This window comes from Ictalurus punctatus, chromosome 22 (genome assembly GCF_001660625.3).
Source record: "Ictalurus punctatus breed USDA103 chromosome 22, Coco_2.0, whole genome shotgun sequence".
Taxonomy (NCBI): Eukaryota; Metazoa; Chordata; class Actinopteri; order Siluriformes; family Ictaluridae; genus Ictalurus; species Ictalurus punctatus.
Window position 1 is genome coordinate 1367722 of NC_030437.2, and position 71938 is coordinate 1439659.

Sequence of the window (71938 nt, forward strand, 5' to 3'; positions counted from 1 at the left end):
CTCCCTGTTCCATACACCCTACACCCTGCACCCTATTCCCTATTCCCTACACCTGCTCCCTATTCCCTACACCCTACACCCTATTCCCTACACCCTGCTCCCTATTCCCTACACCCTACACCCTGCTCCCTGTTCCATACACCCTACACCCTGCACCCTATTCCCTATTCCCTACACCTGCTCCCTATTCCCTACACCCTACACCCTATTCCCTACACCCTGCTCCCTATTCCCTACACCCTACACCCTGCTCCCTATTCCCTACACCCTACACCCTGCTCCCTATTCCCTACACCCTACACCCTATTCCCTACACCCTACACCCTGCACCCTATTCCCTACACCCTACACCCTGCTCCCTATTCCCTACACCCTACACCCTACACCCTGCTCCCTATTCCCTACACCTGCTCCCTATTCCCTACACCCTACACCCTACACCCTATTCCCTACACCCTACACCCTGCTCCCTATTCCCTACACCCTACACCCTGCTCCCTATTCCCTACACCCTACACCCTACACCCTATTCCCTACACCCTACACCCTGCTCCCTATTCCCTACACCCTACACCCTGCACCCTATTCCCTACACCCTGCACCCTATTCCCTACACCCTACACCCTGCTCCCTGTTCCATACACCCTACACCCTACACCCTATTCCCTACACCCTTCTCCCTATTCCCTACACCCTTTTCCCTACACCCTACACCCTATTCCCTACACCCTACACCCTGCTCCCTATTCCCTACACCCTACACCCTATTCCCTACACCCTACACCCTGCACCCTATTCCCTACACCCTACACCCTGCACCCTATTCCCTACACCCTACACCCTGCACCCTATTCCCTACACCCTACACCCTACACCCTATTCCCTACACCCTGCACCCTATTCCCTACACCCTACACCCTGCTCCCTATTCCCTACACCCTACACCCTGCACCCTATTCCCTACACCCTACACCCTATTCCCTACACCCTGCTCCCTATTCCCTACACCCTACACCCTATTCCCTACACCCTACACCCTGCTCCCTATTCCCTACACCCTACACCCTATTCCCTACACCCTACACCCTATTCCCTACACCTGCTCCCTATTCCCTACACCCTACACCCTATTCCCTACACCCTACACCCTATTCCCTACACCCTACACCCTGCTCCCTATTCCCTACACCCTACACCCTGCTCCTTGTTCCATACACCCTACACCCTGCACCCTATTCCCTATTCCCTACACCTGCTCCCTATTCTCTACACCCTACACCCTATTCCCTACACCCTGCTCCCTATTCCCTACACCCTACACCCTGCTCCCTATTCCCTACACCCTACACCCTATTCCCTACACCCTACACCCTGCACCCTATTCCCTACACCCTACACCCTGCTCCCTATTCCCTACACCCTACACCCTGCTCCCTATTCCCTACACCCTACACCCTGCACCCTATTCCCTACACCTGCTCCCTATTCCCTACACCCTACACCCTGCACCCTATTCCCTACACCTGCTCCCTATTCCCTACACCCTGCTCCCTACAAGGTTAAGTGGAGAGTATCTAGTGCACACTGCACTGCATTTGCATCATGTCCACAATACACAATAGTAGAATAACTCACTCACTCATTCAGGTGTATAATATTAATTAGTAACTAAATTACATAATGAATACCCCTAATGTAACTAACCAATCAGAGCACAGTCCCCGCCCCTAATGTAACTGTAACCTATTAAAGCATAGTTCCTTCCAAAAAAACCGTGGTAACTAACTCACAGTTCCCGCCCCCACTGTCAGGAACTACAGCCAATCAGAGCTCAGTTCCATGTCCTAACATATTTGATTGGATATTTGTGCTGTAAAATCGTTGACTTGCCTTCACTGGACGTCTGCTGATTCTGGACCTGATGCTAAGGATGAGGATGATGTTGATGATGATGATGATGATGATGATGATGGTGACGTTCAGCTTTAGGAGGAAGAGGCGGCTGAATATCTGCACTTTTCTCTCCCCAAACCATCCAGACTGGCTTTTGACTGAACAACAAACACAAATCAGTTACACAAATCCATCCTCCACCCAAAACTCCATCCCTCAATCCTCCACCCCATCCTCCATCTTCCACCATAACCTCCATCCCTCCATCCTCCACCCCAACCTCCATCCCTTCATATTTATTGAATCTAGCACAATGTCAACAAGCTAAATGTAAACAACTACATTTCTTTTGTAAGGACAGTAAATTATTGTTCAATTTAATATTTGAAATAATGAAAAATAAATAAATATGTATTTTAAATGTATTTTTAGTTGAAATAGATGAAAATATACAGAGTCATGATCATAAACTCTTTCCTCCTCCATCATCTCCTGCTTTTACTTTCAGTATAATCCTGCTCTCCTCAGTTCTCCTCAGAAACCGGTGACGCGATGAAGCCTGACTTCTGATTGGTCGATATTCTGAGTTCTGATTGGTCAGAGCGCGTTGGTATAAATACTCTGCCTGAGAGGAGGAACATTCCCGCTGAACACAGGAGTAGCAGAGGATCTGTAACTTTCTCTCAGTACAGTGGAAGTTATTATCAGTAAATTATTATTATTTGTGTGTGTGTTTGTGTGTTAGTTCAGTGTTGTATTGGATGAGAGATTGGATTAGATTAGATTGGATTAGATCAGACGGAGGGATGGCGCGCTGCAGTGCAGTTATGAAAGCTCTGATCTTCCTCACATTTTCTCTCCATCTTTCATCAGCAGGTGAGTTCTGCAATGTTTACTGTCTTTATTATCTTTATTTACTCTCGAATATTACACTTTAACACTCAGGAGGTGATTAAGGAGATCTGACTAAGTAAAATAATAAATAAATACATAACTATATTACTCTGTAAAAATAAACACGCTTTGTTATTATTATTATTATTATTATTATTATTATTATTATTAATAAATAAATGATCATTATCTTGTGTTGCTATGGTGAGAGTAATTTATGCGCGTGTGACGTCACTCCTCATTTAAATATCGATCTCTGATCCTCACATAAGCATGTGTTCATTTTAATATCATGACTTTTCCTGTCCTTTCTGTCTCCTTTGATCCTGTCAGTGTTTGTGTGAGTTTAGTTTCTGACTCACTGCGGCTCGTGTTCTTCACTTTCCCCCTCACTGCTCCTGTAAGGGCTCATTTCAGATGGTAGAAGGTTCCGGGGCAGGAGTGACTGCACACACAGTTTATTCCTCACAGCAGGATGAGGGGCGTGCAAACTTTAGTACAGGACATCGACAGAGGAAAAGAAATACACCTTCAGTGTTTTATTCCCGTTTTAATCTCTTTATTCCGCTTTCACGTGCTGATGTTTTACAGAAGAGACTTTTATATGTAATGTACCACTTTGATCTTTTATAAAAGAACTTTTACTGTAATAATAATAAATAAATATAATAATAGAAGTAGTGAGAGTTTGTTATGAGTACAGAATATAAAGTCCAGGTGAAAAATATAAACACAGATCAGTGTATCATTTACAGATTTACTGCAGACTCAGTGGATTAAATCTCTGATATTCAGCCTGGGGTGTGTGTGTGTGTGTGTGTGTGTGTGTTTACTCTTTTACAGTCACACACTCTCTACAGTACATCTACACTGGAGTTACACCAGGAATAAATTTCCCAGAATTCACTGAAGTGGGTCAGGTGGATGGACAGCAGTTTGACTACTATGACAGTAAGATCAGGAAAATGATCCCGAAGATGGAGTGGATACAGAAGATCAATGCTGATGATCCAGATTACTGGAACAGAGAGACACAGAATCTGCAGGGTTGGCAGGAGACCTTCAAAGTCGGTGTGGATACACTGATGCAGCGCTTTAATCAGACTGCAGGTAAACACACTCACACCTTTAATCACTAACACACACACAAACACACACACACACACACACCTCTCACCACACAGTAAATCTGCTAATACTCCGCCCAACATGTCACTAATCACTGTATATGAATAAACCAGCCGTGTTTCGCTAGTAACAGACCTCACGTCACGCTAACCTCCCTCACACACGCACGCGCGCCCGGCGCACACACCCCGTCTGTGCGTGTGCGAGTGTGTGCGCGGTGCGTGCGTGCGCGCCCGCGTGTGTGAGTGAGCTTAGCGTAACGTTCGCTCTCTTTAACGTCACGTCACGTTAACACTCTGCGTGTGCGAGCGTGCGCGTGTGGGAGCGAGTAACGAAACGTGTGTGATGTGTGAAGTAAATGACTTTAACACGAACCTCACACACGCATGTGCGCGCACACACACACACACACAGAGTGAAGGCGTGATCGCTTTTACACTGACGTCAGTCCTGATATCTGTGGAGATAAACGAGTAAATCTTCTGTCTTTAATATCAGAGAAAAGTCACGCGGAGGGAAACGAAGATAGAAATATAAATGAGATGTGAGTGAGATGTAAATGAGATGTAAATGAGATATAGGTGAGACGTGAACGTGAGAGTGATGAGGAACTAAATGAAGAGTAAAGTGTAGTGTGGTGTTTGAGGAGAGAGTGTAGAAGGAGACGGAGCTCAGCTGAGGCTCATCACTGCTTGTGTGTGTGTGTGTGTGTGTGTGTGTGTGTGTGTGCAGGAGTTCACACAGTGCAGTACATGTACGGCTGTGAGCGTGATGATGACGGCACCACTAGAGGATACAGACAGTGGGGTTATGATGGAGAAGATTTTCTTGTATATGACCTGAAAACTCTCACCTGGATCGCTCCGACACCTCAAGCTCTGATCACCAAACAGAAGTGGGAGCCTGATGCTGGTTACATGTCTTACCTAAAGAACTACCTGGAGAAAGAGTGTATCGAGTGGTTACAGAAGCACGTGGGTTACGGCAGAGAGACTCTGGAGAGGAAAGGTAAAGTGTGTGATCTGATACTGTAACACACACACACTCACACACACACACACACATGTTCTGGTGTTTTGATATGTAAATATCTCCATGTAAATGAGTTTGTTGTGTAAAACTCTACATTTGGAGATGTTCTGGATGGAATGTAAAGATGTAAATATATTTCCTGTCCAACACTAAACTCTCTTTCACTCCCTTGTAGCCAAACATGTTGATCACATGACCAGTAACATTGAATTTCACTGTGTGAGGGGTGGTGTGAGGTTGCTATGGCGATAGTTTAGTGTGTATAATGTCTTTTCCTGGTGTTATTTACAGACCTGCTGACTTTTACACGTTTTCTGTAGGAGCTCTGCAGTGTAAGATTAGAGCACACTGCTATGAGTTCTCTCTCTCTCTCACACACACACACACACACACACAAAACCATTTTCCCCGTCAATGAACACTAAAGATGAGACCATGGGATATGAATCTGGAATGATTGACACTTGTGACCCCCTGGAAGCTCCGCCCTGTGTGTGAGTGAGTGTGTGTGTGTGTGTGTGTGTGTGTGTGTTACAGATCACACTAGACAGCTTTAACCGTTACAGTAGTTTATATTTATTAGGGAATCCAGCAGGACATTTGGGGTGAACAGTGAAAGACTTTTCAGACGAACGAGAGAAAAGAAAAGAGAAAGGAACTGAAGCAGGACTTTAAGGAAGTGTTGATTCTAACAGATGACGAACTCTTTTAATGGAGATGAAGATTAGAAAGAGATGAAGTGACGCTTTTGTCTCCTGCTGCTCAGAGCAGATCTGTTTAACAGCGTGGTGAAGATCATCGCAGTAGAATGTGGAGTGTGTGTATATACAGGGGTTTACGGTAATCACCAGGTGACTGAGACACGCTCTGCTCTTTTAGTTCAGATGGAGACACACACACACACACACACACACACACACTTTCTTATTAAGGTCTGTACGTGAGATCTTTTTACTAGAACAGGAAGAAAGAAAGGAAACGTTTCTCCTGTAAACTTTCCTCCTTTCCTGCAGAAACCATTCTAGTGTTTCCATCTTCACTGAAACTGAGAAACTGCTGGAAAAGATTATAATCAACAATGTCCTCACCAGGACTCCGGATTATTCCTCATCAGGGTCAGCACCAGGCCTTTACACATGAAGAAGTAAAGAGTTTAATATTTCTGTCTCTGTGTGTCTGCAGTTCCTCCTACAGCGTCAGTGTTCCAGAAACACTCTCCTCCAGAGCTGGTGTGTCACGCTACAGGTTTCTTCCCCAAAACAGTGATGATCACCTGGCAGAAGAACGGAGAGGACGTGCATGAGGACGTGGAGCTCAGAGAGACGTTACCCAACCAGGATGGAAGCTTCCAGAAGAGAAGCGTTCTGACAGTCTCAGCTGAGGATCTGCAGAAACACACCTACACCTGCGTGATTCAGCACAGCAGCTTGGAGAAGGAGATAGTGCTGCGTGAGGAGGATATTCGAATCCTGAATCCTGGTCAGAGAAACACTTTCCTATAAAACTACAGATTTACACTGAAAGATGATTTATTTCTGCAGCAGATAATAAAGACTCTGTGTGATTTATCAGGTGGAGGATCAGATGTAGTTCTAATCGGTATCATCGTTGGTGTAGCCGCGGCTCTCCTGGTTCTCGTTGCCGTTGTTGCTGGAATTGTGGTCTGGAAGAACAACTCTGGTGAGAGGAGGAAGGACACCGCTAACACACACACACACAATCACACATACACACACACACTTTATTCCAGTGTGTAATCTTGGTGTATAATTTTTCCTGTATTTGGAAGGAGGATCTTTTTATTGTGAATCTGTTATTGCTGTAAAATGGGATTAATAGGGATTGGGGTTAGAGGATTTATTATTATTATTATTATTATTATTATTACTGTGTGTAAATTCTGGTAGTTTTCTGTGTGATGGGGTTTGATGTGAAACTCAGATTTAAACTGTTGTGTAACACGTCTGGATGAGCGCAGCGTTACACTCGACTAATTTTACATTCAGTACAACCTCGTACACACTTCCTGACACACACACACACACACACACACTGATTGTGATTCACTCAGGCTTGAGATGTAATTGTGTTTAAAGCGTTTTGATGTAAACAGTATCAGTGTGATTTGTAGTGAATTTTCACACAGCTGCAGTTGAACATCATTATATTGTAGTGTGTGTGTTTCAGGAGTGTGTATGAGCTGCTTTACTCTCTACATTTCTAAGATGATTTAGTGTAGAATTGAACACAGATCATAACGTCAGTACACGAGAGGTTTGATCGACATCTTTTACCTTTTAATCCACTGACATTTTCCTCACGGGCTGAACAGGAACCGAATCTCTCCCACAATCCCTCTGTTCTGTCTGTAACAATCTGAACCAACAATAAAGTCTATTTTCTTCACTCTGTGTTCAGAGGGTTATTTTACAACCGTGTTCTTTTAAAGGGCGTGGCCTCAGGATCAGTTCTACATTTACTGTCATGTAAAAAATCTAAAATATTGTTTTATTCAGTAGTTTTATTATACAACATTATTATGATTATTATGATGTGATAGTTTTCAGATAAAAGCTTTAGTTTACGGTGGTAATATTTCCCACACTGCATCACTCCAAAGATGAACTGTGATAAACTCTTATGAATTCGGGTTAGAATTGACGTCTTAACCGTAATAAAGAAGAGAAAAAGAGAATCTAGTGTATATGTATTAGTGAATAACTCCACAAACCCAGTCCAGTCACACAGTCCTTCATATTAAAAAGGTTTAGGAAAGATTCTGATGGAATTCCTGCACATGTCCTTGTTCACTAAACTCTGCTCTGGATCTAGAAGTTCAGTGTGTGTTCAGGATGTGACCTGATATAGCTGATGAACATCTGCATCTACACTCTGTAGTAAAAACCATCATCTGGAACAGAAAACTCGCCTCAGTCCCCTTCTTTCTGTCCACAAACCAGTGGCTTTCCTTTCGATATTCTACACAATCATGTTTATCTCCATGTGGTGTTTTGTTTTGAACTTTCATTTCAGTGTCAGAGCGGTTCAGGGACAGAAAGTCACGTGATTAACAGTCAGCCCGAGACACGCTGTGATTAATCACTAAACAACCTTCTGATCACGTGATTTCACTACTGCAGAAACCCAGTGATTCAAACCCAGTGTTAAAGCGCCACCTAGTGTTAGTGTTAATTAATCTTCACTAAACACTTATCACCCGAATCAGGAGTGAGAGAGAAGTTTTCATCACCGAGTCAGTATCACTGTGCTTCAGTTAAAGATCCTGGAGGAATTTCAGAAGTTTATTTATATATAAAAAACTATTTCTGATTGTGTGGAAGTTCATTCAGATCTCCTGTGGATCCTCTCCGTCTTTCCTTCTTGTGAAACTGAGCTATAATTGTCTACTGTAAAGAACATCTGATAGACTTGAAATCACGTGTCACTATGTGATCTTCTCCGTTTCACCTGTTGAGATAGATCCACGCCTCACCTGAACACACTACAGGAGACACGCCGAGACAGGAAGTGACCCATGAACCAACGGTGACCTCATAATGCTTTTACTCAGCACCATGAAAACTAACTGGAAAGCCGTGTGTAAGATTTCTGTCCTGTAAAGTTATTAAAGCTCTTCAGTCGTGGTGATGCGTCGAGATCAAAGGAAAGCGTGAGAAACGTTCATCTCCTGCTTTGGTGTAAATCTCGGGAAAGGGCCGATCTCGCTCCGACTTTGTGTCGTAGCTCAGAAAGGTGAGAGAGACGCACAGGTTAGACACGTTCAATAACGAACAGCTGCAGCTCAGTGATTCGGATTTTCACCCCACTCTCACTTTAAAGAGAAACGGGACTGTAGAAATGTACCACTTTAAACCGGAGGTATTCCTCCTGCCCTCTCGGGCTGTGCTTCTGTTAGCAGTTCACTTACAATACCTAAACCTTAGCAGTGGAGTTATCCTGCGTCTGGCTGTTGATCAGCACCTCTTATCTTTTACAGCCTCCTCAGAACCACCTGAACAAATATTTATGCTGCAGGACAAAAAGTGTTAGAATAAAAGAAAGGTAGAAAGCAGCTGAGCCCTGGCACTGTGGAACAAATTCAGTGCATTCAGAAGTAAGAAGTGGATCAGGACTGAATTAATTATGAATAAACAAGATATTTTTGAATAAATACTAGACTAGACCATATAGTATAGACGTATCTCCTCACATAATACATGAAGAATCCCCGTTCCTGCCGCAGGGTTAAGGGGAACGGTGGGGTCAGGTAAGGGCGGGGTTAAGGGGAACGGTGGGGTCAGGTAAGGGCGGGGTTAAGGGGAACGGTGGGGTCAGGTAAGGGCGGGGTTAAGGGGAAAGGTGGGGTCAGGTAAGGGCGGGGTTAAGAGGAAAGGTGGGGTCAGGTAAGGGCGGGGTTAAGAGGAAAGGTGGGGTCAGGTAAGGGCGGGGTTAAGGGGAAAGGTGGGGTCAGGTAAGGGCGGGGTTAAGGGGAAAGGTGGGGTCAGTTATTACTATTTGTGTAATATTTGAACAATAAGTAAAACCATGTCTGATGTCAGCTGAGAGCCCTAGACAGCGGACAAAGTGTGCTCTACTGTAATCATAAGTATGTGCCCCCTGCTAGACTCACACTAATTTACACTGATACACGTTACATTACAGAATTCTTTTTTCTCATACCAACACGTTAAAGTTTTTCTTCCTTATTTAATGAACTGAACTTCTGATGTCGCATGCTAACACAGCTAACTCACGTAAAAAAAAAAAAAAAAATCCACTAGCTGTACAATACATGCAACAAGCTAACATCAGTTTTACACACACACACACACACACACACACACACACACACACACACACACACACACACACAAAGGAAATGTCTTAGCCCCGCCCGAGATGCGGCAATCACCAACTGAAAGCACCCGGAGACATTGAGAGACCTCCTCTGATTGGACCAGAATGGTGAAAGACCTGCTCTGATTGGCCCGTCCGCACCTGATTGGCTCTGATTGGTAGGCTTCGGTGTCCTGAAAGAGAGGCTCGGCCACTGGTGGTAGTGTCGGTCGCTATGGCAGTACTTCCTCGCGTATGGATTGGCTATTCCTGGTGTCGTACATTGTCCCACCCACTCCTGTCACCTTTTTGACGCTCGGGCTGAGCGGTGTTCTGGAGGAGGACACTGGGTGGCAGTCTCGCGTCTGCCCTTTGGCTGTCCGTTAACTTTCGCTCGATTCGTTTCCTCCCTAAAGACGACGTCAGACAGATTTCGTCCATCAGTTACGGGAACAATTCCTTACACAGAAAATCAGGAAATTGTGATTTTCTTACCTGCGGCCCAGGTGAGGTGATACGGCTCTCTCAGCGGCGCTGATGTAGGACCGTTTGTGATGAGAGAAGGAGGGAGAACGTGGAGAGAGTGATGGAGAGAGGAGGCTGATGGGACGGCGAGTGATAAAGGACGTTTCCCGCCTCGTCGTGTAGAGAGGAAGTGGACACTCAGGGAACTCAGACCAGCGACGATGCCGAGGAGTGGAGGACGCGAGGGCCGAAGGACATCACCCCGACCCTGGTGAGTTCGTCCCGAGACTCTCTGGAGGCGGGAAAATGTCCGTCAAAGACGCCCGAATGAGCCTCTCCCTCTCCTCCAGCTCTTTCCACTCCTGGATGGACGCCATGATGGTTTTGGAGAGGTTATCATAGCACAGAGGTCGCCATGGCGACGCTCGGTGATAATAAGCTGTCGTACGACAGACTGGCGTTACGGCGGGACATTGTCCCGGGGAAAACACGCCCCTGTGAGGCGTGGACATCACCGACTCAGGTTTGACTCCCCCTAGCTTCGCGGGTTCCTCCCTACGGCCGGCGTGTTTCAGGATGTACGAGTCGAGCTGGAATGGAGACGACATGAAGTGGCGATGATGGGGAGGAACTTCTGCGCCGCCGTAATTCTGGAAATCGAGGTTCGGCTCGGATCGATAGTCGTGAGCTCACTCTTCCAAGATGGCCGTCGATTTGGAGTCCTCATACATCGAGACCTGAAAGGGATAACACTGATTGTGATTGTTATAAACGTATTAAAATATTATTTAGGCGTGTGTTGAATTTAATCACATCTCTGTTAAACTCTTCATGTAATGAATGGATGTGTGGATGAATGACCTTCTCTCCCGTGGCATGGTAGTGCACTTTGGGCATCGTGCAAAACGACGGTCTGAATTTGTACATGGCCGGAGTGGATGGAGTGGTGGGCTTACTGGACACAGTACTTTCTGGAAAAATGGAAAATAAACCCAGATCAAACTATGAAAGAGTGCAGTGTGGTGACAGACCAGCAGAGGGCAGCAAGTGACCAATTAAACACACACATTCTTGTAATTATAACATTCTGGGGTCAGTAGTCCCACCCATGTGTTATGGGGACACCACTTTACTGAGGTCCTACAGATGTGGAAAAAATCAGGCATGAATAATTTAAGCCCGAAAACACAAATATCACCTCAAATTCTGGATTTAAATCACAAAGATTCTGTGCTTGGTTTTTTCACACCTAATGGGGACAAAACAAGAACTCATCATTAATGGTGACCTAATTTGCATACACAGAAAATTAACTGGTTTTCATGGTGTAGTGGGGACATTACTAGATAGCTAATACGCATACACACATCAGGAAATTTATATAACAAGAGGACATGGTTTCAAAAAACAAAAAGTTGTGAATTTAACTTTATAATAATTTATACAAAATTACAAAATCAAGTATGTCTAATTTAGAGGGCTGTCTGTAAAGCAGATATGAGGTGTGTTTTCTCTATTTGAAGGTTTAAGCTTCTCATGAAATGATATTGAAGAATTGTTCTTAATTGTTTATACCAAGGACTCTTAACTAACCTTTCACTGGTTGCATATTTCACAAATAAGGCTATCAAAAAAGCTCTTACAGACATTGCAATATCTGCACATAATAGATAACAGACTAAATTTCTTCTGGAGCTTTCAATTTCCAACAGAGGAACCCTTTGAGAAACCGAGGAACCTGTTAAGGAAGGAGGTACCAGTGCTATTATTAGGTTTGAGGCTATCATTCTAAGAAGCTTTTCATTTCCTGCTCCAAAGTAAACATTATTTTGTGTAAAAGAAAGTAGAGGTGCGTGCTGTACTGAACCTCACTTATTTATCACAGGCATGCAACACAAATTAACATTATTCCCGGTCAGAATTAGTCTAAATGACACAAACACATCCTTTTGATATTTTAGCTGCATGAAGGATTTGTTTACTGTTCCGGAACTCTTTATTACAGTGAAAATCTCTCAGATTAAATAAACCTTGTCTCTTCAACATCATGAAAACAACTCGAGTCTTGAGCTTCTTTACTGTAAAAGTCAACAAATATTTGCCCATTAAAGCGCACAACTACTAATCTCACATGTGCCATGAATGAACTTGAACTCATTCAGAGTACTACAAACCTGTTAAGCACACTTCTTATTGCACGTGTTAGGTGAAAGTACAAACTAAAAATTACACCTACATCCAACAGTAAATAAACACGCCCAGTAACAATGAACACTGAGCATTCTATAATCAAGCAATCTTGACTAGCTTTTACTGTATAATTAAACACTTAAAAACAAATTGCATTAAAGTATTATAAGCCTCAATAATACTTTCAATGATGAAGTTCGACACTCCTGCTTACTACACACAGCCACCTCAAAATGAAACATACTGAGGAAAATAAAGATGCTAGCCAAACACAGTGATGCAAAGACAGAACCCCAAATGTCGAAAGCACAATTTCCCCCCCTTTATTCTGTATTATCCACTTGACTGGCTAGGCTAAAAAGTGGCAGTAACAACTTAATAATGTATGTTGAGGTAGCTAATTTAGTCTAAACATGTAAATGGGTAGCACACTGCTCAACAGGCTTACTCATGAACCTGTCAGCCAACTGCATAAGGACCCACTGGAAGAAGGCGGCCCAAACCAATTCAATCACATTCAACGGAAAAGGTGTAGGTAAAGATTCTAATGGATATTTTAAATAATGCCGATTTATTCCTGATTAGTTTATTATGAATTAAATGCTGACTGGTTTATTACAAAGTAAAAAGCTAGAGATAAAATGTAACTTATGATTAAAGCATTACTATAGATGTAAAGTGTTATTTAATCTTTGTTTATATCTCTCTTGTAAGCTACAATGCGGTTGTAGACAGAATTTGACACTTTGCCAGTCTCCACCTTTCAGAGCTAAAGGCTCAGATCTAATGCAGTTTTCACAGGCCAGCTCACCTGGGACACGACATGACATGATGAAGGTCTTCATACGTCTCTCCACTGCATGGACCTCATTTACTTCTCAAGCCTTCCTCTTTTACAGAGTAGATGTTTTACCTAAATGTAAGAATAAACATTAGTTAGATAGCAAACACACCCTTACACCCAACAGAAATTATTGTCTGGCAACTTACAGACTGGAACTTACATTTCAAGTCTCAAGAATGAAACCTCTGACTGCTGTTTGTGCATATGTACCAAAGAATAGCTAAGTGTACTTAGTCTTCTTGGAGAAGATGCAGTAGTGGACCTACTGAGTCCCAGGGGATGCTTATGTTGGAAAGTATGGAGGGATGTGATTGAAAGGCAGGATTAAAATTGCCGGCAAACTACACAATTCTGATATTTACGTTCTCTGAAATGAAGATAGCATTTGATTCCGATGCAAATAACATCTTCAAAGATGCTAACTCCTTAGAGACACATAGCCAGGCTACTGGTAGTTTAATGGTGTGGGGAAAGTCCTTGGCACATTGGACCACTTAATACAAATCGAGAATCATTCGAATGTGATAACCATATGGAAGTACTGAACATGTAGATCCCTTTCTTGTTTTCTTTCTGATTGCTGTTCCAAGACCAATAGGGGGTCCTACACAGGAATAGTATGGTGTTTCCAACTGTCTGTCTATATATCTGCCTATTAAGCTTATTGGTTAATGGTCCCACAATAACATTAACTGCAAATAACATTATTGATGACTAAAACCATCACAAAACCTCAGCTATGCCAAACTTTAAGAAGAATACATCAGACAAAAAAAAATAAAATAAAGTAACTACATTTGCAGATATCATTAAAGCATACTGTATTTTGATTTATTCTGTTACAGTAAAAGAAAAATACATAGTGTTGTGAAAAAGTATTTGCCCATCCTGATTTCCTGTTTCTGTGCATCTCACGCACTAAATAGTTTCAGAAATTAAAACAAAATCTAAGATAAAACAAACTCAACCTGAGTAACACAAAATGCAGTTTTTAAATGATAGTTATTTACAGAAGCAAAAAAATAAAAAAATAATAAAAAAAAGTTATCCAATATCGACTGGGCCTGTGTAAAAATGTATTTGCCCCCATAGTTACTAATTCCCCAAATCTATGAAACCAGGCCTGTTTACCACAAACCCTGTTCAATCAAATCAACACTTAAATAGAGCTTTCTCAACAGCTTGAAGTTGGTGAGGAAGAAGGTGATTACAACACTTCCCAGACTGATATATTTCAGAGCCATTTCAAAGGCTCTGGGACTCCAAAGAACCATAGTAAGGGCCATTATCTCCAAATGGAAAAACTTGGCACAGTAGTGAATCTTCCCAGAAGTGGCCGACCTTCCAAAATTCCTCCAAGAGCACAGCCACTACTCATCCAAGAAGGCACAAAAAAGCCAAGGACAACATCAAAATGACCGGCAGGCCTCTCCTGCATCAATAAAGGTCACTGTTCATGACTCCACTATCAGAAAGACGCTGGGCAAAAATGGCCTCCATGGAAGAGTGGCGAGGTGAAAACCACTGCAAAGAGTGGGCCAAAGTTCCACCACAGCACTGTGAAAGACTGATCTCCGGTTATCGGAAGCATCTGGTTGCAGTTATTGCTGCTAAAGGTGGAACAACCAGAATTTAAGTTTAAGGGGGCAATTAGTTTTTCATATGGGGGATAGGTTTTGGATAACTTTTTTTGCTTAATAAAAATATATAAACTCTATATCATGTGTTTACTCAGGTTGCCTTTTCTTCATGTTGTATTTTGTTTGATCTGAAACTAGTTAGTAGGAGATGCACAAAAACAAGAAATCAGGATGGGGGCAAATACTTTCACAGCACTGTACCTTATAACAATAATCATGGTTGTTATTATTATTCCAAAAAATCCATACCTTCAAGTTCTTTACACGTCTCACCTTCCTCACTCATTATTTCATCGCTGATTAGCTCCATCTCCTCTGCAAAAAGAACTGCGATAAATATGCCTATGGTCAGACCTTACACCACATACACTGTCTCACATGATTTATATTAAAGAAATACACAAAACTGCATCAGGACCTGTGACTGTGGATGAGTAAGTGAACAAATATCAAATGAAAAATGTATTTTATATACCATTTGGGTCAATAGTGATCTCATCCAGATTCTTGCCCTGAAACTGCCCAACTCTTCCTTGTTCTGTGAACTCTGCTGACTTTCGCAAGCTGTAGGGTTACAGGAAGGCGATAGTATTCACGATGAATACGGACATCACGTCCAAGAAAGTCTGCTAATTGATCCGAGTGCGTGTCCCTCAGGTTTAGAACTGTAGAAAGAGGTGCTGCCTGTTTTCGTAATTTTGTAGATGTAAGTGAGTATGGAACATCTGCACCACAACACTTCGCAAAGCTGCAGATGCAGTCTGAGCCTCTGTAATGTGACGTTGCTGTTGGGCGAGCAAAAAGATAAACATTTTCTTTTAGCACGCCACAAGTTCCCTGTTCTTTTCAAGTAAATCCAATGCACCCAGCATTTCTGGTGTCAGTAGAATAGGAACTGGGCGTCCTCTTTTTCCTCTGATGACGATTCTTGAGAAATGTCTGCATAGTTTCTTCTCAACCTCAGACAGTGCCCAATCTATCTCAGCGTGTGCATCAGTGGTGTCCCTGGTTAAAATGCAGATAAAGGCATGCTCGATACCTCTCCCTCCCTACGACGGTTGAGCAGGATAATTTGAGTCAAAATGGTCTTGGCAAGATCGGAGCAGTATTTTGTTGAAGGCTCTGATGAGAACTGCTTAATGCATTCATCTTGTGTTTGGTTGAGGAAATAGTGGAGCTTTTGTACATCTTTTGTAAAGGGCAACTCTGTAGGTGCATTCCACTTCACGTCTTCTGTATGTCGTGCAGCTGTTGCAGAGATCAAATCACACCACCGTTCTTTATGTATGTCTTGGAAGTCAGTGATTTTCTGTGCCAAGTCAAGGTCTTTGTTAATCAAAGCTTTAGCTTTTGTAAGCTTACTGAGCTTCATTAGGCTTACTCACAGTTTTTTCGCAAGAGAAGGTGTTCTGTATGTGTTGGTTTCATCATCATATCCACGTGCATGCCTGACAGCTTGAACTGTCTTCATAAAGTTCTGAGGATCTATGAAATCTTCCATTGTTTTCAAAGATGCAACTTTACTGCCACTGATCAGTAACTTTCCTAGTTCTCGCAACTTCTGTCGGACATACGCCTCATTCTTTGCAGATGATCCAGCTTTGTTTAGCAAGTGTTCTCCCAACTGAATGATGCAGCTGTCATTTTTGACAGCAACTGTGATTTAATCTGGATTCATGTGGCTTATTGTGTTCCATAACCATTTGCTAATGTTTAAAGGTACAGGCTGTGCATATGAACAGAGAGCTTGGACATGATTTTTTCGAGGTGTTGGAACGTAATCTTTAGGGCTTAATTTACAGATTTTCATATCCTCCAGAGAACGTTCCTGGTAAACAGTCCTTAGCAATATGCACAATGCATAAAGTCAGTGCCTTTTGTTTTATTCTGTGGTCTTCTGTATGGAACTAGTGCCCCTTTGCCGGACTTCATTACAGCTGCGTTGTGTACATAGTTGCCTCTGTGACGCAGATCAGCAAAAAGCATTTTTCTTTGCTTAGAAGCCTTTGGAAATTGGCATGCTTCAAGCACTTCTTTTTCAGTGGAACGCACACATTCCAAATGTCTCATCATTTTGCTATAAGGTTTGAAGCAAAATAGGCAGCAGTGTTTCTTGTTATATAACCTTCCACCATCACTTTTTCTTTTGACTGCACTGACTACTATTCCTGGCTTTTTCTCAACACCCTTAGGACTGCTGCAAGCTGCATCACTGTCTATAACTTGATGACTCATGACTGCTTTTGTCCATGACACCTGGGGTGGTGCTATCAGGCACAGGACTGCTGGGATGAACAGAGTCCGTGTCCGACCCACACAAATTCTGTCGTTTAATAGACGTGCTACTCTCTGAACTACTCATCATTTTCTTCTTTGGAATCTGGGACACATTCCACTCCCCTGTCTGGAGTAGAATCAAAGAGCTCATCTGAAGCATCAAGTAAGTCTCTCATCTAAAAGTCAATGACATAATAGAGTTCATTTTTGAAAAATGAGTGCTAAAATGTTTCACCAATAACTAAGACAATTTCAAAATATTTTTTTATTGAATCTGCGTACTGCTGCACTGCCAATGTCTGCCCACTCCATTACTTCCTAAATATCTGCACCTTGATCCGGTACTAAAATTTACTAAAGAAGAGTAGCTTTACAATGTCCCAGTCAAACTCCTGACAAATCCTACGCTGTGGAAGATTCTGACATTTGGAAAATTTTGTTCAATCTGCAAGAGGACCACGCAACAGAAAGCAAGTAAGATGTATTTAAATCACGGTTAGAGATCTTTGAGCCAGTCAGCAGATGGTAAAGTAGATTAAATGAAGACGATGCTCTAACAAACACCACTACTACGATTGAGGACTTGTACCTGTTCAGTCGCTGATGAACCGCTAGCAGTGTTCTGATCCAGAAAAGGTGTAGACTGTGATGGCTGCCGTTTCTCCTGGCCATTGCTCTCAGCAGTGTCCTCCTCCATAATCTGCTAATTTAATGGACATTTGGAAAATTTAGTTCAATCTAAAAGAGGACTACGCAACAGAAAGCAAATATGCTACTGAATACGACAAAAACATGAATCATTTCAGTATGGGAATTAAGTTTATGATTTCAGGCTTAGATATGGGATACTCTGGGATAATTACGATGCATTCAGACATGCACATTGTTCTGCAGTTAATGCTTAAACATTGCAGTAAAATAGCCGAAGCAGACTAGATAAACAATGATTTGAGTAATTTTATTGTCAATACACAAGCACAACCTTTGTGCAACAAACATGAATCGCAACACTGCCTGATAAGACAATGTTTATATTTTAATAATATTTAAATTGTGAAAACACAGAGGCAGATACCCAGCATACCTTGCTACGCCAAGGCCAGTCCGGTCCTCCGTAATTGTAGGTAATTTGATCTCCTTCTTTAAAGTCTGTTAAAGCAAACAGACCAAGATGTGGGCTTCCATCCACTTCAGTCTTCTGCATTCTGCCATTTGGGTGCTTGTGGTCATCGTTAACCAGCCTACCAAAAGATCCGTCTTCTTTTGCAGCATCAATACTCAATACACAACGAGAGAAAGAGAGAAGTATTCAGTGACCGAATATTCAACATCAAATTCTACAAATATGATAGCTCTGCACAGAATTTTTTATTGTTAACGGTCAGATGTAAATGTTCAGTTGGACAAATACTTTACAATTTTCAAGTACAATGAAATGACACTTCGAAGAAAAACTATGTCGACTCATTTTTTATGCAGGTTAATTCTATGGATCATTTAATTCGACATGTAATCTGGACGGTACGATCTATGAATGAAATGTTCAGCTTACCCCCAAGTTTTTCCCTTCCACCGGAAATCAAACATAAATACAACACAACATAAAATCTTCTTCTCCGAGACACCACGGCCTGTCAAAAAATAAAGACTGACATTGTGTTAAACTATTTCATTAGGCATCCTAAATCTACAATAGTGCATGATTATAATACTCATCGGCCTCCGTTTTATGATTAAGATTTAAAGTCCGCTAGCATAACAATTACTTTAATATTGCGATTAAATTATAAATAAGGAGTTAAAGCACGGAAATAAAATTATAAACTGCAAAAATAATCATAATAAATTACATTTCGTTGTATTTGGTCTCGTTGCAGCAGTTGAAGCCCTCATTAGGGTAATGGAAAGCAGCTGGTGCTATTAGCCTGTGACGGCCGGGGCAGATGGGAAATGTAGTTCTTTTCCTACTTCCTGTGTGGCGTTTACGAACTATTAGTGCAGTCAAAAAACTACACTCCGCCATAACCCGACTTAAGGATTTCGTTTTAATGTTGAGAGATTTTAAAATAGTCTAATTTCGCTATGCGAAAATTTAAAGACTGAAACTTTAATGACTCTTTAAGACTTATAATTATTTGGAAACCATGAAAAATATCTGTTCTGACTTATTAATGTTTAGCTTATGCTAACAAGCTAACCTTCTAACAGTCTAATTAGGCTGTTAACTTACCAGTCACTTTTTGTACACTTACATTTTCTGTTAATTTTAACTTATAATCAAATATCAATTTTAATGCCTAATTGAACGAAACTTTCCCTCTTTGTTTTAAAGTTTATTAATCCGCTAATACGCATGTGCAGATTACACACAGTCCTTTACTAAGTAGGGTCTTCGTTCTTCTTTTTGTTTTTAATGGCGGTTGGTAAACTACTAAAGGTGCATTACCGCCACCTACTGGACTTGAGTGTGGGCAGTAGATTGGCAGGAAAAGAAAAACAAAATAATAATAATAATAATAATATAAATAAAAAGAAAATATAATAAAACAAAAATAAAATAAACAAACTAATAATAATACCATAACAATACTACATAAATAAAATAAAAAAAGAGATAAATAACTATATACTAGATATTCCTACTAGAGTACTAAAGTCTCTCACTTATCCCAGTATTTTTAGATAGTTTATTAGGGGGTGGTGCATTTCCCCAGATGTTCTCCCCAGCAAGTTCTCTAGTGTCATATTTTGTTTTCCAATCTGCATCTCTAGCTCAGTTCTTTCCTCCTCATACCTTTAGCAGTCTAACAGAATGTGTTTCACAGTCTCTTGTGTACTGCAGTGTGTGCAAAGTCCAGTGGGGTGCTTTCCTATTCTGTTTAATGCTAGATTTAATCCAGCATGACCTATTCTAAGACGTGTAACTATCATCTCTTCCTTTGGGTTCCTGCCCTGCCTCGCACTCATTCCTACTTGTTTTTGTATGGTATGTAGGTGTCGTCCGGTGTCAGCTGTGTCCCAGTGTTCCTGACATATTTTATGCTCTTGTCCCTTTATAATGGTTTTGATCTCTGCTCTACTTAATGGTACCTGTATATGAACTCTTTCATGTTTTATAGATCTTTTTGCCAGTTCATCCAGTTTCATTCCCTTCTACCCCTACATGTGCAGGAACCCAGAAGAAGGAAACACTCAGCCCCTTAGCATGAAGTATGAGAAGCAGATAAAGTATTTGGTAGACAATGTCTTGTCTGCACGATGTTTTCCCAGACTGTATGCTTGATGGTGCTGATAGACTGTCAGAAGCTATAGCGACATCTTGGCTCTGATGATGTTTTTCCAGCCACTGCAGTGCCAATAGAACTCCTAATAATTCTACAGTGTACACTGATAAATGATCGGTCGCCCTTTTTTTGACTGCTACTTCACACCGAGGAATGAAAAAAAGCTGCACCAGTGTGGCCTGTCTCAGTCTGTTTTGACCCATCTGTATATATGAGTAATTTATCCTGATATTGGTCCATATAGTTTTGAATTATTGTCCCTTGTGGTGCTATTTTAGAATTCTCTTTTAATATTTGTTGTAATCTTGTATCTACAGATGGTTTTATGAATCTCCAGGGTGGTACAGTTGGTATCTCCACAATGGGGTTTACTTGTAGCTGACTGAGAGCTGCATTTTGTGCCTTTACATTTCCTAACCATCCAAAGCTATTAAAGTTAGTGCTATCTCTGATCTCTGAGCATTCTTGTAAGATGGCTTTTATGGGGTGCACCCTGCTATGCCCTTGTAGATTTACCCAATATGCCAGCATGATCTTAACCATATGATATGTGGAGTTTAAATAGAAGTCCATCCTTCCAAAGCATATCATACGCTTTTTCAACATCAAAAAATACAGCGATTACACTTTTTTTATTAGTTTGAGCTTTGCTAACTTCTGACTCTAGGCTTAATACAGAATCCATTGTCCCCCTCCCTTTATGAAATCCTGACTGATACGGTGAGAGAAGCCCTCTACTTTCTATATAGTGATCTAATCTATCTGTTACCATCCTCTCCATAGTTTGGCCTAGCTGTGACGTTAATGCTATGGGTCTGTAGCTTGCTGGATCTGACGGGTCTTTGCCAGGTTCGAGTATTGGAACCATAACTGCCTGTTTCCATGTTAGTGGGATTTTTCCTGTATTCCATACTGAACAGTTTTAATACTACATCAATTGTGGTGTCTCTCGTGTGACCTAACATGCTGTAGCATATTCCGTCTTTCCCTGGTGTCGTTTGCCGTGCATTTGATATGGATCTTTTTAATTCAAATAGAGTAAATGGCACGTCCACCTCTCCCCCTGATGTAGACCTTCTTTCCACTATCCCTGGGTTTTGGGTAAGTGTCTGATCTCTGCACTGCTTAGCTGTTGAGGATAGGTTTTCAGTACTGTGGATCTTCACAAAAGTTTTTACGAAAGGTTCTGCTTTTTCTGCATTGCTGATCGCATTTATATTATTGCTACTAACACTTTGAGTTCCAACTCTTTTTTGCTAAGCTTACACTTTGCTCACTATGTTTCCTCTGTGTTAGACATTCTCTTTTCCTTTTTTTTTTTCCATTTTCTTGATCTTACTATGTTCCATACACTCCTATCTCTCTCGCCTTCTTCTTCAAACCCCATCTCACTTCCTGATTCGTCACTTCCTTCTGCCATCTCCTCAAGAGACTACTAAGTAGGTGGTACTGTAATTTGCATAAATTAGACTTGCAGAGTGTGTGAGGTGGTTGGCCAAGCCCCGGCCCGCTAAAATACTGGTTCCAGACTAAAGGGGGTGACGTAGAGCAACCCGTTCACACACACAAACTGTCCAGATCATGCGTTATGGGCCAAAGCTAAAAATTCGTGAGGCGTCTATTTACAGCCTCCTCAACACCTTTCAATGCATGACTCCAGTGAGGACGTGGATTTTTGTCCCCACAATGTTTTTGGTCCCCATGAGATTGCTGTATAAACATGATGATGTCCCCATAAAGTGATACACATACACACACACACACACACACACACACACACACACACACACACATAGAATGAGTCAAGATTCTGCAGTGAAGAGAAAATTACACACTTTACACCCTGCTCCCTATTCCCTACACCCTACACCCTGCTCCCTATTCCCTACACCCTGCACCCTGCTCCCTATTCCCTACACCCTACACCTGCTCCCTATTCCCTACACCCTGCACCCTATTCCCTACACCTGCTCCCTATTCCCTATTCCCTACACCCTACACCCTGCTCCCTATTCCCTACACCTGCTCCCTATTCCCTATTCCCTACACCCTACACCTGCTCCCTATTCCCTATTCCCTACACCTGCTCCCTATTCCCTACACCCTACACCCTGCTCCCTATTCCCTACATCTGCTCCCTATTCCCTACACCCTGCACCCTATTCCCTACACCCTACACCCTGCTCCCTATTCCCTACACCCTACACCCTGCTCCCTATTCCCTACACCCTACACCCTGCTCCCTATTCCCTACACCCTACACCCTGCTCCCTATTCCCTACACCCTACACCCTGCTCCCTATTCCCTACACCTGCTCCCTATTCCCTACACCTGCTCCCTATTCCCTATTCCCTACACCTGCTCCCTATTCCCTACACCTGCTCCCTATTCCCTACACCCTGCTCCCTATTCCCTACACCTGCTCCCTATTCCCTACACCCTACACCCTGCTCCCTATTCCCTATTCCCTACACCTGCTCCCTATTCCCTACACCCTACACCCTGCTCCCTATTCCCTATTCCCTACACCTGCTCCCTATTCCCTATTCCCTACACCTGCTCCCTATTCCCTACACCTGCTCCCTATTCCCTACACCCTGCTCCCTATTCCCTACACCTGCTCCCTATTCCCTACACCCTACACCCTGCTCCCTATTCCCTATTCCCTACACCTGCTCCCTATTCCCTACACCCTACACCCTGCTCCCTATTCCCTATTCCCTACACCTGCTCCCTATTCCCTATTCCCTACACCTGCTCCCTATTCCCTACACCCTGCTCCCTATTCCCTACACCTGCTCCCTATTCCCTACACCCTACACCCTGCTCCCTATTCCCTATTCCCTACACCTGCTCCCTATTCCCTACACCCTGCACCCTATTCCCTACACCCTACACCCTGCACCCTATTCCCTACACCCTGCTCCCTATTCCCTACACCCTACACCCTGCTCCCTATTCCCTACACCCTACACCCTGCTCCCTATTCCCTATTCCCTACACCTGCTCCCTATTCCCTACACCCTACACCCTGCTCCCTATTCCCTATTCCCTACACCTGCTCCCTATTCCCTACACCCTGCACCCTATTCCCTACACCCTACACCCTGCACCCTATTCCCTACACCTGCTCCCTATTCCCTACACCCTACACCCTGCTCCCTATTCCCTACACCCTGCACCCTGCTCCCTATTCCCTACACCCTACACCTGCTCCCTATTCCCTACACCCTGCACCCTATTCCCTACACCTGCTCCCTATTCCCTATTCCCTACACCCTACACCCTGCTCCCTATTCCCTACACCTGCTCCCTATTCCCTATTCCCTACACCCTACACCTGCTCCCTATTCCCTATTCCCTACACCTGCTCCCTATTCCCTACACCCTACACCCTGCTCCCTATTCCCTACATCTGCTCCCTATTCCCTACACCCTGCACCCTATTCCCTACACCCTACACCCTGCTCCCTATTCCCTACACCCTACACCCTGCTCCCTATTCCCTACACCCTACACCCTGCTCCCTATTCCCTACACCCTACACCCTGCTCCCTATTCCCTACACCCTACACCCTGCTCCCTATTCCCTACACCTGCTCCCTATTCCCTACACCTGCTCCCTATTCCCTATTCCCTACACCTGCTCCCTATTCCCTACACCTGCTCCCTATTCCCTACACCCTGCTCCCTATTCCCTACACCTGCTCCCTATTCCCTACACCCTACACCCTGCTCCCTATTCCCTATTCCCTACACCTGCTCCCTATTCCCTACACCCTACACCCTGCTCCCTATTCCCTATTCCCTACACCTGCTCCCTATTCCCTATTCCCTACACCTGCTCCCTATTCCCTACACCTGCTCCCTATTCCCTACACCCTGCTCCCTATTCCCTACACCTGCTCCCTATTCCCTACACCCTACACCCTGCTCCCTATTCCCTATTCCCTACACCTGCTCCCTATTCCCTACACCCTACACCCTGCTCCCTATTCCCTATTCCCTACACCTGCTCCCTATTCCCTATTCCCTACACCTGCTCCCTATTCCCTACACCCTGCTCCCTATTCCCTACACCTGCTCCCTATTCCCTACACCCTACACCCTGCTCCCTATTCCCTATTCCCTACACCTGCTCCCTATTCCCTACACCCTGCACCCTATTCCCTACACCCTACACCCTGCACCCTATTCCCTACACCCTGCTCCCTATTCCCTACACCCTACACCCTGCTCCCTATTCCCTACACCCTACACCCTGCACCCTATTCCCTACACCCTACACCCTGCACCCTATTCCCTACACCCTACACCTGCTCCCTATTCCCTACACCCTGCACCCTGCTCCCTATTCCCTACACCCTACACCCTGCTCCCTATTCCCTATTCCCTACACCTGCTCCCTATTCCCTATTCCCTACACCTGCTCCCTATTCCCTACATCCTACACCCTGCTCCCTATTCCCTACACCCTGCACCCTATTCCCTACACCCTACACCTGCTCCCTATTCCCTACACCCTGCACCCTGCTCCCTATTCCCTACACCCTACACCCTGCACCCTATTCCCTACACCCTACACCCTGCACCCTATTCCCTACACCCTACACCTGCTCCCTATTCCCTACACCCTACACCCTGCACCCTATTCCCTACACCCTACACCCTGCACCCTATTCCCTACACCCTACACCTGCTCCCTATTCCCTACACCCTGCACCCTATTCCCTACACCCTACACCCTGCTCCCTATTCCCTACACCCTGCACCCTATTCCCTACACCCTACACCCTGCACCCTATTCCCTACACCCTGCACCCTATTCCCTACACCCTACACCCTGCACCCTATTCCCTACACCCTACACCTGCTCCCTATTCCCTACACCCTGCACCCTGCTCCCTATTCCCTACACCCTACACCCTGCTCCCTATTCCCTATTCCCTACACCTGCTCCCTATTCCCTATTCCCTACACCTGCTCCCTATTCCTTACACCCTACACCCTGCTCCCTATTCCCTACACCCTGCTCCCTATTCCCTACACCCTACACCCTGCTCCCTATTCCCTACACCCTACACCTGCTCCCTATTCCCTACACCCTGCACCCTGCTCCCTATTCTCTACACCCTACACCCTGCACCCTATTCCCTACACCCTGCACCCTGCTCCCTATTCCCTACACCCTGCACCCTGCTCCCTATACCCTACACCCTGCACCCTATTCCCTACACCCTACACCCTGCTCCCTATTCCCTACACCCTACACCCTGCTCCCTACAAGGTTAAGTGGAGAGTATCTAGTGCACACTGCACTGCATTTGCATCATGTCCACAATACACAATAGTAGAATAACTCACTCACTCATTCAGGTGTATAATATTAATTAGTAACTAAATTACATAATGAATACCCTGATGTAACTGTAACCAATCAGAGCACAGTCCCCGCCCCTAATGTAACTGTAACCTATTAAAGCATAGTTCCTTCCCAAAAACCGTGGTAACTAACTCACAGTTCCCGCCCCCACTGTCAGGAACTACAGCCAATCAGAGCTCAGTTCCATGTCCTAACATATTTGATTGGATATTTGTGCTGTAAAATTGTTGACTTGCCTTCACTGGACGTCTGCTGATTCTGGACCTGATGCTAAGGATGAGGAGGATGTTGATGATGATGATGATGATGATGATGATGATGATGGTGACGTTCAGCTTTAGGAGGAAGAGGAGGCTGAATATCTGCACTTTTCTCTCCCAAACCATACAGACTGACTTTTGACTGAACAACAAACACAAATCAATTATTGTGTGTGTGTGTGTGTGTGTGTGTGTGTGTGTGTGTGTGTGTGTGTGTGTGTGTGTGTGTGTGTGTGTTCATGTGCCCTACATAGTGAACATGAAGGGGGATTGTGACACACCCTCAACTTCGTCCTCAGGATGTTGGCATGAACTCCATTATCACTGACTTTAACAACGACGTTACAGTCAGACACAACGGGGCGCAGGAACGTGGGGTTTATCTGGATGTTCAGCTTCTTCCTGAGGTCCACCATATACCTAGACATACACACGCACACACACACACACACACACACACACACACACACACACACACACACACCACCTAGAGTTAATCATCATACACTGATTCATGTTGTATCTCTGACTGATCCTCCACAATCCAGTTTAACAACACTAGACTACACCAATAAATAAATGCTACAGGTGAACTGCTCTCCCATTGGTCATCACACTGTATAACGCCACCCCTTCCTGGAGGGCGGAGACTTCAGAAATCTAGTTCTAGTGTAAACACTTAGAGTCTAATAGTATAGTATATCCCCTATATAGTATCGTACTATCGTATTCTTATCTTATAATAATAATAATAATAATAATAATAATAATAATAATAATAATAATAATAAAAGCTTTGTTATGTTTATATAACCCAGTGTATAGACTCTCTATATAACAAAGCTTATATTATTATTATAATAATAATATAAACAGGAGCCCAACAGGGGCAGCTTGGCGGTGCTGGGGTTTGAACTCATGACCTTCTGATCAGTAGACCAACATATTAACAACTGAGCTTGAAGGAAAAGACAAATTATTTAATATTACTATCATTAACTTAGTTATTTGGGGAAATTACTACATTTACGCAGAGGTGTTACACCGTTCACAGCCAATACACCACAACACCACCAGAGGGCAACTTCACTACAATTCTAGGGCTTCTTCTGTTATTATTTCTATTTCCTGTTTCAATATATAAAGACATAGACACAAAGGCTGCATCCGAAATCATATACTATAACAGTACCTACTGCATTTGATTCAGTGCCTACTGCTCAGCTATTGATACTGTATTTACTGATCAGTATGTGTGTAGTATGAATACAATCTGGACATACTACATCCCCCATGTTGGCATTGTCAGAGCTGATGCAGCTCTTCCATGCCAGTTCCGCTGCATTATGGGATAGCGGAGTATCGACAGTGTCCACTGGATCCATACTGCAGAACTGAGGCAGAAGCAGTAGGTCATCAGGGTATTTCTTGCCTACTGTTGTATGAATACTGAGAATCCAGACATACTACTCCTTTGGTGTACTGCTTTTCACCTACTGTGTGGTAGTAGAGATATCTGGATGCAGTCACAGACTCATTGCAAAGCCATACTTTTTTCCCCAGTACATTTCTCATAAGTTTAAAGCCTTTGTTATCCTGAGCGAACCTTTGCATATTAACTTAGATTTGATATTTTCATCTGTAGGTACAAAACCTGTCTTGGTTGTGTACATACTCATATCTCTGTCTCTACTCTGATTCTTGAAATTGTGATTTGAACTATTGTGTGTGTTTTAGATTGAGTGTTAGTTTGATGTGTTTGACGGTAGAGTATCTGGCCACTTTATGTCCCAGGGCACCCTCATGTCTATGTTACTTTTTGGCTCTCCCTTTTAGTGATGCTGTCATAGCAATTCTTGCTGGAGTTCCTGCTTGCACTCTGCACGTAAAGTACATTGTCCTTAACCATTATGGGACAATAAATATACCTAATACTCTCTCTTTCTATCTCTGTCTCTCACTCACTTGCTCGTCGAGCTACACATGATAGTCCTGAAATACAATGATCCTGACCTCTTCTGGTCTCCAGACCTGCATGATCCATCCTGATCCATGCCCTACTTCCGGTTGAGTTCTCATCTACTGGAAATCATCTGCTGCTGATGAGGATGGCCCCACATGGTGCAGCCTAAAGATCATTGAATTTTTGAGGATGGTACCGCTGAAAAACCATGAAGATGCTTTGGACCTTAATTCATATGAACATTTATGATATGATGCTCAGGACTACACTTGCTATGATAGCTTTAGGATTGCAATTGCCACATGTGAAAACTATAATGAATTTCCTGCTTACACAACCGTGCACATGTAGTACACAGATATAGAAGGGATTTATCAGTCCATACAGGATTTTATGGTGGATTTTTTTGTGATTGTCGCAACCAGAAATTCTTGACTTTGCTGCGGCTTTTAAAAAAAATATGTGATGCAATTTGCGGAGGATTTTTGTGCGTTGTGTGTCGTGATGATGTCACGTGGCACATTATGATGACATCAACCTGTGGTAATCTGTGGTAATTTAGAAAAATTACCTCCTGCAAATATTCTGGAGTTTTCTTGACTTTACATTCATTTCTGCAATCGCTATACTGGAGGGACTGTGTATTGATTACCGAGGCCTTAACAAGGTCACTGTGAAGTACAGGAACATGCTTTCTCTAGAGCTGGCAGCCCTTGAACAGGTAAGAGGCACCCTGTAGAACCCTGTATGTATGAAGGTGGGTGGAACAGAGGACTCGGGAGACAGGCGGAGTTTGACTCCATCAGCTCTGTCCCTCTCTCAGGTTCCCAGTGTTCACGGTGAAAGACAAACAAAACACAGATAATGAAACTGATTGATAATTATCATGGAAGCTGATTCTTTAGAAAATGAATTAGGGGCTGCCTGTGACAACTACATTGTAATCTGGCAGAAAGGCACCCTGCTCCTTCTCCAGAAAGTAACTGCAGCAGAGCAAAATTACAACAGGGGAAGCAGACAGCTATTCACTAACAAAGCTGCTTTAAAAGAATGGCATCTCTGGCTAAATGTGCAACTTTCTTTTTTTTTATCCTGACCAACCGTCAAAACCTTGAATATGTCAAATCTGCAAAATGGCTCAACTCCTATCAAGCCAGATTTTTTTGGCAGATTCAATTTTACCCAGACCTACAAAGCAGTTTATAGAATATTAAAGCCAATGCCTTGTCTCATTTATATGAAAATCCCCTGGAGAAAAATCCCTCCCAACACAATTCTCCCTGAGTCCTGTATGGAAGCACCTGTACACTGGGAGATGATGGATGACATCATTTGGGACCAAAGCAGCGAATGTTCCCCCCCTGAATGTCAACCCACATAAACCTATGTACCTCACATGTCTTTTGATGGGTCCACACAGTTCAGGACACCCAGATACTCAAAAGACCACCAGGTTAGTGGAGAACAAATTCTTGTGGAGAAATATGTTAGAGAATGTTTAGTCTGTGCCCAGTCCTGCACATACAGCATCCACCCACAGGCATTTTTGAACAATTCCCCAATGTCTCACACAAAGCACAATACACCACCACGCCACCAGAGGGCAACCTCACAACATTTTAGGACTTATGTTATCATATCTATTTCCTGTACAGTTTACCCCAGTACATTCTCATAAGTTCTAAGCCTAAACCCTTGAAAATAATCCTTGCTTTGGTTTCTGGAATGCACCTCGTCTTGGTCTGTTGTGATCATGGTGTACCTACCACTGCCAGTGTCACTACACTGATTCTTGAAATTCTGATTTTGATTACGTTCGCCTGTGAACTATTGTGTACGACCTGGGTCGGCCTTTAGAATACAGTTGTTGGATTTGCTTTTATTATTATAACAATAATAAACAATTTTACATGATTTTTTTCTGTCAGCTAAGAAAGCAAAATATAACATTAGTATCGAAGACCACGGAAACCAACAGTGGTGGATGACAGAAGAATTATTTTCCTGGTGAAGAAAAAGCCTTCACAGCAGTTGTCCAGATGAAGAACACCCTCCAGACTGTAGCCTTATCTCTCAACAATCAAGACTGACTTACCACAAGATGTAAGCTATCAGTAAGCCTCAAAAACAGGAAGGCCAGATTAGAGTTGGTGATAAAAAAACATCAAAAAAAAAAAAGCCCCTAAAGTTCTGAAAGAGATGAGACAAAGACCAATGTGTGCCATAATGATGGTAAGAGAAGAATATAGAGAAGGGAAAGAATTGCTCATGATCTGAAGTATACCACCTCGTCTTATGGCATGGGCATGTATGGCTGTCAATGGAGCTGGTTCCCTTGTATGCTTTCCATTGTATGATGCTGTACATTTCAACAAAAGAAGCAAGATTCTGAAGTCTATAGGGATATATCGTAGTTTCCAAACCTTTTGGGCAAACAACCACAAAAGGACATGAATTTTTGGCGACCCCAAGCCTTGACCACGCTACATTTGTAAACATTTTGAGTTAAATATAGGATTATTATATGTATTATGTGTATATGCATGTGTAAGATAAGTGACTAAAACCCAAAGGAACGTTCCTTTCACCTACTAGCAGTGTAGTGGGATGGAAAACAGAGGACCCTGGTTTATACTTGGCACATGATACTGTCTGTCTTCCCTGTCCAACAGCCTTCCAAGTCCAACTGTAAAATGTTTACAGTGTTCATGCGTATCAAAGTTAAACACACTGACATCTCTGTATTTCTTAAAAAATTTCCACCTCCATCTCCGCATGAGCTACATTTCAAATAAAAATCTCTTACCTTATATTCAAAAGTAGCCTATTTACTAATCTAGAATATCCAGAAGACTAGTATTCAAAACAGATCTTCCAGTGGGTTTGAAGGTGACGTGAGATTTTTAAAATTGAAACACTAACAGTAACAGGAAAAGCAGATAGTGTTATTCAATAACCTTCTAGAAAAGTCAGATAAAGGATGCGATTTGAGACACAACACCCGTGTGATTAGTGGATGTAGATGGACTGAATTACACAAGTGCAGCGTGTCAGTATGGTCAAAAAGACTCAAATATGGTGACCCAAAAAAATTATCTGGACTCTTGAGTCACACGTACAAATGTATAAATTACACTGCATTAGAAAACATGTCTGACTAAGTGGCATTGAGTTTTAAAGACAAATATCACAAGCACACTTTTCAAGAACATTTCCTATAAAATAGATGGATATCTTAAAAAAATATCAAAATAATAGATGTACTGTTCACAATTAGACAAATGTATTTGTACACTCAGTGGTTTAATTAAAGAACACAGTTACTGTTAGATTATGGAAATCTAACAGTTACAATGTTGCAGTTTTTAGTTTGCCTTCCTTTGTTTCACAGAACTTCTTAAAAAGGTCTAGGTTCAGTTCATCCTTATAAGAGCATCAACAATCTGCTCATTTCTTCTCCACTCATTTCATCTCCACTCATTTCTTCTCCACTCATTTCATCTCCACTCATTTCTTCTCCACTCATTTCTTCTCCACTCATTTCATCTCCACTCATTTCTTCTCCACTCATTTCATCTCCACTCATTTCTTCTCCACTCATTTCTTCTCCACTCATTTCTTCTCCACTGATTCTTCTTCTCCACTGATTCTTCTTCTCCACTCATTTCATCTCCACTCATTTCTTCTCCACTCATTTCATCTCCACTCATTTCTTCTCCACTCATTTCTTCTCCACTCATTTCTTCTCCACTCATTTCTTCTTCTCCACTGATTCTTCTCCACATCCCATAGATGCCCTATAGGCTTTAGGTAAGGATTATTATTTAGATATTTTTAAACATAACCATCTAATTTTTTTAGGAAATGTGCGTGAAAAGTGTACTTGTGGTATTTTTAGCCGCTTTTCCACCGAAATTACCCGGAACAATTAATCCCAGGAACTTTTTTCAAGGGACCATTTGGTTCCTCCAGACCTTTTGTTGTCTGCATTTCCATCGCGGTCTACAGTACCGTGAAGATTAGGCAAATTAGTCCGGTGACGTATGACGAGGATATGAAGCCTCGAAGTATGCTACAATGTACAATGAAGCTGATTATTGACACAAAGTAAGCTGATTTTAATGATGTAATAATGTAAAATGTTCTCTCAGCTCATAAAAACACACGGCAGGCTCTGATTGAAACACAAACCTTTGAACAGTAACGAAAGAGTTTGCTGCACTGAAACCGGTGGTCTAGTGGTCAGGATTCAGCAATCTCATTGTCGCGGTCCGGTCACGGAATCAAATTTATTTATTTAATCTTTGGATAAAGGTTCGCGTTTTAAAGACGAACAGTCTATTTTCTGAAATCCGATAACGACACTTCAACAATAAGAAGCATGGAGGAGATTCGAGCTGTGCTGCTGTTGATTGTGACGCAATGCTTTGTTAACGAGGTAATTGAGAAAACGCTGGAAAAGAGACGAGCAGTGATAGCAAAGCTAATTCAGAATGCTCGTAATGCTGGGCTTAAAGTAAACAAACGGATTTGATCAGTTATTGCTGAGATGACTGAGACGAACACATGCACGAGGTTCACTCTGCAATGTTTTCCTGTATGAACAACGCCCAGCTCGATTAACCCACTTAATAATTTTAAGGTTACTCCGTTGTGTTTATTTGAGTCGCAGTAAACTGTTACTGAACGCACCACAACAGACTTTTAAAAATGCTGGTTGAAAAAAGAAGGCTGAGTGCACTCAACCAATCAGCATGTTCACCCCCCAAGTCCCACTCCCCAAAGTTCCTGGCTTTTGAAAAAGTACTAGGTCCTGAGTAGGGACTTTGCGTGGGCTAAATATTTTACCCGGAACTTAATTTAGACCAGTATACGCTGGCCGAGAAGTGCAAAACAAAACACAAATATGAAAACAAAGCAACAAATCCAAAAACAAAACAACAAATTATAGACACAATAACAAATCCGAAAACACACGAACAAATGCGAACTGTGGTGAACAGAAAAGTGGGTACAACACATGAAACCTTGAGGTGGATGAGCTACAGCAGAAGACCACATCAGGTTTCACTCCCGTCAGTCAAGAACAAGAATCTGAGTCAGTAATGAGCGTAGACTCACCCACACTGAGCCGCTGAAGACTGTAAAAAGACCAGGTGATTTTTTAAAATCTTAAATTGTCCCATTTTGCGTGATTTTTTACTACTTTTTTTGCATTTGGATTGTGTCCTGTTTGTGTTTCTCAATAAAACCGGTTTTTACATCCAAAACAAGCCTGATTCCTGACATCACGATGTATTCCTGTATTGTTTAGACCCAGAATACCAGATGAAGGTCATAGACCCCAGTTTAAATGTCTCCATTTCAAGCCTCTATACTGAAAAACTAGTCACAGACAGCTTTATCCTAAACTGTGATCCTAAATATAACTGCTACGCTGAGAAGAGTAATCAGGTATTGGGTTGTTTTTTCAGTGAGGTAACTGAGTGGGTCTCACATTTTTATTCTAATCACTGTTTTCCTGTGAATAATTATCTATAGATAACCATGAAGGATTCCTACATCCATTAAAACCCTGATATTGATAAATGGTGACACAGGAGCAAATATGTATTGAGATTTAAAAAAAAAGAACAATGCACTACAAACAGCATTGTTTTAGAACCATGTACAGTCACACAGCAAACCACAAGTGTTTACTCAAAAACAAGAGCAGTTTCTGTCCATTTCTGAGAAAGATGTACCCAGTGGTTTGAATGTTTTCCAACCACAAACCAGATGCTAAGCTATTTTGAATTGCAGCACCACTAACAACCTAGCACAAACAACAATAGACGAACCTTTCATACCTTTTATTTTCTGTTCCATAGCCAGATGTTTATTGAGGACCAAACAAACAGATTAAAAATGTATTCAATTGACATCTTTGTGTCATTAGTATAAAACAGCTAAGACCCTAATAACACATTTTAAATGAAGAACTATTTTTCAGAAATATCAAAATATTTAGACACTTTTTTTTTAAATTTTTTCTTTAATAAAGATCCAGTTTATATCTCCATTTTAAATTTAATTAACGGAAAAGTATGTACTCATAAAGATAAACAAAGATATGTTTAAAATGTGAAATTGATAGTGAAAAAAATTCAGATACAATATTAACAAAACATATGTAAAGGTGACATAAAAAAAAATTAAGCTCTAGATATTTAAATGCTGCAAAATAAATAAATAAATAAATAAATATTGTGCAAATTGCACCTGCTGTCATTATTTTTGAAGTAACAATCATGGTGAAGGAGCCCCCTAAAGTTTTCAGGGACATTATTAAATAATGAAATTGATGCCTGCAACACGCTCCAAAAAAGTTGGGACGGGGTGATTTAGGACTAATAGTGATGTGAGAAGGGGAAATGAGAATGTGATGTGAAACAGGTGAGGCAATCGTCTAATCATAGTATATACGGAGCCTTTCGCACTGTAGCAGTGATCTGAGTTCTCTCTACATCATCACTGTACTTCCTGTCTGGATTTATAGGGAATAGTATGTTAATATCAGCACACTGATTCTAATGACAAAGAAACTTTACTGCATCTTTCTCAAGACTAATGCAGATTTTTTTTTTTTAAACATAGTTCACTACATGAATCAGCTGCTCTCTGGGTTTATAAATATTAAAGTCTTGTCACAGGCAATGAAACAAATGTTTAGGTTAAAAAAATGTTGTTGCTTGTATACTGACCACACCCCCTACACACATATAAATCATCATTTGCCTGGCAGACAGTTTCCTCTTTCTCTCTCGCCTCATGCACAACTGAAATGGTTCACTTTACGACTTTGCCTTTGTTTCTCTGCACCGTTGGTAAGTGACAATAACCTTGTTGTACTGATCTAATCAACACACAATGAAACTCCTCTAAGATCTGCATTTGTTAGAATATACACCGCACTGGTGCTGGTCAAATTAAACTTAAGTTTAAGTTAAAAGCTGGTTAAGTTGTATAATTATTGTCCTCCTTTTATTCAATGAGGAATTCCTTATTATTTAAACTCCACAGTGTCTAAAGATGATTACATTCAGTTAAAGTGAAACAGAAAGAAAACATTTCAGGATCATTGAGAAAATTATGGAAAAGACTATATGTAGATTTCTAGAATATTTCAAATGACAAATATATTTTGCATTATGAATTAGACATTATAAATGAAGTGTTTGTTTTGTGGGTTGCAGGTTTTATCTCAGAGACTCTGTGCTCTTTAACTCTGGAGGCAGAAGCTGGAGATAACGTCACTATTTGGTGCCAACATGACCTGAAACATCCAGATAAAATCTTCTGGTTTAAACACACAAGTGGTTCAGTTCCACTTCTTCTTGGGTGTAAACAGTTTTTTACATCAGCTCCATCAGAAAACTGTTACTTCTTTACTGAAAGTGAGAGAATAGTGATGTCTGTTCATGGCAAGAACACGTCTCTCACAATCACTGCAGTAAACGTCTCTGATACAGGACTGTATTACTGCAGCTTCAGGCAGCTCGACCAAATGAACTTCAGCAACTCGACCTCTTTACAGGTGAAAGGTAAATGTATAAAAGGGAAAAGTATGCAGTAATAAAGTATGTATTTAATGTTGATTGAGATGACTGAGGTAAAACAATATTGTAAAATAAAATTTTCACTTTTTTTTAAAGAGGAAAATGAAACTCTTTCAAAGAACTCAGTCAAAGCAAAAGGTTTGTCATGTTTGTTCTGTCAGAAAGTTTGTCCAGTCTCATGTTTACATGTTTGTAGAATTTTAGCTCCATTTGTAATTCAAAACAAAATTTGTTTCTAAAGGAATTTTTCCAGTTCTCCAAGGTCCAGACTGTTCTTCTGAGTTCTTCATACTGAATGCGGTGTTTGGTGCCGTGATCGTGATTCTTCTCGGTGTCCTGATCTTCATCATACTGAAGCACAGAAAAACACACAGAGGTAAAGGAAATATGTAAATAAACAATTAAAATGGGGTTATTTTGCCTGGACTTGGCATCTCTCTCTATTTTTTGCTTAGTCTTATATATATATATATATATTAGATAAAAAAACAGCCATTTTGCTTACTTATTATTTTATCCATGTATTTTATGTTATTTTGTTAAAATTATACTCAGTAGTCTATTGGACCTTTTGAATGCACTCTGTTGTAACGCAGGATGTTTTTTCTCTGTAATTCATGACCGTTCATTCAGCCACTTATAGATGAACTCCAACTGCTTTAGCTACGTAAAAAAATGTCAAAAATGTCTAACCTCACCCACAACTCTCACCAAACTGTAATGTTGACTTTTGAAATGTAAAGAAGTAAACACAACCTCTTCAGAAATTATTTATTTTTAAGAAAGATATAAATATATTAACTTTTTTTCTGAAAATTAATTGGCTAATGCAAAGTATAATTTATTCTAATTTAATTCTAATTTACTCTAATTATTTATAAATTTTAAATTTCATGAACTAAAAAAAAAAATAGAATCAGAAATTAAAAGTAAATGTTGATGTGTTGAGTACAGTAAGTCCTTGGTAACACTGATTTGGCAGATTCCACAGCTTCTTGTAGACAACTAGGAGTCTATCTATTCTTGTTTTAGGAATTTTATTCCTTGTATTTCTAATTCTGAGATATTCTTGGGCTGTCTTGCATGCACAGAATGTTTAAAAATTTAAATTTTTCAAGGAGAGTTTAAGAACCATTCTTAAAGCTTGAGCTTTCCCTGACTGCCAGACAACAATATAAATCCACCCCAGTGCTTAATAGTTGACAAGGTGATCTTTTCATGGAATGCCTTCAGTGATCCTGGCCAATGAGTCATTTTAACTTCATCAGTCCACATCAATTGTATCCAAAATGCCCCTGGATTATCTCATTGTCATATTGCATATTTCAGACATTGACCTTTGTGACAAGGACTGTGGTAAGGTTTCCTTCTGATAACTCCATGCAGATAATGTTTGTGTAAGCAATGCTGCAGTGTCGAAGGTGCATTCCCACTCGTGTGCCAGAATTACTATTTCACTATTTTGTCTCTTTTTTAAGTTCATCAAATATAAAGGAACTCTCTGTAAACATTAGCATATAATGATTTTTTTTATATAAATAGTTTGCTTTTAGTTGTTTTTGTGTCTTTTCACTTCAACAAAACACGATTTGGCTGGGGTGCTCAAACTTCTGCATACGACTGTATGAAAAAATCTAAATTGTAGACTGAAACTTTGTGAAGTTTTCATATTGTCTCTGTTTTACTTTAGATGAGAACACTGACAGACTAGACAATGAGGTAAGTCCAAGAATACAAATTCAAAAGCAATATGTAGATACAGTGGCACTTAGAATTATTGACTCCCTAATAATAGCTTGAAGCTATTTAAGCTCTATTATGATGAGGTGCAGAGTTTGGTATCGAGGTGATAAATGGCTCGGCGATGGCCATTTTTGCTGAACTTTATTTCTGCTTACAATATTGGAGGGTGCTGTCTATATAGGAGTCCTCTGAATATTTTAATACTGCTTGTAATTTATGCTGGAGGATCAGTTTTATTCTTTGGAGCAATGAAACATGGTCTGATGTGTCCTCTGTGTCACTGCAGGAACAGGAGCCTGATTCGATGAATTACGCAGGTCTACAGATCACTAATAAGAAAACCAAGAGCACAGGGAGAGATGGTGAAATAGTAGATCAACACGTTTTATATTCTACTATACGACAGTAATATTGCAATAATTAATGTAGAGCAGCATGCTTAAATAACATCTTATGTAATTTATTTAACGGTAATCAGTGGTCAGCTGTTGGAAGTGATGGACTTTGTTTACTGCTTTACATCACAACAGAAAATATTTACATTTTAAAAATAACTATAGTACTGTAACTACTTACACTGTAAAAAAATGTCTGTGTAATTTACAGTGAAAAACTGTTAAATAACAACAGTACATGGACAAATGGGGAAAAATAATAATGTCCAAGACATCAAAACATTGTACTGTAAATAGTAATACATACCAATAGTGAGATTTCTACTGTAACAAAGTGTAAACCTAAACAAACTGTGCTGTATAAAGTTCTGTTCACTTTCAGAAGTAAAGCTGAAATACCATCATGTGTTAAACAAATGTTTACCTTCAATTTTACATGCCCACACTGTTACATATCCAGACTTGTAAATTAGTGGACTTTTCATGAATAAATATTGTGCAATGAAAAAACTCTAATCCAGTAATGATTTGTCTGAAAGAGAGCTCGGAAGCCAGTGCACGTATAGTATGTGTGCCTAGCAAGTATATGTGGCTAATGAAGCCAGCTTGAACCTCTTTTATTCCCCAGTTTCTTATTCAGATTTTCTATTCCACATTAAAATGTCCAGTAGTTACATTCTCACACCTGTATGTGGCACATGGAAGCACTCTGTCTATTTTTTAACATACTACTATAAACACATAATAAATGTTTTGTATTTTCCAGTCATATATATTTATATTTGGACAGTGTAGAAAATGTTGATCAGATGATATGTAAATGGAACTAGTTTGTAGAAATGTTAGCAATAGATAGTCTATAATGTAACACATTTGATGCTGGATGTGCAGAAACCACTCGCTATGTGAATGAATTGAAATACAATTGAACACAAGCAGTATTCTACTACGATGTTTGATTTTCCTCCCATTATTGAAAATGTGCCCCAGTTGATTTGCAGTTGAGGTGTGGACACTGGGTTGGCATGATGGTGTATGATTTTTCACTGTTTTAGTTGATATATTTAGATTTATGGTTATAATATTTACCTAATAAAATACAATTATTACTAATTTAATTGGTCAGATTAATCAATCAGGACATTGCTGAAGCCAAACAATATATTTTCAAAACAAACAGAATCACAAAATGAACACGTGACACGTGAACAAGTTCAAACCCAGAGCCCCACAGTATATAGACAGGGGGTGACCTGAGTAACAGTCATGGTAAACTTGAACTTATTCTACACTATAGATTTTATGGGTGTTATTTAGGTTTTTATATATTTTGAATATATTTCTGAGTCCAAGTACAAATGATCTCTTTGAGGAAAACCTGCTGCTGCATACTGGAGTACAGGACACATGGAACTTTTCGTACAAGAGTGTGGGATAAAATTGTCTTTAACAGAAAATCATTTTATTGCATAGTTTGAGTTTAAAGTTTACACGAGTGTACAACATCTAAAGGCAGAGAAACCAGTGGAGCATCGGCTGAAACAGCGACATTTTAAAGTCGTTAACGCAGAAGACTCAGAAGAAGTCATTAGTAGGCCTATTTCAGAGGAATTTAAATGACAAGCAGTTGTGAAGGAGGACTTTATAAAATGAACTTGTTGAACGGCTGTAACAGTGTATCGGCTTTACTTTCACTTTCACACTCAACAGCCAAGATTCATTTCTGCTCAGCAACTGATGACGCAACCTGAATCCTGAATTCTTATTGGTCCGATTTAAGCTCGACACATTTCCGCAGTTCTAAATCGTCTAGTCGTTTTACGAAAGATTTTTAAAAGAAATTATTTATTTCTGTTTGTTTAGTCACTTTTATGGCAACAGATTAGACTGTAAGATGGAGGGGAGCTGTACTGACAGCAGAGTTGGGATGAAAGTTTGGCTTTTTCTCACATTTTCTGTTCATGTTTCTTCAGCAGGTAAGTTTACAAACTATGCTTGGTCATTTATTTCTGTTGAGGAAAATGATCCAATATCCAGGATGTGAACGTCTGGGGTTAGCAGTTAAGTTGAAGGGGAAATTAGAGTCAGGTGTTTTCAGTCAGTGGGATGATGATCAGGTGTGAGTGAGAGTCCTGTTTTATTTAAAGAACAGGGATCTATCAGAGTCTGTTCTTCACAGCGCATGTCTGTGGAAGTGTATCATGGCATAATTATAATATGTTTAATTTATATAGCGCCTTTCCAGAGCTCAAGGACGCTTTACAATAGTAATACAATGATACATAAACAATGAACAATCATGGACAAACACACAATTTGGAACGCAATGAGCGACCAAACACAGAGAATGAGAAACACAGTACAGGTAGTACAGTCACTGAGAAAAATGCACAGCAACAGATTAGGACAGATAGCATTGAAAAAACAGATACGTTTTTATTTGGGATTTGAACTCGGAGATGGATGTGATGCTGTGAGGAATCAGAGCGAGTGAATTCCAGATTTTGGTGTTACAACACTGAAAGACCTGCCACCCATGGTAGAGAGACGAGATCTAGGGACAGAGAGGAGTGCGAGCCCAGAGACCTGAGAGAGCGGCTCAGGTTGTAAGGGAGAAGCAGTTCACTAAGATAGAAAGGTGCCAAACTGTGAAGTGATTTAAATGTAAGAAGGATTGTTTTATATTTAATGTGAAATGAAACCGGTAGCCAATGCAGTTCAGACAGGATTGGAGTAATGTGAGCTGAGATCTTGGTATGAAGTCTAGTCGCAGAGGTTTGAATATATTGCAACCTAGCAATAGAATTAACAGGTAAACCAATGAAGAGAGCACTGCAATAGTCAAAACTTGAGGAAATAAATACATGAACCAGTGTTTCAGCGTCTTCGAGGTTAATGAAGGGACAGAGACGAACAATGCGATAAAGGTGAAAGAATCCAATTTTAGAAACAGAGTTTATGTGAGCTTCAAAGGTGAGGGAGGGATCAAAGATGATGCCTACATTTTTTACAGTACTAGATGGTTTAACGATGCTATCAATGCCACAAGTAAGGTCATAAAGGATATTTTTGGTAAGTGTTGGTGTTCTGATAATAATGATCTGAGTTTTGTCCGTGTTAAGTTTTTAAAAACAGGAGTTAAGCCGTCCTGTTATTTCATGTACACATGCTGGTAGTGGACTGGTCTGGAGAGTGAGAGCAGATCTATAAGCTGTATAAATTAAACGTCATCAGAATAACAGCGGTAACTGAAACCGTAGCGGTGAATAAGTTGACCCAAAGGCATTATATATATAATGAACAGCAGAGGTCCAAGAACCGATCACTGAGGGACACCTAATTTCAGAGAAAGAGTAGGCGACTTATAATCCTGCATATAGATGCAAACTGTCTATCTGTGAGATAAGAAGTAAGCCAGGAAAGAGCAGCACCCGTGACACCAATATCTGAGAGGTGGGAGAGAAGTAAGTCATGACGGACAGTACCAAAAGTGAGGAAAGATTGGAGCTGGGAGGCAACGGTACGTTCCAGTATTTTGGAAGTGAACGGTAAGTTAGAACGAACAGTACAGTCTAAGTTAGGTTTTTTAAGAACTGGAGTCACTGCTGCAGTTTTAAGCGGTAGAACGAGAGATGCAGAAGCTGAAGATCGGTGTATGAAGGTGGCAAGAACTGAATTTCAGTATTAAGTCACGGATAGAAGAGGGGTTTGTAGGAGTGAAGCTAGACAATTGTTGATAAGAGGGTCAGGCAGAAAACTAAAATTGGAGGCCGTGCCTATAAAGCACTGGCAGACAGCATTCAACTTTTCCTGGTAATAATCCAGAAAAGAGCAACAGAACTTTTCAGATGCATGACCATCATGAGCTGTGGGTTGGGTGAATTTATTAATTGTGTCAGACAAAAGCTTAGGCCGATTGCTTGCTTTATTGATCATTGTGGAAACAGTTAGATAGCGCAGAGTTCAGAGAAGGTTTGTATGTATTGAGGTGATCAATGAAAGCTAGACTGTAAACAGTAAGACCAGTTTTCCTATAAAGTCACTCAATTCGTCTACTAATGACTTTTAAGGCCTGGAGCTCAGGTGTATACCAGGAGGGAGTGTGGGAGGAGGGACAGGCCTAGACTTAATAGGAGTGTGCTTATGCAAAATATCAGAAATAACAGAGTGGTATTTTGAGAGTATCGTTGAAGGACAGGAGATCTCAAAGAATGAAAAAAAAAAAAAATCACGGATATGTAGCCGTAGTCTGGACAGGTGTCTTTGTCCATCTGGTGCAAGTAATCACTGGGTATTTGCCAGGTTTCAACGAGTAGTAACATATCGAGGTTTTTGTCCATGATTATTTAATTCAGGAACAAATGAACCCAGACTAACTTCTAAGCAACTAAAGACCTCTCTCACATTGGCTCAAGTTCAAGTTCAAGTGGTTTTATTGTCATTTCAACCATATACAGCTGGTACAGTACACAGTGAAATGAAACAACGTTCCTCTAGGATCACGGTGCTACTTAAAACAACACACTTACCACATGAGACACAGAACTAAATAAGACCTACACATTTTTACATAGAGTGCACATGCAAATGTGTGCTAACAACACAGGACAGTACAATACTACTAAAACAGGACAATAGGTACAGTAAGTGACAGTGTAGCATCGAACAGTACACAATTTTAGTGTGGAAGTGTCCGATATAACAAGCAGTGCAAAAGATAGGTGCCAAAGAGTAACAATATAGTTTTTAAAAAATGGTATAAATGTAAATATAACATGCTATGACTTAGTATTCAGCAGATTAGCATATACCAAATATCAACATAGCAGTTATTGCAGTAGCAACCAGGTAAAGTATAATATTGTATAATAGTGACAAGAAATTTAATACAATGTTTTTATAAGTACTGTAGCAGTTTATTTTTTATAAGTACAGTGGCTAAAGTTAATGTTCATGACAGTGAATTGACTGGCATGGTGGAGGGAACATTTTCAGGGGTCTCTTTTAGAAATTGTGCATGCACACAAGCATGGGTCTGGAATGTATATACTCAACCTGAAATATGCAGAAATAGCGATTTATAAAGAAATACTTGGCAGAAAATTGGGTGTCTATTTAGAGAAGATTTGACCATGGGTAGAGCCATCTGCAGCATTTTAGAAACAGAGGAAGTCACTGACACCCTGTGGATATGTAGAGAATTACAGCCACATGCACAAATCATTGCTCTCACACATTATACTTCATATCAGTTTATGCAACCTTATAATAACTGAATACAGGCTAGACGTATTAAAGAATAACAGTATTTTTATGAGTTTATTTATTTGTGTAGAGTGGTTAAATTAGTCTGTTTCTATGTACTGTTTTGTATGGCTCCAATTAATAACTATTTACACTCTACAGTTTGTTTAATGACACTGTCCAGTCATTTTTATTCCTAAACCCACACAGAAATTAGAGATGCAACAATGATGTGCACTCTCTCACATGTTCAGACTGCACTATTGGCCTGCTTAAAGGGTGATAGCATCTGAATGTGACTGGTGTGAGCTTGCTATACCAACCAGAAAAAGCTTGCTGGACAGCAGAATGGGCTCCTTGTCCTCATCTCCCCCAAAGCAACAACCCAAATGACAAGTTCACAATTTACTGCGTGAGGGCCTCATGTGTCACTTCTGAATAGCTAAGACAAGTGCAAAGAGTCATGGGATTTAATTGATGAAACAGCAGCGAGGAAGGGTGCCCATTTAAAAATCCAAAGAAGCCACAAAGGTCTGATGTGTACATAAGTTTGTGTGCTGTTAGGTGTAATACGAGAATTTGGAACATTCGGGTCCAGTGGCAGTGGAACCAGTGGCATTGAGCATGCATTAACAGTACCAATGGGACTTGCTACAGCTTTAGACATGGTAGTGGCCTGTATGGCTCTGGTTGTGTTAGATGGATAGATTTGTGTGGCATTTGGTGTAATGTGAGAACTCCATAGGGAATCAATGACTAAGGGAGTCCTCCATTAGTCACTAGGGAGGACTGTATGCTTTTTGGCTAAAAGTGATGGGTACGGGGAGAGTAAACCTGGAATGGGATGTACAACAAGCACATATGAATGTGATTGGTCACATGTCCATATACTTGTGGCAGGATAGTATATCTAACACCAGTTAACTACTAAGAATTAATTACTCAATAATCACTGTATGTTAGAAGGAATTCAATATTAACTAAGCAGTAATTACTGAGTCTTACATTTCACCTGAAGAGCTACTAATGATGGCATTTTTATTCATTGCTGATCACATCAACATTAATTCTCAATAGCTAAACCTTAACTTTCTTTTGGAGATCTTCTACCTAGGATACGTCAACCTGTTCCAGTAACTCAGTGCGTGAAATGGAAATGTCTATATGCATTATTATATGTCCGCTTAGATTAGCCCAGGGTCAGTGTGTTATTTCTCCCATCATTATTTAGAACAGAACAGTACTTTAAAAAATATCATGAGTATTTACATTTTTTTACAGGCACACACTCTCTGCAGTACTGCTACACTGCAGTCACACCAGGAATAAATTTCCCAGAGTTCACTGAAGTCGGTATACTGGATGGGAAACAGATTGAGTACTATGACAGCATCAAAATGAAGAAGATCTCAAAGACAGAGTGGATAGAGAAGATCAATGCTGATGTTACAAATTACTGGAACAGTGAGACACAGCGTGCACAGGGTACACAGGAGACCTTCAAAACCAATATGGCTATAGCAATGCAGCGCTTTAATCAGACTACAGGTAAAACACACACACACACACACACACACACACACACACACACACACACACACACACACACACACACTTCTTATTAAACACACATCTTACTACACACATTTTTTATCTCACTTCACACATGCATACTCACATCTGATTACACACACATGGTATTGCACAAATACACTGTAACACTTTCACTCTGAGGCAGGCAGATTTGAGGCATTCATCATCAATGACTATCATCAGCATATAGACTGATTGTATCTTCCACATGGGATTCCACTGAATCCCATTAATGTTTATATTTCACATAAATTTTCTGTGTGATTAAAACCAGTAACCAGGATGGCTAGCACATTAGCTCATGCTAGGCTACTTTATTGTGTGATTACAACCAGTAGCCAGGATGGCTAGAGCATTAGCTAATATTAGGCTGTTTCACTGAAAATCACTAGATAATTTCTCTTTTAATTTATTTATTCATTTTCATATGATTCATTTACATGTGATTCATTTTCATGTGATTCATTTACGGATTGGCTTCTCTTTAAATCCAGTTTTAGACTGTAATATTACAAAGGTCTTTCCAGATTATTACTTGCTACACTGTATGAGATAACCCCAGTAAAAATTGCCTGAATTCTATAATATAATTTGTTCACCATGTTGGGTTTAAATCCTCTAAAAACAGATTTGCAATTGACTAAAATTACTCTGTTCTAATTCACATCCTTCAAAGCATTGGCATGTTTTGTTTACTCTCACAATCCCCAAAAACACACACACACACACACCCAAAGTCTCCATAAAAGAAATGAGACAGCAGTGTATCCTACAAAAACCGAGCGTTGTCCACAATGTGAAAACAACTCGGAGAGTAAGCTGGACTAACGAACAAAATTACCAAGACAAAAAGTTCCAGTAAGAGAAAAAACAACTACTGACTTCAAGTCTGATAAACAATCTGCACACAATAACAAATATAATCTCCTTAAGTTTTAAAGACTTGTAACAAATAATATAACAGTGTAGCACGTAAAGCCGAGGAGATAAACACTAATAAAATTAAATAAACAGAAACTCTAACCCGGTCAGAGCATCAAAACAGAGAAAATCACTAGATAATTTCAATAGCAAGGTATTACACTAACTATTGTTTATTTAAAAATGCTACTAGCACTTATGCTAACAAGCTAGGTGATTTTAGGCTAACAATTGTGCAAAAAATGTTTGCTAGTGAGTTAGCAAATGTGTTGCAAACTAATAGAAATAAATTAGTTGAGTTTTCTGCTGGGCTTTCTAACGTTAAGTCAACTGATATGTTGTGTACTTAAAAGCCACCATGTTTGTTAACATGCTAGCTAATATCAAAGCTGGGGAAACATTTGTGGTGATGTTTTGTGCGGATCTGATTAATTGTGTGATTGGCTGAAGAATCTAATTGAAGCTCCAACCCTGTATCAAACGCTGTCACTGTATATATGTTAAAGCATGCACGCACACACACACACACACACACACTCACACACACACATACACACACACACACACACGCACACACACACACACACACACACACACACACACACACACACACACACATACAAATTCAACCGCTACAGTACTGTGTGATTGACTAGATGTGATTCAAGAGACCTTTATTTCCATATGTGCAGGAGTTCACACAGTGCAGCTAATGTATGGCTGTGAGTGCGATGATGAGATGACCACTAGAGGATATTTCCAGTATGGGTATGATGGAGAAGATTTCATCAGTTTTGATATGAAAGCTAAAACATGGACTGCAACGAATGATGAAGCAGTGATCACCAAACACAAGTGGGATCCTAATAATGGGTATAATGATTACTGGAAGAACTACCTGGAGAAAGAGTGTATAGATTGGTTAAAGAAGTATGTGTCTTATGACAGAGAGACTCTGAAGAGTAAAGGTAAAGTGTGTGATCAACTTTGTTACTGTAACTCTCTCTCTCTCTCTGATAGTGAACAGACTAATAACACACTCCTGTACATTTACATTCACTCACATTGATTTCCTGCAGCTTTTTATGTTCACCATGAAACAGTATTTAACATCTATTTACACATAAATTAACATTATTCAATCTGATAGAGTGTTTTAAGTGTCTGTCTTTCTGTGTGTCTGCAGTTCGTCCCGAAGCGTCAGTGTTCCAGAAACACTCGCCTTTTCCAGAGCTGGTGTGTCATGCCACAGGTTTCTTCCCCAAAACAGTGAATATCACCTGGCAGAAAGACGGAGAGGAGTTATTTGAGGACGTGGAGCTCAGAGAGACGGTACCCAACCAGGATGGAACTTTCCAGAAGAGAAGCATTCTGACAGTCTCAGCTGAGGATCTGCAGAAACACACCTACACCTGCGTGATTCAGCACAGCAGCTTGGAGAAGGAGATAGTGCTGCGTGAGGAGGATATTCAAATCCTGAATCCTGGTCAAGAGAAACACTTTCCTATAAAACTACAGATTTACACTGAAAGCTGATTTATTTCTGCAGCAGATAATAAAGACTCTGTGTGATTTATCAGATGGAGGATCAGATGGAGCTCCGATTGTTATCATGGTTGCTGTAGTCGTGGCTCTCGTGGTTCTCCTTGCCGTTGTTGCTGGAATTGTCGTCTGGAAGAAGAAGAACTCTGGTGAGAGGAGGAAGGAGACAGATGGGAAGTTCTCAGAGAAAAGTGTAGGGAATTTAGCCAGCGGGGGACAGAGCACAGACATACAGGAGGCTGTTTCAGTGCCACTCGTGGAGAAATCTTTATTCAAAATAGTCTGTGAGGGGGTGTGGGTGCGCATGTGTGCGTGTGTGCAGAAGTGGGGGCGTGAGGTGAAGTGTTCAGTCGTCTGCAGGGTTGCCGGGGTCGTGCTGGGGGTTTCCCGAGTAGCGTGGATCCCGTTCTGCCGTCAGGCAATGCCGCAGGTGCAGCCAAGGGGCGGCGTCTTTGCTCACGTTGGGATTGTCTGTAAAACACACAGCAAAGGTTAGCGCATACACACTGAGAGCCTCCTCTGCCTTGCGAACAGAGTATCGCCCCTTTTATACTCTCCCCTCGGCTGCTGGTTGGTGGAATTTTTCCGTGCCGCGCACCATTCAGCAGCCATGTGTGTGTCGGCAACCTCTGCGTCCATGCCTGGCTTCCTCCTTGCCTCGGGCCATGTAGGCCTGCCGCACTCGTGCTTCCTTCACTTGCTGGGGCAGTTTCGGCGGGTCCAGCGTCGGGATGACACGCCCTGCCGGCCAGGTTTTCTGGGCTCTCTTCAGCGTCCCCTGATCCGGCTCTATCGGTATGGGCCCGTCCTCGGGTGTCCCGTAGTCAGGGCGGCTTCGGTGGTGCTTTCCGTCCTTGCCAAGCGCCAGGGTGGTCAGGGTACTTTCCAGGGAGGTCAGTAGTTCCTTGGGGGTCCTGGGAGCTTGCATTCCCATGGCCTGGTGTTCTGTGGGCTGCAGAGTCCTCAGGAACCGGTCCACGGCCACCCTTTCTACAACCTCGGTGGCGGTGTACAGGTCTGGCTGGAGCCACCTCTTGGTGAGGCACAGGAGGGTGTCCATCCGTCCACGTGGCTTGTCTCCCTGCCTGTAGCTCTGCCAGTGGAACTCCGCCGCTGCCTGGAGGGGGTTCCGCCGACACCACGCCAGGATCTCTCTCTTTACTGCTCCATAGTCCCCTGTGTCCTCCAGAGCGAGAGCGTAATATGCTGATGCGCGCCTCTCCGGAGAGCAGCGGGCGAGGATGCATGGCCACTCTTCGATGCCCAAGTTCTCTTGGTGGGCAACCCGTTCGAAGGCTTCCAGGTAGGCCTCGGTGTCGTCCTCTGGGGTCAAGTGGGAGAGAAGGCACCGGGCTTCTCGGCTGGGATCAGGGTGAGGTGGGGCGGCCACAGGGGTCATTGCTTTCAGGACCAGCAGCTCCCGGGTTGTGACCTGTAGGCTCTGGGCGAGCTGCTGTGTTATCATCTGCTGCTGGAGGCTGGCGTCCATTATTTGCTGCAGCATGGAATCCCTTTTTTTTTTTATGTGGACGAGTCTGTGCTCTCCCACCAGTGTAGGGAATTTAGCAGGGACAGAGCACAGACACACAGGAGGCCGTTTCAGTGGCACTCGTGGAGAAATCTTTATTCAAAATAGTCTGTGAGGGAGTGTTGGTTCGCTTGTGTGCAGAAGTGGGGGCATGAGGTGAAGTGTTTAGTCGTACAAGGGGTTGCCAGGGTCGTGCCAGGGGTTTCCCGAGTAGCTCGGATCCCGTTTTGCTGTCAGGCAAAGCCGCGGGTGCAGCCTGGCGGCGGAGTCTTTGCTCACATCGGGACTGTCTGTAAAACACACAGCAAAGGTCAGCACATTCACTGAGAGCCTCCTCTGCCTTGCGAGTGGAGTATTGCCCCTTTTATACTCTCCCCTCAGCTGCTAGATGGTGGAATTTTTCCGTGCCACGCACCATTCAGCAGCCATGTGTATGTCAGTGGCCCCGTCCCACTGCCACGCGCTCTCCGGCTGTCCAAAACATTGGTGTTGCTGAAGCAGAACTGTCTCTTCAGTACTACAGCGGCAGTCGCGGGAGGAGCGATCTTTGTCTCTTGTGGCCTGTTGTCACAACAGATTTACTCTTTCTAATTCTTGAAAGGGGATTTGATGAATATTTGACATATTTTTAAGCTTTAACTGATAAATTAGACGAGACAATAAGCTGATATTGACTAATTGTCTCGTGAAACCAAACCCAGTCCACAGATTTTATAATAACTGTCTGTCCATCATCTGTGTTTCAGGCTTCAAACCTGTTCCACCCAAACCCGGTAAGTGAACCTTTATGATCCAGAAATGATGTTTAAATCCAGTACATTATTGACTCGCAGTGTTTACTTCACTTTCTGATGATTTGATGTTTTACAGCCTCTGAAGGAGATTCTTCCACCAACAACTCTTAAAGTGGACTGTGTGTGTTCCCGCTGCACTGAGAGAGTAAGACGTGATGTTGTTTACGGTGTAATATGGAATAAAGATCTGTGTGTGGAGTGAAAATCCAGCAGAAAAGCCTGCGCTAACATTAAATCTCATCTCAGAGCTGATCCTGTTTCTTTCTGTTTCTCTAGGAGAGAGGAGGAGAGGGAGATGAGGACCACACACACACATTATCATAACAGATTGGACTAAAGTGTAAAAGAGCCGGAACCGAGATCTTCAGATGTGATCCGTGTTGAACATCCATCCATCCATCTTCTACACCGCTTTGTCCTTTTCAGGGTCACGGGGAACCTGGAGCCAATCCCAGGGAGCATGGGGCACAAGGCAGGGTACACCCTGGACAGGGTGCCAGTCCATCGCAGGGCACCATCACATACACACTCACACACCCATGCTTACCATGCATGTCTTTGGACTGGGGGAAGAAACCGGAGTACCCGGAGGAAACCCCCACAGCACGGGGAGAACATGCAAACTCCGCACACACAGGGCCACGTTGGGACTCCGTGTTGAACAGATTGGACTAAAGTGTAAAAGAACAGGAAGCGGGATCTTCAGATCTGATCCGTGTTGAACAGATCGGACTAAAGTGTAAAAGAACAGGAAGCGGGATCTTCAGACGATCCGTGTTGAACAGATCGGACTAAAGTGTAAAAGAACAGGAAGCGGGATCTTCAGACGGTCCGTGTTGTACAGATCGGACTAAAGTGTAAAAGAACAGGAAGCGGGATCTTCAGAGGGTCCGTGTTGAACAGATTGGACTAAAGTGTAAAAGAATAGGAACCGGGATCTTCAGATCTGATCCGTGTTGAACAGATTGGACTAAAGTGTAAAAGAACAGGAAGCGGGATCTTCAGATGATCCGTGTTGAACAGATTGGACTAAAGCGTAAAAGAACAGGAAGCGGGATCTTCAGACGGTCCGTGTTGAACAGATTGGACTAAAGTGTAAAAGAACAGGAAGCGGGATCTTCAGATGATCCGTGTTGAACAGATTGGACTAAAGTGTAAAAGAACAGGAGTGAACACAGCAGAAGCAGGAGTTTATGCTGATGATCAGCACTCAAAGCTTTTCTTTTCTCCACACGTGGAAAACACAAATCTACTAAATGTCACGGCACTGACTCCATTATTTATTCCTGAACTCAGTTTAAAGCAAAAAACAATCCATTCAACACGTTTTCACATTTCTACGACCCAAATCTCTCCCACAATCCCTCTGTTCTGTCTGTAACAATCTGAACCAATAATAAAGTCTATTTTCTTCACTCTGTGTGCAGAGGCTTATTTTACAACCATGTTAAATTTATTATCAGAGGAAAACAACAGACTTGTGAGACTTTAAAGTTCAAACAGTTTCATTCAGTAGTTTCATAATAAAACACGTTATATGATTATTATGATTATTATTATGATTATTATTATGTGATAGTTTTCAGATAAAAGCTTTAGTTTACGGTGGTAATATTTCCCACACTGCATCACTCCAAAGATGAACTGTAATAAACTCGTATGAATTCGGGTTAGAATTGACGTCTTAACCGTAATAAAGAAGAGAAAAAGAGAATCTAGTGTATATGTATTAGTGAATAACTCCACAAACCCAGTCCAGTCACACAGTCCTTCATATTAAAAAGGTTTAGGAAAGATTCTGATGGAATTCCTGCACATGTCCTTGTTCACTAAACTCTGCTCTGGATGTAGAAGTTCAGTGTGTGTTCAGGATGTGACCTGATATAGCTGATGAACATCTGCATCTACACTCTGTAGTAAAAACCATCATCTGGAACAGAAAACTCGCCTCAGTCCCCTTCTTTCTGTCCACAAACCAGTGGCTTTCCTTTCAATATTCTACACCATCATTTTTATCTCCATGTGGTGTTTTGTTTTGAACTTTCATTTCAGTGTCAGAGCGGTTCAGGGACAGAAAGTCACGTGATTAACAGTCAGCCCGAGACACGCTGTGATTAATCACTAAACAACCTTCTGATCACGTGATCTCACTACTGAAGACGTTTGAAAGACGTTTCTCAAGCCTGACTCTGTAAACCTCGTGTTTATTAGATGTTGATGCTGTTCCGCGAGTCCCAAAGTTTCAGTAAACACCAATCTGCACGTGTAAAGCTGTGAGTTTAAAATACATGTAGAACATCTGAGTTCTAAACAGTTCACTCTGATATGTTCAGTTTCAGCATTTTCACTAATAAACAGGGACGGATTAGGAGACAATGGAATATTCTAAAAGCAACTCATGTAAACACCTTAATCAGAATATTGTCTTATTCAGAATAAGGTCAATAATTAGATTATTGTTGTCCATGTAAACGTATTCAATGGGTCCCTGAGCACAGACCCACAAACCCCCTCATCCCCTGTTAAACAATTGAAAAATAAATAAATAAATAATTAAATATAACAGAATAGCCTTATATTACAGGCTTTAATAAAAGCGAGTATACATGCAGCGCAGGCTCTGGCTTTGGGGCCCTCTGACTCGCAGCTAAAACTTTAAGCGTGTAAAATCTACACCAAACCATCACTCGCACAATCTCAGTGAAACTCTACAGCCAGTGAAGTTTAGTCTTAATAACAATGTCGTGTTTTAGTGGCAGAGATCAGAATTCAGCAGGAAATGTTCATACAGTAAACATGCTCATAATTCAGTGTGATTCAAACCCAGTGTTAAAGCGCCACCTAGTGTTAGTGTCAGGAGGGAGAGAGAAGTTTTCAGCACAGAGCACAGAGATAAATGCGATTTAGATAAACATCTGGAGGAACCGAATAATTTTGTTAAAAGAAAGTTTATTTCTGATTTTGTGGAAGTTCATTCAGGTCTCCTGTAGATCCTCTCCATGTTTCCTTCTTTCATAGCTGTGTATCTGGCCAGTGTGAACAGGTAATCACTCAACCTGTGGAATAAAGGCAGGACTTCAGAGCTGGTAAAGAAGTGAAACGTAAAGGTTCAGCATTTCTGTTTGTTTTAAATCAGAGTTTAAGGGAAGATTTGGAACAAACTCCTGAGTTTCACCTGTTGAGATATTTGCTGACATCGGGATCGGCCTCACCTGAACGCACTATAGGAGCCACGCTGCAGAGACACAGGAAGTGACACGTGTGAACCAACAATGACATCATAATGATACATGGCTAAACAATAATGCAGATCTACAGAGAGAGTGTGTGTGTGTGTGTGTGTGTGTGTGTGTGTGTGTGTGTCACTGACCAGCGCTCGGCCCGGTGAAACACAGATCTAGCCACATGCAGGGCGGCGCTGCTTTTCCCCCCAGACTGCAGAACATAAACCACAGTGAGAGGACAAGAGAAGAAACCAGAGTCACACGTGTGGAATACAGACGAGTCTTAAAGAAGCTTTTTCAACAAACAGAAGCACGAGAACTTTTAGTACCAGTACCATAGATTCCACATACAGTGCATCCAGAAAGTATTCACAGCGCTTCACTTTCCCACATTTTGTTATGTTACAGTCTTATTCCAAAATAGATTCAATTCATTATTTTCCTCAAAATTCTACAAACAATACCCCATCATGACAGCGTGAAAGATGTTTGTTTGAAATCTTTGCAAATTTATTAAAAATAAAAAGCAAAAAAAGCACATGTACATAAGTATTCACACCCTTTGCCATGACACTCAACATTGAGCTCAGGTGCATCCTGTTTCCACTGATCATCCTTGAGCTGCTTCTACAACATGATTGGAGTCCATCTGTGGGAAATTCAGTTGATTGGACATGATTTGGAAAGGCACACACCTGTCTATATAAGGTCCCACAGTTAACAATGCATATCAGAGGACAAACCAAGCCATGAAGTAAAAGGAATTGTCTGGAGACCTCCGAGACAGGACTGTATCGAGGCACAGATCTGGGGAAGGGTACAGAAACATTTCTGCAGCATTGAAGGTCCCAATGAGCACAGTAGCCTCTATCATCTGTAAATGGAAGAAGTCTGGAACCAGCAGGACTCTTCCTAGAGCTGGTCTCCCGGCCAAACTGAGCGATCGGGGGAGAAGGGCCTTAGTCATGGAGTTGACCAAAAACCCGATGGTCACTCTGACGGAGCTCCAGCTCTGTGTCTCTGTGGAGAGAGGAGAACCTTCCAGAAGAACAACCATCTCTGCAGCACTCCACCAATCAGGCCTGTAGGGTAGAGTGGCCAGACAGAAGCCACTCCTCAGTAAAACACACATGACAGCCCACCTGGAGTTTGCCAAAAGGCACCTGAAGGACTCTCAGACCAAAGATTGAACAAAGATTGAACTCTTTGGCCTGAATGACAAGCGTCATGTCTGGAGGAAACCAGGCACCACTCATCGTCTGGCCAATACCATCCCTACAGTGAAGCATGGTGGTGGCAGCATCATGCTGTGGGGATGTTTTTCAGGAACTGGGAGACTAGTCAGGATCGAGGGAAAGATGAATGCAGCAATGTGCAGAGACATCCTTGGTGAAAACCTGCTCCAGAGCGCTCTGGACCTCAGACTGGGGTGAAGGTTCATCTTCCAACAGGACAACGACCCTAAGCACACAGCCAAGATAACAAAGGAGTGGCTACAGGACAACTCTGTGAATGTCCTTGAGTGTCCCAGCCAGAGCCCAGACTTGAACCCGATTGAACATCTCTGTAGAGATCTGAAAATGTCTGTGCACCGACGCTCCCCATAAGACCTGATGGAGCTTGAGAGGTCCTGCAAAGAAGAATGGGAGAAACTGCCCAGAAATAGGTGTGCCAAGCTTGTAGCATCATACTCAAAAAGACTCGAGGCTGTAATTGGTGCCAAAGGTGCTTCAACAAAGTATTTAGCAAAGGCTGGGAATACTTATGTACATGTGCTTTTTTTTTTTTTTTTTTTTAATAAATTTGCAAAGATTTCAAACAAACATCTTTCACGTTGTCATTATGGGGAATTGTTTGTAGAATTTTGAGGAAAATAATGAATTTAATCTATTTTGGAATAAGGCTGTAATATAACAAAATGTGGAAAAAGTGAAGCGATGTGAATACTTTCCGGATGCACTGTATGTAAGACTCCTGAATGACATCCTCCAGTTTTCGCTTGCTAGCTTTGTTTAAGCAAAATACGTCATAGCTAGCTGGATATCTAATGCACTGTGGGATCCCTTACTTATTTAAACTAACTTTATATTTCAAAATAAATCAGATGTTTGGATTATCCTGACTGAATTCAGGCGTATTATTATTATTATTATTATTATTATTATTATTATTATTATTATTATTATTATTATTTGGTATCATGTATCACTTTAACATTAACAGCCAAGAGCGGTTAGCAAGTTAGCCTGAAAGACAGTAGGAACTGTGCTTATTTATTTATTTATTTATTTATTTATTTATTAGCTCTAGCCTAAGATTAAAATGATTTCTGAGTGCTGTGCAAGTGTTCTGCATGTCAGTTTGAAATATGATTAAATCTGATAAGTAAATAACTAACATGTATAAAAACTCTTTTGACTAAAACAATTGCTATTAAAACAATTACTGTTACATCTTAGACCTAAAAGAGAGAGAGAGAGAGAGAGAGAGAGAGAGAGAGAGAGAGAGAGAGAGAGAGTGTTTTGATCAATCTTTTTATAAAAGATTATTTTGAATAAATAAATGTAAATGTGTAACTTGCCGGCAAAATGGTTCCAGAGCCTTTTTAAGTTCAAGTTGGGGGCACCTGCAGTTCAAGGTACTGTTGGATGAGATGGATGTGCAATATGGTGATGTGTTGTACCACCAGGAGGTTAGATGGCTGAGCAGAGGAAAAGTTCTCAGGAGATTTTCAGTCCCAGCTGCCTTGAGATCATTGACAAGATCCTCCCGTGTAGTTCTGGGCTGATTCCTCACTGTTCTCATGATCACTGCAACTCCACGAGGTGAGATCTTGCATGGAGCCCCAGGCTGAGGGAGATTGACAGTTCTTTTGTGCTTCTTCCATTTGCGAATAATCGCACAAACTGTTGTCCCCTTCTCGCCAAGCTGCTTGGCAATGGTCTTGTAGCCCATTCCAGACTTGTGTAGGTCTACAATCTTGTCCCTGACATCCTTGGAGAGCTCTTTGGTCTTGGCCATGGTGGAGAGTTTGGAATCTGATTGATTGATTGTTTCTGTGGACAGGTGTCTTTTATACAGGTAACAAACTGATATTAGGAGCACTCCCTTTAAGAGTGTGCTCCTAATCTCAGCTCGTTACCTGTATAAAAGACACCTGGGAGCCAGAAATCTTTCTGATTGAGAGGGGGTCAAATACTTTTCTCATTAAAATGCAAATTAATTTATAACATTTTTGACATGCGTTTTTCTGGATTTTCTTGTTATTATTCTGTCTCTCACTGTTCAAATACAACTACCATTAAAATTATAGACTGATCATTTCTTTGTCAGTGGGCAAACGTACAAAATCAGCAGGGGATCAAATACTTTTTTCCCTCACTGTAATATCCTAACTTTGTCAGTAAGTCAGCTGCAGTCCAATTTGGAAAAATGTTTGAAAAATAAGGACCAGCTTCATGTGTCACATTAGAGGCTGTACTGCTTATAGCTTGAATAGTTGTATTAGGCATTGAACATGTTGTACTATAAATGGGAATGTTTCTATGTTTTCATTTTACTATAAGTTTCATTGAACTATAAACTCTGAAAATAAACTGCATTAGTTAAGCAGATTACAGACTAATGTTTCTTATTTATTTATTTATTTGTAAATATTATGAAATCATAAATGAGGAGAACCGTGGCAACTTTAATTTTAATATAATACAGTTTGGTATAAGGCAGCGTTTACTTTCGGCCCACAGCCCTCAATCAAGTTTGATTTTTGGTCCTTTACAGGAAAAAGTTTGGGCACCTCTAGTTTAAATCAACCTCCACTCTTTATTTCTGCCGAGCACTGAGTGATGTCACTGGTGTTTTACCTGATAATGTCATTAACACTCCTGAACTGTATAGAGAATGTTAACATGGGACGAGCTCAACTTGTAAAAAAAAAAACTCTGCAACATCTTTTATTATGCCATTCATTTAATTAAAATAAACAATATCTCACAAAAGTGAGTGCACCCCTCACATGTTTGTAAATATTTGATTGTATCTTTTCATGTGACAACACTGAAGAAATGACACTTTGCTACAATGTAAAGTAGTGAGTGTACAGCTTGTGTAACAGTGTCAATTTGCTGTCCCCTCAAAATAACTCAACACACAGCCATTAATGTCTAAACCGCTGGCAACAAAAGTGAGTACACCCCTAAGTGAAAATGTCCAAATTGGGCCCAATTAGCCATTTTCCCTCCCGGTGTCATGTGACTTGTTAGTGTTACAAGGTCTCAGGTGTGAATGGGGAGCAGGTGTGTTAAATTTGGCATCATCGCTCTCACACTCCCTCATACTGGTCACTGGAAGTTCAACATGGCACCTCATGGCAAAGAACTCTCTGAGGATCTGAAAAAAAGAATTGTTGCTCTGCATAAAGATGGCCTAGGCTATAAGAAGATTGCCAAGACCCTGACACTGAGCTGCAGCACGGTGGCCAAGACCATACAGCGGTTTAACAGGACCGGTTCCACTCAGAACAGGTCTTGCCATGGTCCACCAAAGAAGTTGAGTGCATGTGCTCAGCGTCATATCCAGAGGTTGTCTTTGGGAAATAGACGTATGAGTGCTGCCAGCATTGCTGCAGAGGTTGAAGGGGTGGGGGGTCAGCCTGTCAGTACTCAGACCATACGCCACACACTGCATCAAATTGGTCTGCATGGCTGTCGCCCCAGAAGGAAGCCTCTTCTAAAGATGATGCACAAGAAAGGCCGTAAACAGTTTGCTGAAGACAAGCAGACTAAGGACATGGATTACTGGAACCATGTCCCGTGGTCTGATGAGACCAAGATAAACTTATTTGGTTCAGATGGTGTCAAGCGTGTGTGGCGGCAACCAGGTGAAGTAAACATTTAAATGTAATTCATTTCTTTTATAGTTAATATTTTGTATATAATTTTTAATAAAATTTTCAGTGATTATTTTGCAAAAAAAGATCCATTTAATAAAAATAATTCCAAAATCATGATGAGTTAATGGATGTAAATGTTTATATGAATGAGTTGGTGTGTGAATATAATGAGAGTATTATAGAGTCGGTGTGAATATAATGAGAGTATTATAGAGTCGGTGTGAATATAATGAGAGTATTATAGAGTCGGTGTGAATATAATGAGAGTATTATAGAGTCGGTGTGAATATAATGAGAGTGTTATAGAGTCGGTGTGTGAATATAATGAGAGTATTATAGAGTCGGTGTGTGAATATAATGAGAGTGTTATAGAGTCGGTGTGAATATAATGAGAGTGTTATAGAGTCGGTGTGAATATAATGAGAGTATTATAGAGTCGGTGTGTGAATATAATGAGAGTATTATAGAGTCGGTGTGAATATAATGAGAGTATTATAGAGTCGGTGTGAATATAATGAGAGTATTATAGAGTCGGTGTGAATATAATGAGAGTATTATAGAGTCGGTGTGTGAATATAATGAGAGTATTATAGAGTCGGTGTGTGAATATAATGAGAGTATTATAGAGTCGGTGTGAATATAATGAGAGTATTATAGAGTCGGTGTGAATATAATGAGAGTATTATAGAGTCGGTGTGAATATAATGAGAGTATTATAGAGTCGGTGTGAATATAATGAGAGTATTATAGAGTCGGTGTGAATATAATGAGAGTATTATAGAGTCGGTGTGAATATAATGAGAGTATTATAGAGTCGGTGTGAATATAATGAGAGTATTATAGAGTCGGTGTGAATATAATGAGAGTATTATAGAGTCGGTGTGTGAATATAATGAGAGTATTATAGAGTCGGTGTGTGAATATAATGAGAGTATTATAGAGTCGGTGTGAATATAATGAGAGTGTTATAGAGTCGGTGTGTGAATATAATGAGAGTATTATAGAGTCGGTGTGTGAATATAATGAGAGTATTATAGAGTCGGTGTGTGAATATAATGAGAGTATTATAGAGTCGGTGTGAATATAATGAGAGTATTATAGAGTCGGTGTGAATATAATGAGAGTATTATAGAGTCGGTGTGAATATAATGAGAGTAATATAGAGTCAGTGTGTGAATATAATGAGAGTATTATAGAGTCTGTGTGTGAGTATAATGAGAGTATTATAGAGTCGGTGTGAATATAATGAGAGTATTATAGAGTCGGTGTGTGAATATAATGAGAGTATTATAGAGTCGGTGTGTGAATATAATGAGAGTATTATAGAGTCGGTGTGAATATAATGAGAGTATTATAGAGTCGGTGTGAATATAATGAGAGTATTATAGAGGCGGTGTGAATATAATGAGAGTATTATAGAGTCGGTGTGAATATAATGAGAGTATTATAGAGTCGGTGTGAATATAATGAGAGTATTATAGAGTCGGTGTGTGAATATAATGAGAGTATTATAGAGTCGGTGTGTGAATATAATGAGAGTATTATAGAGTCGGTGTGTGAATATAATGAGAGTATTATAGAGTCGGTGTGAATATAATGAGAGTATTATAGAGTCGGTGTGAATATAATGAGAGTATTATAGAGTCGGTGTGAATATAATGAGAGTATTATAGAGTCGGTGTGAATATAATGAGAGTATTATAGAGTCAGTGTGTGAATATAATGAGAGTATTATAGAGTCGGTGTGTGAATATAATGAGAGTATTATAGAGTCGGTGTGAATATAATGAGAGTATTATAGAGTCAGTGTGAATATAATGAGAGTATTATAGAGTCGGTGTGAATATAATGAGAGTATTATAGAGTCAGTGTGAATATAATGAGAGTATTATAGAGTCGGTGTGAATATAATGAGAGTATTATAGAGTCGGTGTGAATATAATGAGAGTATTATAGAGGCAGTGTGAATATAATGAGAGTATTATAGAGTCGGTGTGTGAATATAATGAGAGTATTATAGAGTCGGTGTGTGAATATAATGAGAGTATTATAGAGTCGGTGTGAATATAATGAGAGTATTATAGAGTCGGTGTGTTAATATAATGAGAGTATTATAGAGTCGGTGTGAATATAATGAGAGTATTATAGAGTCGGTGTGAATATAATGAGAGTATTATAGAGTCGGTGTGAATATAATGAGAGTATTATAGAGTCGGTGTGAATATAATGAGAGTATTATAGAGTCAGTGTGTGAATATAATGAGAGTATTATAGAGTCGGTGTGTGAATATAATGAGAGTATTATAGAGTCGGTGTGAATATAATGAGAGTATTATAGAGTCAGTGTGAATATAATGAGAGTATTATAGAGTCGGTGTGAATATAATGAGAGTATTATAGAGTCAGTGTGAATATAATGAGAGTATTATAGAGTCGGTGTGAATATAATGAGAGTATTATAGAGTCGGTGTGAATATAATGAGAGTATTATAGAGGCAGTGTGAATATAATGAGAGTATTATAGAGTCGGTGTGTGAATATAATGAGAGTATTATAGAGTCGGTGTGTGAATATAATGAGAGTATTATAGAGTCGGTGTGAATATAATGAGAGTATTATAGAGTCGGTGTGTTAATATAATGAGAGTATTATAGAGTCGGTGTGAATATAATGAGAGTATTATAGAGTCGGTGTGAATATAATGAGAGTATTATAGAGTCGGTGTGAATATAATGAGAGTATTATAGAGTCGGTGTGTGAATATAATGAGAGTATTATAGAGTCGGTGTGAATATAATGAGAGTATTATAGAGTCAGTGTGAATATAATGAGAGTATTATAGAGTCGGTGTGTGAATATAATGAGAGTATTATAGAGTCGGTGTGTGAATATAATGAGAGTATTATAGAGTCGGTGTGTGAATATAATGAGAGTATTATAGAGTCGGTGTGTGAATATAATGAGAGTATTATAGAGTCAGTGTGAATATAATGAGAGTATTATAGAGTCGGTGTGTGAATATAATGAGAGTATTATAGAGTCGGTGTGTGAATATAATGAGAGTATTATAGAGTCGGTGTGTGAATATAATGAGAGTATTATAGAGTCGGTGTGTGAATATAATGAGAGTATTATAGAGTCGGTGTGTGAATATAATGAGAGTATTATAGAGTCGGTGTGTGAATATAATGAGAGTATTATAGAGTCGGTGTGAATATAATGAGAGTATTATAGAGTCGGTGTGAATATAATGAGAGTATTATAGAGTCGGTGTGAATATAATGAGAGTGTTATAGAGTCGGTGTGTGAATATAATGAGAGTATTATAGAGTCGGTGTGTGAATATAATGAGAGTGTTATAGAGTCGGTGTGAATATAATGAGAGTGTTATAGAGTCGGTGTGAATATAATGAGAGTATTATAGAGTCGGTGTGTGAATATAATGAGAGTATTATAGAGTCGGTGTGAATATAATGAGAGTATTATAGAGTCGGTGTGAATATAATGAGAGTATTATAGAGTCGGTGTGAATATAATGAGAGTATTATAGAGTCGGTGTGTGAATATAATGAGAGTATTATAGAGTCGGTGTGTGAATATAATGAGAGTATTATAGAGTCGGTGTGAATATAATGAGAGTATTATAGAGTCGGTGTGAATATAATGAGAGTATTATAGAGTCGGTGTGAATATAATGAGAGTATTATAGAGTCGGTGTGAATATAATGAGAGTATTATAGAGTCGGTGTGAATATAATGAGAGTATTATAGAGTCGGTGTGAATATAATGAGAGTATTATAGAGTCGGTGTGAATATAATGAGAGTATTATAGAGTCGGTGTGAATATAATGAGAGTATTATAGAGTCGGTGTGTGAATATAATGAGAGTATTATAGAGTCGGTGTGTGAATATAATGAGAGTATTATAGAGTCGGTGTGAATATAATGAGAGTGTTATAGAGTCGGTGTGTGAATATAATGAGAGTATTATAGAGTCGGTGTGTGAATATAATGAGAGTATTATAGAGTCGGTGTGTGAATATAATGAGAGTATTATAGAGTCGGTGTGAATATAATGAGAGTATTATAGAGTCGGTGTGAATATAATGAGAGTATTATAGAGTCGGTGTGAATATAATGAGAGTAATATAGAGTCAGTGTGTGAATATAATGAGAGTATTATAGAGTCTGTGTGTGAGTATAATGAGAGTATTATAGAGTCGGTGTGAATATAATGAGAGTATTATAGAGTCGGTGTGTGAATATAATGAGAGTATTATAGAGTCGGTGTGTGAATATAATGAGAGTATTATAGAGTCGGTGTGAATATAATGAGAGTATTATAGAGTCGGTGTGAATATAATGAGAGTATTATAGAGGCGGTGTGAATATAATGAGAGTATTATAGAGTCGGTGTGAATATAATGAGAGTATTATAGAGTCGGTGTGAATATAATGAGAGTATTATAGAGTCGGTGTGTGAATATAATGAGAGTATTATAGAGTCGGTGTGTGAATATAATGAGAGTATTATAGAGTCGGTGTGTGAATATAATGAGAGTATTATAGAGACGGTGTGAATATAATGAGAGTATTATAGAGTCGGTGTGAATATAATGAGAGTATTATAGAGTCGGTGTGAATATAATGAGAGTATTATAGAGTCGGTGTGAATATAATGAGAGTATTATAGAGTCAGTGTGTGAATATAATGAGAGTATTATAGAGTCGGTGTGTGAATATAATGAGAGTATTATAGAGTCGGTGTGAATATAATGAGAGTATTATAGAGTCAGTGTGAATATAATGAGAGTATTATAGAGTCGGTGTGAATATAATGAGAGTATTATAGAGTCAGTGTGAATATAATGAGAGTATTATAGAGTCGGTGTGAATATAATGAGAGTATTATAGAGTCGGTGTGAATATAATGAGAGTATTATAGAGGCAGTGTGAATATAATGAGAGTATTATAGAGTCGGTGTGTGAATATAATGAGAGTATTATAGAGTCGGTGTGTGAATATAATGAGAGTATTATAGAGTCGGTGTGAATATAATGAGAGTATTATAGAGTCGGTGTGTTAATATAATGAGAGTATTATAGAGTCGGTGTGAATATAATGAGAGTATTATAGAGTCGGTGTGAATATAATGAGAGTATTATAGAGTCGGTGTGAATATAATGAGAGTATTATAGAGTCGGTGTGTGAATATAATGAGAGTATTATAGAGTCGGTGTGAATATAATGAGAGTATTATAGAGTCAGTGTGAATATAATGAGAGTATTATAGAGTCGGTGTGTGAATATAATGAGAGTATTATAGAGTCGGTGTGTGAATATAATGAGAGTATTATAGAGTCGGTGTGTGAATATAATGAGAGTATTATAGAGTCGGTGTGTGAATATAATGAGAGTATTATAGAGTCAGTGTGAATATAATGAGAGTATTATAGAGTCGGTGTGTGAATATAATGAGAGTATTATAGAGTCGGTGTGTGAATATAATGAGAGTATTATAGAGTCGGTGTGTGAATATAATGAGAGTATTATAGAGTCGGTGTGTGAATATAATGAGAGTATTATAGAGTCGGTGTGTGAATATAATGAGAGTATTATAGAGTCGGTGTGTGAATATAATGAGAGTATTATAGAGTCGGTGTGTGAATATAATGAGAGTATTTTAGAGTCGGTGTGTGAATATAATGAGAGTATTATAGAGTCGGTGTGTGAATATAATGAGAGTATTATAGAGGCAGTGTGAATATAATGAGAGTATTATAGAGTCGGTGTGTGAATATAATGAGAGTATTATAGAGTCGGTGTGTGAATATAATGAGAGTATTTTAGAGTCGGTGTGTTAATATAATGAGAGTATTATAGAGTCGGTGTGAATATAATGAGAGTATTATAGAGTCGGTGTGTGAATATAATGAGAGTATTATAGAGTCGGTGTGAATATAATGAGAGTATTATAGAGTCGGTGTGAATATAATGAGAGTATTATAGAGTCGGTGTGAATATAATGAGAGTATTATAGAGTCGGTGTGAATATAATGAGAGTGTTATAGAGTCGGTGTGAATATAATGAGAGTATTATAGAGTCGGTGTGAATATAATGAGAGTATTATAGAGTCGGTGTGAATATAATGAGAGTATTATAGAGTCGGTGTGTGAATATAATGAGAGTATTATAGAGTCGGTGTGTGAATATAATGAGAGTATTATAGAGTCGGTGTGTGAATATAATGAGAGTATTATAGAGTCGGTGTGTGAATATAATGAGAGTATTATAGAGTCGGTGTGAATATAATGAGAGTATTATAGAGTCGGTGTGAATATAATGAGAGTATTATAGAGTCGGTGTGAATATAATGAGAGTATTATAGAGTCGGTGTGTGAATATAATGAGAGTATTATAGAGTCGGTGTGAATATAATGAGAGTATTATAGAGTCGGTGTGAATATAATGAGAGTATTATAGAGTCGGTGTGAATATAATGAGAGTATTATAGAGTCGGTGTGAATATAATGAGAGTATTATAGAGTCGGTGTGAATATAATGAGAGTTTTATAGAGTTGGTGTGTGAATATAATGAGAGTATTATAGAGTCGGTGTGAATATAATGAGAGTATTATAGAGTCGGTGTGTGAATATAATGAGAGTATTATAGAGTCGGTGTGTGAATATAATGAGAGTATTATAGAGTCGGTGTGAATATAATGAGAGTATTATAGAGTCGGTGTGTGAATATAATGAGAGTATTATAGAGTCGGTGTGTGAATATAATGAGAGTATTATAGAGTCGGTGTGAATATAATGAGAGTATTATAGAGTCGGTGTGAATATAATGAGAGTATTATAGAGTCGGTGTGAATATAATGAGAGTATTATAGAGTCGGTGTGTGAATATAATGAGAGTATTATAGAGTCGGTGTGTGAATATAATGAGAGTATTATAGAGTCGGTGTGAATATAATGAGAGTATTATAGAGTCGGTGTGAATATAATGAGAGTATTATAGAGTCGGTGTGAATATAATGAGAGTATTATAGAGTCGGTGTGAATATAATGAGAGTATTATAGAGTCGGTGTGAATATAATGAGAGTTTTATAGAGTCGGTGTGAATATAATGAGAGTATTATAGAGTCGGTGTGTGAATATAATGAGAGTATTATAGAGTTGGTGTGAATATAATGAGAGTATTATAGAGTCGGTGTGTGAATATAATGAGAGTATTATAGAGTCGGTGTGAATATAATGAGAGTATTATAGAGTCGGTGTGTGAATATAATGAGAGTATTATAGAGTCGGTGTGTGAATATAATGAGAGTATTATAGAGTCGGTGTGTGAATATAATGAGAGTATTATAGAGTCGCTGTGAATATAATGAGAGTATTATAGAGTCGGTGTGTGAATATAATGAGAGTATTATAGAGTCGGTGTGTGAATATAATGAGAGTATTATAGAGTCGGTGTGTGAATATAATGAGAGTATTATAGAGTCGGTGTGAATATAATGAGAGTATTATAGAGTCGGTGTGAATATAATGAGAGTAATATAGAGTCAGTGTGTGAATATAATGAGAGTATTATAGAGTCTGTGTGTGAATATAATGAGAGTATTATAGAGTCAGTGTGAATATAATGAGAGTATTATAGAGTCGGTGTGAATATAATGAGAGTATTTTAGAGTCGGTGTGAATATAATGAGAGTATTATAGAGTCGGTGTGAATATAATGAGAGTATTATAGAGTCGGTGTGAATATAATGAGAGTATTATAGAGTCGGTGTGAATATAATGAGAGTATTATAGAGTCAGTGTGAATATAATGAGAGTATTATAGAGTCGGTGTGTGAATATAATGAGAGTATTATAGAGTCGGTGTGTGAATATAATGAGAGTATTATAGAGTCGGTGTGAATATAATGAGAGTATTATAGAGTCGGTGTGTGAATATAATGAGAGTATTATAGAGTCGGTGTGTGAATATAATGAGAGTATTATAGAGTCGGTGTGAATATAATGAGAGTATTATAGAGTCGGTGTGAATATAATGAGAGTATTATAGAGTCGGTGTGTGAATATAATGAGAGTATTATAGAGTCGGTGTGTGAATATAATGAGAGTATTATAGAGTCGGTGTGAATATAATGAGAGTATTATAGAGTCGGTGTGAATATAATGAGAGTATTATAGAGTCGGTGTGAATATAATGAGAGTATTATAGAGTCGGTGTGAATATAATGAGAGTATTATAGAGTCGGTGTGAATATAATGAGAGTTTTATAGAGTCGGTGTTGATGTGAGGCGTGTTGGTGGTGCAGTAGAAACAGCAGCTCAGTATCATATCAATCATAACAACATTTCTGTATTTAAGGGACTTCCCACACACACACACACACACACACACACACACACACACACACACACACACACACACACACACGGGTCTGGCAGGACTTTCCACCACAGAGAGTTTACACACTGTGTACTGAACTGTTGTACTTTATAAGACTGATAAACATTCATTCATCTCCAGTAAATACTTTATCCTGGACAAGGTGGTGGTCCCGGAGTCTATACTGGGAATATTGGACACGAGGTGTGTGTGTGTGTGTGTGTGTGTGTGTGTGTGTGTGTGTGTGTGTGTGTGTGTGTGTGTGTGTGTGTGTGTGTGAGTCAGTCTGAAGCGTCTCTATTCAGCAGCTTCATTTTCAGCTTCTTATCTGAGCCTCCATCCTCCATCCTCCACCCCAACTTCCATCCCTCCATCCTCCACCCCAACCTCCATCCCTCCATCCTCCACCCCAACCTCCATCCCTCCATCCTCCACCTCCATCCTTCCATCCTCCACCCCAACCTCCATCCCTCCATCCTCCACCCCAACCTCCATCCCTCTATCCTCCACCCCAACCTCCATCCCTCCATCCTCCATCCCAACCTCCATCCCTCCATATTTATTGAATCTAGCACAATGTCAACAAGCTAAATGTAAACAAACTACATTTCTTTTGTAAGGACAGTAAATTACTGTTCAGTTTAATATGTGAAATAATAAAAAAAATAATAATAACAATAATATGTATATTAAATGTATTTTTAGTTGAAGTAGATGAAAATATTCATGATCATAAACTCTTTCCTCCTCCATCATCTCCTGCTTTTACTTTCAGTATAATCCTGCACTCCTCAGTTCTCCTCAGAAACCGGTGACGCGCTGAAGCCTGACTTCTGATTGGTCGATATTCTGAGTTCTGATTGGTCAGAGCGCGTTGGTATAAATACTCTCCCTGAGAGGCGGACAATTCGAACTGAACACAGGAGTATCAGAGGATCTGTAACTTTCTCTCAGTACAGTGGAAATTATTATCAGTAAATTATTATTATTTGTGTGTGTTTGTGTGTAAGTTTAGTGTTGTATTGGATGAGAGATTGGATTAGATCAGACGGAGGGATGGCGGGCTTCAGTGCAGTTATGAAAGCTCTGATTTTCCTCACATTTTCTCTCCATCTTTCATCAGCAGGTGAGTTCTGTAATGTTTACTGTCTTTATTATCTTTATTTACTCTCGAATATTACACTTTAACACTCAGGAGGTGATTAAGGAGATCTGACAAAGTAAAAAAAATAAATAATAAATAAATGAATAACTATATTACTCTGCAAAAAATAAACACGCTTTATTATTATTATTATTATTATTATTATTATTATTATTATTATTATTATTATTATTAAATAAATGATCATTAGCTTGTGTTGCTATGGTGAGAGTAATTTATGCGCGTGTGACGTCACTCCTCATTTAAATATCGATCTCTGATCCTCACATAAGCATGTGTTCATTTTAATATCACAACTTTTCCTGTCCTTTCTGTCTCCTTTGATCCTGTCAGTGTTTGTGTGAGTTTAGTTTCTGACTCACTGCGGCTCGTGTTCTTCACTTTCCCCCTCACTGCTCCTGTAAGGGCTCATTTCAGATGGTAGAAGGTTCCGGGGCAGGAGTGACTGCACACACAGTTTATTCCTCACAGCAGGATGAGGGGCGTGCAAACTTTAGTACAGGACATCGACAGAGGAAAAGAAATACACCTTCAGTGTTTTATTCCCGTTTTAATCTCTTTATTCCGCTTTCACGCGCTGATGTTTTACAGAAGAGACTTTTATATGTAATGTACCGCTTTGATCTTTTATAAAAGAACTTTTACTGTAATAATAATAATAATAATAAATAAATATAATAATAGAAGTAGTGAGAGTTTGTTATGAGTATAGAATATAAAGTCCAGGTGAAAAATATAAACACAGAGGAATGTTTAATTTACAGATTTACTGCAGAATCAGTGGATTAAACCTCTGATATTCAGCCTGGTGTCTCTCTCTGTGTGTGTGTGTGTGTGTGTGTGTGTGTGTGTGTGTGTGTGTGTGTGTGTGTGTGTGTTAATGTGTGTTTTTACACTTTTACAGTCACACACTCCATGCAGTACATCTATACTGGAGTTACACCAGGAGTAAATTTCCCAGAATTCACTGCTCTGGGTCAGGTGGATGGACAGCAGTTTGGTTACTACGACAGTAAGATCAGGAACTACATCCCGAAGACGGAGTGGATACAGAAGGTCAATGCTGATGATCCAGATTACTGGAACACAAACACACAGACGGATCAGAGTTGGCAGGAGAGCTTCAAAGTCAATGTGGATACACTTATGCGTCGCTTTAATCAGACTGCAGGTAAACACACTCACACTTTTAATCACTAACACACACACACACACACACACACACACACACTCACACATACACACACACACACACACACACACACACCTCTCACCACACAGTAAATCTGCTAATACTCTGCCCAACATGTCACTAATCACTGTATATGAATAAACCAGCCGTGTTTCGCTAGTAAGAGACCTCACGTCACGCTAACCTCCCTCACACACGCACGCGCGCCCCGCGCACACACCCGCACACAGGGTGTGTGCGTGTGTGCGGGGTGTGCGCGCGTGCGTGTGCGCGTGTGTGTGAGTGAGCTTAGCGTAACGTTCGCTCTCTTTAACGTCACGTCACGTTAACACTCTGCGTGTGCGCGCTTGTGTGGGAGCAAGTAACGAAACGTGTGTGACGTGTGAAGTAAATGACTTTAACACGAACCTCACACACACGGACGCACGCGCACACACACACGCGCACACACACGCACACACACACACACACAGAGTGAATGCGTGATCGCTTTTACACTGACGTGGAGATAAACGAGTAAATCTTCTGTCTTTAATATCAGAGAGAAAAGTCACGCGGAGGGAAACGAAGATAGAAATATAAATGAGATGTGAGTGAGATGTAAATGAGATGTGAGTGAGATGTGAACGTGAGATGTGAGTGAGATGTAAATGAGATGTGAGTGAGATGTAAATGAGATGTGAGTGAGATGTGAACGTGAGATGTGAGTGAGATGTAAATGAGATGTGAGTGAGATGTGAGTGAGATGTAGGTGAGATGTGAACGTGAGTGTGATGAGGAACTAAATGAAGAGTAAAGTGTAGTGTGGTGTTTGAGGGGAGAGTGTAGAAGGAGACGGAGCTCAGCTGAGGCTCATCACCGCTCGTGTGTGTGTGTGTGTGTGTGTGTGTGTGTGTGTGTGTGTGTGTGTGTGTGCAGGAGTTCACACAGTGCAGTGGATGTACGGATGTGAGTGTGATGATGACGGCACCACTAGAGGATACGTGCAGTACGGTTATGATGGAGAAGATTTCCTCAGTCTGGATCTAAAAACTAAAACCTGGATCGCTCCGACACCTCAAGCTCTGATCACCAAGAACAAGTTGGACGCTACAGGAGCTGAGGCTAATCACTGGAAGAACTATCTGGAGAACACCTGTATCGAGTGGTTACAGAAGTACGTGGGTTACGGCAGAGAGACTCTGGAGAGGAAAGGTAAAGTGTGTGATCTGATACTGTAACACACACACACACACACACACACACACACACACACACTCTTGTGCTGGTGTTTTGATATGTAAATATCTCCATGTAAATGAGTTTGTTGTGTAAAAACTCTACATTTGGAGATGTTCTGGATGGAATGTAAAGATGTAAATATATTTCCTGTCCAACACTAAACTCTCTTTCACTTCCTTGTAGCCAAACATGTTGATCACATGACCAGTAACATTGAATTTCACTGTGTGAGGGTATGATGTGAGGTTGCTATGGCGATAGTTTAGTGTGTATAATGTCTTTTCCTGGTGTTATTTACAGACCTGCTGACCTGTGTGTGTGTGTGTGTGTGTGTGTGTGTGTGTGTGTGTGTGTGTGTGTGTGTGTGTGTGTTACAGATCACACTAGACAGCTTTAACCATTACAGTTGTTTATATTTATTAGGGAATCCAGCAGGACATTTGGGGTGAACAGTGAAAGACTTTTCAGACGAACGAGAGAAAAGAAAAGAGAAAGGAACTGAAGCAGGACTTTAAGGAAGTGTTGATTCTAACAGATGACGAACTCTTTTAATGGAGATGAAGATTAGAAAGAGATGAAGTGACGCTTTTGTCTCCTGCTGCTCAGAGCAGATCTGTTTAACAGCGTGGTGAAGATCATCGCAGTAGAATGTGGAGTGTGTGTATATACAGGGGTTTACGGTAATCACCAGGTGACTGAGACACGCTCTGCTCTTTTAGTTCAGATGGAGACACACACACACACACACACATACACACACACACACACACACACACACTTTCTTATTAAGGTCTGTACGTGAGCTCTTTTTACTAGAACAGGAAGAAAGAAAGGAAACGTTTCTCCTGTAAACTTTCCTCCTTTCCTGCAGAAACCATTCTAGTGTTTCCATCTTCACTGAAACTGAGAAACTGCTGGAAAAGATTATAATCAACAATGTCCTCACCAGGACTCCGGATTATTCCTCATCAGGGTCAGCACCAGGCCTTTACACATGAAGAAGTAAAGAGTTTAATATTTCTGTCTCTGTGTGTCTGCAGTTCCTCCTACAGCGTCAGTGTTCCAGAAACACTCGTCTTCTCCAGAAGTGGTGTGTCACGCTACAGGTTTCTTCCCCAAAACAGTGATGATCACCTGGCAGAAGGACGGAGAGGACGTGCATGAGGACGTGGAGCTCAGAGAGACGTTACCCAACCAGGATGGAAGCTTCCAGAAGAGAAGCATTCTGACAGTCTCAGCTGAGGATCTGCAGAAACACACCTACACCTGCGTGATTCAGCACAGCAGCTTGGAGAAGGAGATAGTGCTGCCTGTGAGCGAGCGCCGAATCCTGAATCCTGGTCAGAGAAACACTTTCCTATAAAACTACAGATTTACACTGAAAGCTGATTTATTTCTGCAGCAGATAATAAAGACTCTGTGTGATTTATCAGGTGGAGCTCTGATCGGTATCATCGTTGGTGTAGTCGCGGTTCTCCTGGTTCTCGTTGCCGTTGTTGCTGGAATTGTGGTCTGGAAGAAGAAGAACTCTGGTGAGAGGAGGAAGGAGGCAGATGTGAAGTTCTCAGAGAACAGATTTACACTTTCTAATTCTTGAAAGGGGATTTGATGAATATTTGACATATTTTTAAGCTTTAACTGATAAATTAGACGAGACAATAAGCTGATATTGACTAATTGTCTCGTGAAACCAAACCCAGTCCACAGATTTTTTAATAACTGTCTGTCCATCATCTGTGTTTCAGGCTTCAGACCTGTTCCATTCAGACCCGGTAAGTGAACCTTTATGATCCAGAAATGATGTTTAAATCCAGTACATTACTGACTCGCAGTGTTTACTTCACTTTCTGATGATTTGAATGTTTTACAACTTCTGAAGGAGATTCTTCCTCCAACAACTCTTAAAGTGGACTGTGTGTGTTCCCGCTGCACTGAGAGAGTAAGACGTGATGTTGTTTACGGTGTAATATGGAATAAAGATCTGTGTGTGTTCCCGCTGCACTGAGAGAGTAAGACGTGATGTTGTTTATGGTGTAATATGGAATAAAGATCTGTGTGTGGAGTGAAAATCCAACATCATCATCTCAGAGCTGATCCTGTTTCTTTCTGTTTCTCTAGGAGAGAGGAGGAGAGGGAGATGAGGACCACACACACACATTATCATTACAGATTGGACTACAGTGTAAAAGAACAGGAACCGAGATCTTCAGATGTGATATGTCTTAAACATCCATCCATCTTCTACCGCTTACTCCTCTTCAGGGTCACGGGGAACCTGGAGTCTATCTCAGGGAGCATGGGGCACAAGGCGGGGTACAGGACAGGGTGCCAATCCATCACAGGGCACAATCACATACACACTCACACACCCATTCATACACTACGGACA

The 71938-nt window shown here is 40.6% G+C and overlaps 4 protein-coding genes and 2 long non-coding RNA genes across 12 annotated transcripts; 4 read left to right on the forward strand and 2 right to left on the reverse strand.

Annotated features, from left to right (window-relative positions):
- The first annotated feature begins 2524 nt into the window (after window positions 1-2524).
- Window positions 2525-7353, forward strand: LOC128628933 (BOLA class I histocompatibility antigen, alpha chain BL3-6). 2 transcript variants are annotated; one of them, XM_053674384.1, is made up of 5 exons: window positions 2525-2769; window positions 3631-3897; window positions 4648-4923; window positions 6130-6426; window positions 6520-7353. In XM_053674384.1, exons 1-5 carry the CDS (start codon window positions 2655-2657, stop codon window positions 6702-6704), a joined length of 1140 nt encoding a protein of 379 aa, XP_053530359.1. In that variant the 5' UTR covers window positions 2525-2654; the 3' UTR covers window positions 6705-7353. The 2 variants fall into 2 exon arrangements, with proteins under 2 accessions (XP_053530359.1, XP_053530360.1); XM_053674385.1 differs by having other exon boundaries at window positions 6532-7353.
- Window positions 7354-7486: 133 nt separating this feature from the next.
- Window positions 7487-19539, reverse strand: LOC128628935 (uncharacterized). 5 transcript variants are annotated; one of them, XR_008393223.1, is made up of 9 exons: window positions 19050-19539; window positions 18752-18830; window positions 18284-18476; window positions 17789-17902; window positions 15172-15249; window positions 13250-13351; window positions 11110-11219; window positions 10279-10985; window positions 7487-10193 (listed from the first exon to the last, which is right to left on the reverse strand). It is a non-coding gene; the product is annotated as an uncharacterized LOC128628935 (long non-coding RNA). The 5 variants fall into 5 exon arrangements; XR_008393220.1 differs by having other exon boundaries at window positions 13199-13351; XR_008393222.1 differs by having other exon boundaries at window positions 11447-13351.
- A 15349-nt stretch (window positions 19540-34888) lies between these two features.
- LOC108255439 (uncharacterized) lies at window positions 34889-38411 on the forward strand. Of its 2 annotated transcripts, XM_017451381.3 has the most exons (6): window positions 34889-34956; window positions 35326-35673; window positions 35785-35826; window positions 35930-36064; window positions 37379-37407; window positions 37718-38410. In XM_017451381.3, exons 1-6 carry the CDS (start codon window positions 34914-34916, stop codon window positions 37838-37840), a joined length of 720 nt encoding a protein of 239 aa, XP_017306870.1. In that variant the 5' UTR covers window positions 34889-34913; the 3' UTR covers window positions 37841-38410. The 2 variants fall into 2 exon arrangements, with proteins under 2 accessions (XP_017306870.1, XP_017306871.1); XM_017451382.3 differs by lacking the exon at window positions 35785-35826 and having other exon boundaries at window positions 37718-38411.
- A 1175-nt stretch (window positions 38412-39586) lies between these two features.
- Window positions 39587-50754, forward strand: LOC108255435 (BOLA class I histocompatibility antigen, alpha chain BL3-6). The gene is made up of 8 exons (XM_053674387.1): window positions 39587-39802; window positions 44352-44618; window positions 46277-46552; window positions 46771-47070; window positions 47165-47275; window positions 49401-49427; window positions 49525-49593; window positions 49725-50754. The coding sequence occupies exons 1-7, from the start codon at window positions 39721-39723 to the stop codon at window positions 49557-49559; spliced, it is 1098 nt and encodes a 365-aa protein (XP_053530362.1). The 5' UTR covers window positions 39587-39720; the 3' UTR covers window positions 49560-49593; window positions 49725-50754.
- Window positions 50755-52171: 1417 nt separating this feature from the next.
- LOC108255445 (uncharacterized) lies at window positions 52172-52891 on the reverse strand. The gene is made up of 3 exons (XR_001810091.3): window positions 52819-52891; window positions 52624-52683; window positions 52172-52504 (listed from the first exon to the last, which is right to left on the reverse strand). It is a non-coding gene; the product is annotated as an uncharacterized LOC108255445 (long non-coding RNA).
- A 13992-nt stretch (window positions 52892-66883) lies between these two features.
- LOC128628934 (BOLA class I histocompatibility antigen, alpha chain BL3-7) lies at window positions 66884-71261 on the forward strand. Its single transcript, XM_053674386.1, has 5 exons — window positions 66884-67097; window positions 68041-68307; window positions 69247-69522; window positions 70590-70889; window positions 70983-71261. Exons 1-5 carry the CDS (start codon window positions 66998-67000, stop codon window positions 71144-71146), a joined length of 1107 nt encoding a protein of 368 aa, XP_053530361.1. The 5' UTR covers window positions 66884-66997; the 3' UTR covers window positions 71147-71261.
- The last annotated feature ends 677 nt before the right edge of the window (window positions 71262-71938 follow it).

Excerpts from the sequence above, each read along its gene's own strand:
- LOC128628933 (XM_053674384.1), top strand. The coding sequence starts at position 2,655 with ATGAGAGATTGGATTAGATTAGATTGGATTAGATCAGACGGAGGGATG. Across the intron at positions 2,770-3,630 it reads TCTCCATCTTTCATCAGCAG|TCACACACTCTCTACAGTAC; the intron begins GTGAGTTCTGCA and ends ACTCTTTTACAG. Across the intron at positions 3,898-4,647 it reads GCGCTTTAATCAGACTGCAG|GAGTTCACACAGTGCAGTAC; the intron begins GTAAACACACTC and ends GTGTGTGTGCAG.
- LOC108255439 (XM_017451381.3), top strand. The coding sequence starts at position 34,914 with ATGGTTCACTTTACGACTTTGCCTTTGTTTCTCTGCACCGTTG. Across the intron at positions 35,827-35,929 it reads GAACTCAGTCAAAGCAAAAG|GAATTTTTCCAGTTCTCCAA; the intron begins GTTTGTCATGTT and ends TTGTTTCTAAAG. Across the intron at positions 36,065-37,378 it reads GCACAGAAAAACACACAGAG|ATGAGAACACTGACAGACTA; the intron begins GTAAAGGAAATA and ends GTTTTACTTTAG.
- LOC108255435 (XM_053674387.1), top strand. The coding sequence starts at position 39,721 with ATGGAGGGGAGCTGTACTGACAGCAGAGTTGGGATGAAAGTTTGGCTT. Across the intron at positions 39,803-44,351 it reads TGTTCATGTTTCTTCAGCAG|GCACACACTCTCTGCAGTAC; the intron begins GTAAGTTTACAA and ends ATTTTTTTACAG. Across the intron at positions 46,553-46,770 it reads AGAGACTCTGAAGAGTAAAG|TTCGTCCCGAAGCGTCAGTG; the intron begins GTAAAGTGTGTG and ends GTGTGTCTGCAG.
- LOC128628934 (XM_053674386.1), top strand. The coding sequence starts at position 66,998 with ATGAGAGATTGGATTAGATCAGACGGAGGGATGGCGGGCTTCAGTGCA. Across the intron at positions 68,308-69,246 it reads TCGCTTTAATCAGACTGCAG|GAGTTCACACAGTGCAGTGG; the intron begins GTAAACACACTC and ends GTGTGTGTGCAG. Across the intron at positions 69,523-70,589 it reads AGAGACTCTGGAGAGGAAAG|TTCCTCCTACAGCGTCAGTG; the intron begins GTAAAGTGTGTG and ends GTGTGTCTGCAG.